Raw genomic sequence first — 72089 nt, forward strand, 5'->3', positions numbered from 1 at the left:
CAGAAGTTTCTTCTTCTTCTTTTTTTTTGTGCAATGATTTAATCTGATTAAGATCTTTACATATTTAATGAAACTTTGTATATGTCTTCCACCAAATCAGAAGTTATATTCAGATGAAGAATTAAAGAAAAAGAACAACCATAGAGTCATGCAGCTTCGAAGCAGCTTTCAAATAGCTTTGAAAGCAGATCACTTCTAAAGCGAATTGGTGGAAATCATGACATAGTTTCTCAAGAGACACCTAGCAAATGAATGATAGACAAAATAAATTTTTTTACTGCATACTCAACTGAAGGAAGAATTTTCCTGAGTAGTTTGCACCAGCCAGCTTTTGAGCTGATATTTGGAAAGATTTATGGTAACACTTATTTTGGAACTTTGGTATCTGTAATCTACTGATATATATATCATATCATATATACATACACACACGTATACACATATTGGTATATATCCTTAAAATCTCTCTGATCTCAAGTGTCTTCAAAGTTGAGTGTGATGAGAATTATGCACTAAACTTATTTAAGTGGAGACCCTAAATGGGTATTTTGTGGCGTATTTCATCTGTGTACAGGCAAAAGAAAGAAAATTACATCAAATAAGGAAGAAAGGTTAAAATTCACAAAAATTAGAAGAAAGCCATTAAGAACTCTTGACTCTGCAGCTAATTCAGTTTGAATTGTGTCACTGGGGCTCTGTCATTTCAATGGTTTTTTTCCTCAAGTCAAGGTTTTGCTAAATACTACCAGACTACTGCCACATACCTGCTCCCTACCTTAAGCAGAATAAAACCTTTCTAGTGTACAATGAGCCTAATGCTTACCTTAAATCTATAAAGCTGTCACTGACGGTAACCTGGATGTGCTGTATACAGGTAGAGATAATTAATGCATGTAATATTTAATGTTTACTTTAGTGCTACCATGCCGCAGTCACACAGTCCAGCATCCTATGTCTACTAAATAATTTAACCCTTAGATGAGCTTGGTAGATAAATCTCATTGCAGTCTTCCCTGCTTAATCAAATGAAATCATGAGGCTCAGAAGCCAAATAATGTGCCCGAGGCTGAAGGACAAGAAAGGCCACCTACTCCCAGGGCAGGCTCATGTGGCAGTGTGGCCCATCGTGGTTACCTGATTGATGTGAATCCAGCCCCACCTTGCCACCATTTTTAGCAAGTTCCAACATATTTAGAAATAATTGTCCATTTAATTACAAGTCAGAAAGCGTCTTCCTACCTCTCGCTGCTTTCAGTTCGTGGGAGACCTGAAGAGAGAAACAGGTGATGAAAGAGTTCTGTTTGTTATCTGTAAACTAAGAGGGCTGCTCATATTTAAATGCTGCCAATGGCCATCGACTGCGCTGAGAATAGAACCCAGCTCTTTACCCCATCCTAAGGCATCATGGGGCCTCAGCCTTGTTTATCTGCCTTGTTTGTCTTCAGCTGTGAGTCTCTTCTCTACTAATTACATTCCAGCTGCAATACCTTGTTTACAGTTTCTAGGCTAAGCCGTATGTGTTTTTCACAGATGTTTGTCCTTGGATTATATTACTGAAGATTAGGAGTCAAAAACATTAATCAAGGATGATCAGAAAAGAAGCGCCTCAAACCTTACAAAGAACCTTTTGCTGCCTTTTCAAAGGACTGGAGTTTGGTTTGTAAAATTCATATCTCACTCACTCACTAACATCTGTAATTCCAGGTCTAGGGGAATCGGTGCTTATTTTAGGTCACCATAGCTACATGCACATGAAAAACTATGCACAAAAAGTACACGGTCAAACACATATACACACATAAATAAAATAATAAATCATTTTAAGAATTGAAGATGAAAAAAATATTACGAGTTAGCTCTGAGTATCACATGCTTTCTAGGTGCCATGTATCCCCCCCAAGCACCTCTCAAGAGGAATTTCCTACCCTGGGCTCCCAAGCAAAACTACTCAGAGCGCTTAACCTGGGATGAGAGAACGAACAAGCTGGTCTTCCATTGTGGAAGGAGAGTATGAAATGCTAAGTGTCCCCTCATAAAAAAGGTAGTACTTAAAAGTCAACCCTGGGTGGAGAGACATGTTATTCTCAACATAGTATGAGAGAGAAACTAGGGGCTGAAGGGTACTCGGCAGTCAGCAACTGGAAGGATCATTTCCTATTCTGGGGCACACCTAGTGAAGGATGGAGGAAATATAGTGCAAGGGTTGAGCCAACTCTGTGTCCATCATATGTTGTAGGCCTACCCCAGTAGGATGGGTATTTGAAGGTTGGGGCGTTTGCTTTGGATGAGTCAACAGCAGTAGGGCTTTCCTGGCGCTATGCTGACACATTTGTCTTTGTCTTGTATCCTCCAGAAGTGTGATGAACAGTTAGATGCAAAGACATTCTGTCCATGGTGTCCTGTTATGACATCCCAAGCTGGTGACAGCAAATGGTTTCCAATTTAGTAACAAAGGTTTCCTCCATATGATAAACAACTAGTGTCTTCTCATTTGTCACACTCAAGGGACAAGAACAGATTGAAATCAGAAAGACAAATAAAATGTTTCTGCGGTCATCCAATTCCATCTCTCTTGACCTGGCTGGATGGTCCTGCAGCAGCAGAGAGTTGAAAGAAGCCTGAGGAGGAGAGGAGGCCTTTATTCAAATCCCATCTGTTCTGCTCTCTGAGGCTGAGGCAGGCCCAAGTAGAAAATAAAATAAAATTTACATTGGGTGACAACTTTTTTAAAGTGTTAAACAGCATTAAGCTTTTTCACACATGCAAGAGATGAGGAGGAAGGAGGATTTCATCCAAGCTTGCATCCAGAGTCAGAGAGGAGGAGCTGTTTAACAAGTTGCTTTGAAGGGATGGTGACAACATAAAGTGAAGTTTCTGCTTCTACACAATATAGACATTAACCAACTAATCAGATCTTCCACTAAATACTTCTAATACTTACAATACATGAACCTGGAACTGTACAAGAAAATGCACACAAAGAGCAGCACAGGGCATCCAGCAATGCATTTTCCTTATTAGATCAGCAAGACAGTGAAGGAAAAAGATTTTCAGCTAGACTTTCCGCACTGTAGAAAACCTTAAGTTCGAAGACACATACATATAATTCCAAGGGGAAAAATTGTAGTTCAAGACTAGAGAATCCCAAGCCAGCCCGTGGTTCCTCGAAAGAACTTCCCTAGAAAAAATACAAAGCGATACAAAACAGAATGGAACAGGAAGGAAGGAAGGAAGGAAGGAAGGAAGGAAGGAAGGAAGGAAGGAAGGAAGGAAGAAAGCCAGCCCGCCCAAGAACTAGGGTTGAGAGGAGGAAATTTTAAGTAAATCACAGGAGGCTAGAGAGACAGCTCAAACTCAGAGAATGGCAAGCATGTGCTAAGGCAGTAGGCAATTGACAAATTCTGGAAGGATACCAAGGACAATGGGGAATAGCAGGGATCATGGATTCCAAACACTGTGTTTTATTTCTATATTTGGAGGAAAAAAGGGAGAACTTTGGCAGCTGAGATATTCAGTGACTAGCAGTAAATAAAATCCAGATAAAAAGAATATCTGCAAATACACACACACACACACACACACACATTAAAAATGTTACTACTAATGTACCGTTAAATACAGGAGAATTGTAACGTTATTTTATAACTGAACAGCCAATGACAAAAACAAGAACAGGAAAACCCAACCAACAAAACCGAAAAACCTTCATGGAAAACTGCCCATTTCCAGGTCTTCGTGAGGCAGCCATGTTGATCTCTCTAAGACTTGTAGGAGACTCACGCACTTACCACAGCAAACTTTCTAATCCTCTGCCTCTTACAGTCCTCCCTCCCTCTTCTGTGGTGATCCTAGAGCCTTTGGTACAGCAATCATTCAGTTGCTCCTGGGCACCAACATATCTCTTGTTCTCTGCGTTTTCATTGGTCCAACGCCAATGAACGTACTAACATGGAAGGGAGAGACCTCTTAGAACCTCAGGTCTAGACAAATAGCTACCAGCAACTAGGGAAATACTGAGACTGAGAGACATGCTCTTGCCCAGGAAAAGATCATGGGTTCCCCAGTATTGTGGTCAGCCCTTGAGATCATAAACATGCATATGCATAAACATACATTATAAAGACTGAAAAAGTTGTCTTTATATATTTGGAATATAAACACACACTACCACCACCACCAACAATAGCAACAACAATGACAACTCTTAAAGATAAAGGGGCCATAAATTAGAGAGAGAATAAGGGATGAATAAATAGGTAGAGATAAAGGAAGGAAAGAAAGGGGGGAAATGACATAATTATAATTTCAAAAACACACATGTTCATAAAACAATCTGTCCAGCGTCAAAATAAGTTATAGTAAAGCAAGAGGAGAGAAATCTTCTATGTGAATCCCAGAGACAATGGGTGCATAGTTATCTGCACCTCCTTTTATAGATATAGGAACAAACATGGGGGGCCCAAGGGAGCAGCTCCTCGTGTTACTAGGGCAGTAACTGGTGGAGAAGAAAACAGACGAGTCTGGGCAGGCAGCTATTGAAATGTGGCTTTCCTCAGCACATTGCTGCTTTCTGATAGTGACTGAAAGGTAGAAAACAATCCAGATCCAGTGCTGAAGCCCTGGAGAGGTAGAGCTGTGACAGAGTGGAGACACAACGGACACGTATCACTGGACTTTCCAAGAAGCAAGCAAGCTTTATAACGCTTAACAACGCATTTCGGTGATGTCACATACGCGCTCAGTGGCCCTCGCCTGAGGCTCCGCTTACTAAAAGGTTGCGTGCCCTGGGTCTTCCTAGGGATCATGAGACAATGACTAGCCTCTAGCCCTTAAGAGTAGAGCTTAAATTAGTTGTCCTGTAAGTGACAGACTAAGACTCTTAATATTAACAAATAGACCACAATTTCTACCAGGAGAAGCTATTTAATTTCTTCTTTGAAGACAAGGAGTGTCTGAAAAGGTATGGATAAACAAAGATATTTTGTAAACTGAATGAAAAGAAAAAACAAACAAGGAGAGGCATGAGAGCTGCTAGGTATGGTGGAGGAGAAAGTTTATTGTAGATATGAGGGGGAGCAGAGGCAGAGGCAGAGGCAGAGGCAGAGGCAGAGAGGCAGAGAGGCAGAGAGGCAGAGAGAGGAGAGGCAGAGGCAGAGGCAGAGGCAGAGGCAGAGGCAGAGGCAGAGGCAGAGGCAGAGGCAGAGGCAGGGGCAGAGGCAGAGGCAGAGGCAGAGGCAGAGGCAGAGGCAGAGGCAAGGACATCTGGGAGAAACCAGAGAGAACATGGTGGGACTGAGCTGGGCTGTATGAGGGGATGTGAGGAAAGTAAAAAGGATCTGCCAACCAAGAGGGGAATAGACCAAGAGACTGGCCAAGAGGGCAAAGGGCCAAAAGGCTCCCTTAGCAAATGGCTGGGTTATACAGGGAAGGGCAGCTGCTGGAAGAGCAGTCCAGCCCCTGGGCTGAAGTTTAGGGTAGGGGGCAGGGTACAGCAGCCTTACCCTGAATCTAAGGACTGAGGGATGCTGGGAGAACCTGGTGGCTACATCGGCTTTGATGTGTTAAACAGGCAGCCAAGCTGTTTGTCCCAGGTTGAGACCTAATCATATTTAATTATACAAACCTAATAGCCAAAGTCATGCCTGAGCTATATCTTTCTCACTCTTTAGCACAACCAAAATTGGTTTTTTTCTACTACCTGAGGGATGTATATCTCACTAAGGGAAACACACACAATGAAAACAGGAGAGTTCTTCGCCCTTCGGTATAACCAGACCACAGCAAATTTCAGCCGAGTTAAAAACATCCAGGCCTTTTGTTTATGTATCCCAGTTTCAGATTTTGTCTTTTTAGGGGATTTCTGTGTGTGGGCCTGTGCCTGTATGTGTTCTCGTTCTTTTTCTTTACTCTTTGTTTTTCTGCTTGTTTGTGTTTGTTTGTTCATCCTAAGGATCTTTAAGGAGCTTAGGGAATAAAGAAATCATCTGTACACATAAAATGAAAATAAATTTATTTAAAAAATGTATGAACCCAACTCAAACAGCCTTCCTATTGGTTGCTTCAAATTCAACATTTAACCCACAAGGCTTTCAATTTGGGACTTTATGATTTGTGCAAAATTAAATTAAAGTAGAAAGCTAGTGAAATATTTTTGGAACATATGTCGATGCAAATAAACGGTAACATCTCCCAAGAGCTGGGATGGACTGGTAGAAAGACAACATCCTGGTCCCGTGAAAGAAGAATGGTGGCTTTAGCCTCGCTGCTTGTAGGTCTGACTTGAAGTTTATTTCAACAGGAGAGGCTTTGCTGGGCTTCAATCACAGTTCAGCACTACTTTTGATGTTGAGCGCTTGTTTGATTGCATTTTCTAATTACAACTGTGTTAGCTTCTTAATACATACCGTAGAAGCGTGGTTCATTCAAGGGAGGTTCCAGGTTGGAGCCGGCGGACTTTAGGGACCTTGGGTCGCTGGCTCTTCAGTGAGCTTCCGTAGCCGAGGAGCGTGCATGAACAGAGGCAATGGAATCTTGTCCAGGCTGCAGTGAGTTAGGAGACTAGGACGTATTCACAAAACCTATGAACAGCGGAAGCACGTTACTTGCGTGGTTCTCCCGAGGAACGGCTTCATGAATCAAGACTTGGCTGCCTATATTAGATTCTAATTTTCATTCTGTTAGGGAAAATTTTCACATTGTCTGGAATCAATATTTTTCCCCCGCTGAAAGCAATGACTAAAAACATTGGTGCACACAACATCCTGCGGCACATTAAAAATGCAAAATGTCTCCGCTCAAATTTTTCTTTAGAAAGTAGTACAAGGTTCTTGCTTTTTGAGTGCTGAGTCACCTATTAGCAGTGAAAAAACTTGCAAGCGTAAAGCTCAATAAAACTCTGGACTCGTTGTGTTAGGGTTTTGCTGTTGTCTGTGGGGTGTGCGTGTAATTTTTTTCCCCTAACCATGAACTTTCTGTCGTAATTGATCCTATCTTCTTTTTTATAAGACAAAAAGAAAAGGTTAGACAAAGTGGTAATTGGAGAAGTAACAAAGCCTATAGTTAGTTTTAAACCCAAGACACACATGCATCTGCTCTTATTGCTTTGTTTGCAGAGGGAGCAATCACAAGGACCTGAACCTGGTGACTGGAGGAAGGGACAGGTCATCAGTGGGTACGAGTTTGCCACAGATGGCCATAGAACTCAACGCAGAAGTTCTTGACAATGACGTTTTGTTTTCCAAATGGATGGTGGCATCCCCTATTTCTCAGTTATTACTACTACTACTACTACTACTACTACTACTACTACTAAAATGTTATGAGAGATGACTAGCTCACGCGATTGCTCTCCATCTACTTGCTAACATATATAAGTATAATTTTCACAGCAATGATGCATGACCGGTGGCAACACCGGAAAGAAAAATCGCTGCGTTTGGAAGATGCCAGGAGTAAAAGGGAGGAAGGAGGGGACGGCATCCCACGCATTCCCTCCATGATTCGACGAGGAAGGAAATCACTGCCGACACGTGTCACTTTGATAAAATCTTAAGCAGATTTTCAAACTTCTTCGATGTGTGTAAGAGGCTGTAAAGCGTGTGAAGGGTCACGATCTGTGACTCCCCAACACACGAGGAACAGATGGCCACCGAGAAGCACATTCTCATTAATTTATTACCAATTTTTAACTTGGTTTCGTTAGGGCATGTCTGCTGAAGGCCATTTAAGACTCGGGGGACATGCTTGCACTTCACAGTGCCTCCATATTGGATCCAAGGGGAGGATCATTCTGGATTGTTGTTCTCCACGGACTCACATGCCGAGAGGTGGAGGGACTCCACTGGACTCTAAACTTTGGAAATTTAGGATGTTCTTGGGGGTTAGACAGTCAGCTCTTGAAAGTGGTCATCAGATGGGCAAATTGTGAGGCACCTTTATATAATTCTTCTGCCTCCGTGAGAAATGGGAACAACCCTGGTCCCGTCTCAGGAAACTGAAGACTCTGGTCTAGTGAATTCTAAAAGCCTCTCGGTGTTTTTGTGCTCTCAGTACCTACCGTTGTTGGGTATTTCTTGAAGATCTTCTCATAGGAGGAGGTGAGGTCTTCTTGAGCAAGTGCCACCAGGTTCATTTCAGAGATGTTCTCTGAGTGAGCTCACACAGCAGAGGGGATTTTTTTTTCATTTAAAAAATACTCACAGGGGAATAAATTATTCCTATTATCTCTCTGCCTGAAGGCTAAACATACGCACCTAAGTATCTTGGTTTCCCTGTGGATGTCTCTTGTGATGGGGCTGTAAAGACATACATTGTTCCATCCCAGAGTTGGGCTACCACCAAGGAGAAGAGAGTGAGGCATTGGTCCAGAGCGTAATTTACTAGCACTTTCTTTGTCTCCTGTAGAGGAGCAAACACCACGCCAATGCCCTTGAACTTTATTTGAAAGGATTAACTGTTAAGGAGTCTCTAGGGTGAGATTTTACCCATCGTTACCAGTGCCTTCCTCTCCACAAAGCCTAACTGGAAAACTGGCATAAAGTAGATGGTGAGGAAATGAATAATTGAATGAAGCATGGATTCATGTCACAGATGCAATGGCTGCTTCCAGTTTCCCTCACGGTGATAGATACAGAGACTGTGTCTCAGGATCATCAGAAATGGAAGTAAATTCTTAAGCAAAACCAGAGGAGTACATTTGCCTTAGCTGCGTGATTAAATTAAAGTATTGTTTTTCTTTCACTTGGCAGAACACTCGGAAATCTGGATTATGTTTCTTGGAATTTTTCATTAAACCTATTAAAGACAAGAGGCCTCCCCAAATTGCCACATTAAAAAATAAATGCACAAAACAAATCCATTATCCTATACTCACAAAGCACTGCTTACCAATAATTAACAAATCCAACTGATATTAAGAACTTAGCCTCCTCTAATAGAGTAGACCACAGGGAAATATCAAAGAAGTGCTAACAGCTGGCTTGTTAATATACACAGCCTTTTTTTTCCTTTACAAGAAAAAACAAATGGAAAAGCACAAAAGCAATCCTACAACAATTCATATGAGGTAAGTTGTAAGTAAGAAGCCTTGTGGGATTGATCCCATCATATCCCAGACCCTACATTCTGATATTGGATAGTATAGATTTAGGATGTTATTGAACAAGTCATGCTGGTACCCAGGCTACTAATTTTATTCTTCAGTAAATATTAAAAATAAGGACCCAGCCACAGGGCTCTACTTCAGAAGGAGCGTCTATCTCATTAAGCCTCTGCAATGTACCATCTGCTTCCATTCCGATCATACAAATAAGTCATTTAAATCGAGTAAAGTTCGTAGAAAATCACAAATTTTGCGAAGTCTTCAAGGTTTCCTTCTACAGCTTAGTTTACTTTGAGCCACTGTGAATGCCTCTGAAAAGGTGAAAGAGACAGCCAATATTACAGCTAATCCATTCAAGAGGAGAGGCTCAGCCTCTTAGAGTCCCTTGACCCCTGCAGAGTGCCTCATGACAACTCATATCACCTCTATTCTGAGGAGTCATCTGATTAAAGAAACAACCTTTTGTGACTCTCATGGAGAACTCCCTTGCCGTGCATACGGTATATAGCCTGCATCAGAACACCCAAGAGTATGATTTCAGGGTGCTAAGGTAGCATTTATCCATGGCATAGTTCTATTCTTTCCAGTGCTCAGTAGTGTACCTGACATCTAATAGGTATTCATCAATATCTGTTAGGAAAATGAACTCATAAATCAATAAAAGTTTAAGTGGCAGTGACAGATTATCCTAGCATTATTTGAAATGAAGTGGAGATAACTAGATGAGATATGGGTGTCAATCGAGAAGATACCCTGAGAATACTTCTCCATCACTAGTCTTCATGTTTATTAGACCTACTATGGACACCCTTAGACCTACTATGAACAAACTTACTATGGGTATCCTACATTGTACAATCAATCTCCAAGATACATCTGCCAGTATCATCCAGCTCATTTACGATGTGCATACATAGGGAAGGGGTGGTTTAAAGACTTGAATGTGTACACGGAGGGAAAAGATGCTATTAAATACACCTACGATTTCTATTTTGAAGTCTTAAGCTCCTAAAGGATAACTTAAGGAAGATACCTTTCTGAGTTGTAGTAACTACTAGTTCATAGACCCTAATAATGTTTACTAAAAGTCTATACTCAGTTTTGTTTTAAACCTAAGGAAAACATAAGTAATTATTATTTGTTTTGAGTCCACTTCTTTCCAGTGTTTTTAATAATTGTCAGTTGATATGAAATAAAATAATTCCCCTATTTATTTATTTTTTTTTTTTTAATTCTTTTTTTCGGAGCTGGGGACCGAACCCAGGGCCTTGCGCTTCCTAGGCAAGCACTCTACCACTGAGCCAAATCCCCAACCCCCCTATTTATTAACACCTTGATACTCCTTCCTTCATCCAACCAACCAACCACAATGGGATCCAGGCTGAAGTAACTGACTTCCCTTTGTTCATATTGGAGTACTGTAGACCAGGAAATAAAATTCAAAACAAAAGACTGAGAAGTCCCAGTTCTACTAAATGGAGGAGCACTGTGATTTATTACCTTATACTTCGTGTGATAATCAAACTACTTCACTTTAAGTATGTCTGAAACAAGTATATAAAAACCAGAATTAATGTTCACCCACTACCATGAATGTTAAATGGCTTGACAGTAAAATAATACAAGGAAGGGGAGAAAGGTTTAAAATATCATTAACCTTTACTTCAGTTCCACTGTTTGGTGTCAGGGGAGTCTTGATGCAAAATCCAGCTTTCTTCTGCTCATGGCAGAAGGCACAGCACTAGGATAATGAATAAAAACGGCTATTGGAAAACATCTTAATGGTCTTGTTTTGGGAGACGCACAGCAATATAATCTCTATTTTCAATTTCAAGAAAAATGGAAACTCTACCAATGCTTTACTGATATATGTGCATGTCATAATTTTTTCTTATGGTGTTTCTTCACAATGACACATGTCACTTAATCTCTTGAGTATAATAATTTGTATGTTCTTTCATTATACTTCTGTTTCCTTTCTTTTTGTAACTACTAGATAGGTAGCAACAACAAAAAATGAACTTTGAAAATGAGCATCAAGTTTGGGGTTGGATCTAAGAAAAGCAATTGGATATAATTCAAGTGTGTGTGTGTGTGTGTGTGTGTGTGTGTGAAGTATGACATGACAATGTCTGATGTTTTGGGCCCGTCTTTCTTCTTTGAGACGGGGTCTCCTTGTTGTCTCTCAAGGGCACATGCATAAGCTGATACATAAGCTTGATGGTATTCTCCAGTCTTCAGCTCCCATTTCCCTCAAAACTGCAGGAATCACAGATGTTCATGCCATTCATAGGACTTTTGCATGAGTTCTAAGGATTTGAACTCACATCCCTATACTTTTCTGTCAGGTCTTCAATTCACTGAGCCACACCCCCATCTCCCCGTAGCCTACTTTTAATACATAACATTCAACACAAATTTGGCATTTCTTTTTTTGCATGTAAATTACATTTTATTTATAAAAGAAATGGCATATAAATTTCATCAAACATCTGAATGTTCATAGTAGAAATCTTTTATACTTTAAAGGGGAAATAATAATTCCAAAGTTCGTGACTTTATTATTTTTTACAGTTGAATAGAATTCTGTTATGAATATGTTCCAAATGTTCAGCACTCATTTGTTAGATGAAGGCTGTTTGTCTCTCTTAGCCATCGTGAATAGGGCAGCAGTGAAAATGGCCGCACAAGTGTCCATGGAGTAGACTAGCAAGTCCTGCACACCTACTCTTAGCCTTGTGAGAATTCTGCACACTGATTTCCAGAGTGACTATACCATTTTACAGTCAATGAGGGCTCACCCTTCTCCTCATCTTTTCTAGCACTTTGTCAGTTATTTTTTTTTCTTGGCCATTGTCTCTGAAGTAAGATGAGATCTCAAAATAATTTTAATTTTAATTTCCCTGGTTACTAAGGATGATAAACACACTTCATTGGATTATTTATTTACATTTCAAATGTTATTCCCTTTCTTGCTTTCCCCTCTGGAAAGCCTCTATCCCATGCCCCCTCCCCCTGCTTCTATGAGGGTGCTCTCTCACCCACCCACTCCCTCCTGCCTCCCCACCCTGGCATTCCCCTGGGGTATCGAGTCTTCACAGGACTAAGGGCCTCTCCTCCCATTGATGTCAGATAAGGCCATCCTCTGCTACATATGCAGTTGGAACCATGGGTCCCTCCATGTGTAGTATTTGATGAGTGGTTTAGTACTTGGGAGCTCTGGAAGGGTCTGGTTGTTTGATACTGTTGGCAGATCTTATAATGGGTCTCTGATTGATAATGTCACATGAGACGTTGCTAGCACAGGTAAATTTTGAACAATGGAGGAATAGGATAAGTGGTATCAACTTCCATGTGGTTGAACATTTATGTGCATCTTTTCAAGTCTCTCAAATTTCACCAAATTTTTTCTGATGACTAGAAGTCTTACTAGGAGCCCAAACAATTGCTTAATACATATTTCTGTAGCCTATGAAATGTACACAGTAGAAACTACATGATAACCAGGAGAACTCTATTAGAGAGACAACTGCTCACACTAATAATTAACATCTTATGACATTCAAAATTATTAACTAGCAACCTTGGTGTAATAGAACATACAAAGATATACTACAGCTGTATAGTGTGTCCCTTTTTTTATTTTCTATAGAACTATATTTATTTTTGGTTTTCGAGACAAATTACTTCTATTTAATTCAGTATGGCCTGAAATTCATGATCCTTCTGCTTCAGGTCTCCAAATTCTGGGATTATGCAATTGTGATTTAACAGTGGATCTTTACTTGTTTGGAATTACCGTGCGTGTGTGTGCGTGTGTGCGTGTGTGTGTGTGTGTTTATTCCACATGCTACAGCACATGGGTGGAAGCCAGAGGACACTTTCAGTGAGTTGGTTCTCTCCTTACATATGTGGGTTTCAGTCATCAAACACATGTCATCAAGGTCAGTCCTGTTGTCAAGTCTTTTCCCTGTTTTGCCATCATGGCCATACCTCAAAACTGCATCTTTAATGTCTTTAAGGCAAATTTACATATCTTATACATATATGTACTTTACCTGTTAAGTAGCATTATATTATTATATTATATGTAATATTATATTATAGAACAAACTCACACATATAATTTATTCTCTCCAGTTCCTTTGTGATAGTAAGTGGTTTAATTGAGAATGGTCCCTATTAGCTCATGTGCCTAAATATTTGGTTCACAATGAGTGGAATGATCTGGAAAGTATTAGAAGGTGTGGATTTGTTGGAGGAGGTGAGTCAATGGGGGCAAACTTCAAGGTTTTAAAATCCCACACTATTCCCAGTTAAATGTCTCTGCCTCATGATTGTGTCTCAAGATGTGAGTTATCGGCTACTGCTCTAGTGCCCTGGCTGCCCATCCATCACCATGCTTTCCACAATGATAATCATGGAAGAAGGACACTTTGGCTTTTTGTCAGTTTGCCCTCATTCTCTTGATAAGTTCATCTATCTTGTTCCTGAGACACTCATTCTCTGGTTTTAGGACCTACTTCTTTGAGATTCCAGTGTAGACTGAATACTGGCAGCTAAGGTCTCCCTGGGAGTTCAGCACCAGATTAGGACTGCTGAAGTATCATGGACCGAAGAACCACTGTATTCTTGTCTTTCTGTCAGAAGACAGCCATTGTTGAACTACTCAGACCACAGAAAGTAGATCACTCCAATAAATCATATGTTTGAATAATTGGTCCCCAATTGGTGGAACTGTCTGGGAAGGATTAGAAGGTGTGGCTTTGATATCTTGCCTGTTCATCTGCGGGCTTCTCTTTTTAATTCTTACTTAGTGAATCACTTGTACAGGGTTGTCATATCAGGATCTGTTTCTCCTGAACCTGAATTATGCTACAAACTTTACTTATAGCATTATCAAGAGCATCCTTGAATGGATTTGAAGGGAGCTTAGTAAGGTGATTACAGGTTCATCAAGGAAGCAATAGGAAGTCAAATCACTCCAGCTTATAAATGAGGAAAATAATCCCTTGGCAAAGGCGAACTTGATGGATTCATGGAATTAGAAAGTGGTTCTGCTGTAATTCAGATACAGAACAGCAAGGTGCCAAGGTTTTACCTGTCACACACACAACGGGAAGTATAAGAATGTCATGGGAAGACCCTGGGCTGTATTACGTGGAACATTGAGAGAATAGAGCAATGGGTGGGATCAACTGGCTACAGGATCTCAGGTCTGAAAGGATCAGGCTAATAAGGTCTTAGAGTCAAGAGAGCTGGGAGGCCTCCAGTTGTTTTGGAACATAACAGTGCCAACAGTGGCATCTGCCCAGGGCACTGGTAAGAATAAGAAGGGAATCCCTTGCAAATGCACTCAGTGTTGAATACATACCAGTTTTCACAAGACTTCCAAGAATGAATCGATTATATACTTACTTAGAGACTTTCTCCTTTATTGTTTCAAATATCAATCAACTTCAATCACAGTCAAGGGGAGAACTTACAGAAATTCTCAGATGTAATCATGCTTACATTACATTACAAGAAAATACAGTCATTTTAACAACTATGTTTATTACAGTGGTTCATACAACACTTTGAGATTTCTTTATCATGAACCCCTTTTTAACTTTTTACTTATGTGAGCATACGCTTATTACACAGTAAATATTAATAATATTTAGCACATAAGAGTACTAAATTATAGTATAATTATAATTGAGAGGTATTAAAATTGGTGAATCTGGGGCTGGGAGATTTGAAATATATCTTTGGCATTTGGACAGCTGTGGGTCCAAAATTTGGAGTTAGGAGCAAGTGAAGAGTGTTTTATTGCCAGTATCTAAAACAAATTTTATTGGGAACTTTTATGCTTGAGGTTTGAGTAGTTTTATAGTGAAGAGTTCTCAAAACTGTCATAAAATTTTGCCTTGGGGTTATGATTACATTTGTATCTTTCCCAAACTTGTGTAAATAAAATAGACAGTTTTTACTGTGAAAGCTTAAAAGGTTAGAGAGGCATTGGTCTGTGATGAGCCTTTTATAGGCTTGATGTTGTATGAATTGATTTTTAAAATATCAATAAAATAACAAGTTTAGAGGACTCGACAAAGAAATCACAAGAAACTTGAGGATGAAGTTTCACTCAAAGAGATTCACTAAAGAGAAATTAATTGGTTTATTGTATTGTATGTCTTCAGTGTTAACAATGCTGCAATTTCACATGGTTGTGATGTAAAATTTATAATGCTTTATGATGTCTAGGCACAGCTAAGAGATAAATTTTATCTTGCCAGGCTAGACACGCATTTGACTGGGGTATTAGAGAAGAGACAGAACCCTTGTACAGAAGACCAGGGAGCTCCAAGATTCCATTCCTACCTATAGTGCACTTTTCTTAAACTCCTAAGGAGGAGTCCTTTAAACAGTAAATTGTGGAAATGTCCTGCTATCATTCCCTTTCTCTATTATATAGGGTCATTCTCACAAAAACTGGTTCTATGTAACAGAGGAAGGGTGGGGAGAAAGTAAGAGAGGGGAAAGGGGGAATAAGGTGTTGCAGAGTCCAAGTCCGGTATCACCAAAGGTCTAAAGAAGAAAGCCTTTTCTCATTTCTCAAACATGGTACTAGGGTTAACTTAAGCCAGAATCCACAGCCTAGTCTCCTTGATAGCGTTAGCCACAGAGTTATGCCCCAGCTATACCATTTTAAAACTTATTACTTAGAGCAAAAGGTAAGGATCGAAAGGATGATGTGCTATGACCCAGATGACTTGGGTCTCGAAGGCTACTCCTGTATCAGCAGAAGATCGACCAATGTTTTGGATATCTGTTATGTCCTATTTCTTGGAGCCACAGTAGCAGTAAACAAGGCAATTTTTTATAAAGCCTGCCTCTCAAAGGAAATGGACACAATGGGAAATAGTAAGTGTATGGAAGACAATTCCAGACCATGGTAGTTTCTCCCTGTGAGAACGGCACGAGGAAGCAATGTGACGAAGAGTGAACCTTATAATTCGAAAACTAGACAGTGAGGACCTCCATGAAGGCAGCCTTAGAAGTGGTCAGTGGATGGCTCTCTAAAGAGTGTCCTGTGAATTGAGATCTGAAGGCCCGGGCTTTGCATGACTTCTTGAATGAAGTTATTGACAGCAGATGAGAAGCAACAGGTAAAGATCTATGACGGAAATGCCATTGGCAGAGCCACAGGACAGGAAGTGTAGCTAGCTGCACATAAGGAAGGTAATGAAGCTATGCCTGTGCCCGGGTCCTACCTTTATGAGCTCAACAATAAGCACTGAAGTTTCTTGCAAACTTCAGACATCAAGGGAAAATTACCTACAGAGTACAGTGCCTTTTGTCTGTTTCCGCCTTTCTCTTCCTCTCTTATGTTCTCATGCACCACCCTCCTAGCACAGAACTTCTCCAATTCATCCTCTCCACACTTCTCTCTAACCTTACTCTCCATTTCCTCCATGTGTACATCAATTCTCAATGGGAATCAAACATTTCATAAGGCACCCTTCCCCGTCCTATGGTAGTAAGTATTTTCAGTCAAGAAAGTTAAGGCCACGGGAAGAAAAATTCCTTAATGTTAAGTTTGTAGAGATGAATATGGCGGTGATAACAACACGGGCTGCTGCACAGATCAGGGAACGCACCTGGATTTCAATTCTAGCATGCTTACTTGATGCTTTTAGCAGGCAGTGGTTACTTTATTGACTGCTTTGCTAGTTTTCTTGTGTGTAAGACATTCATGCTAATCCATTTGGATCTCTTTATTTCATATATATATATATATATATATATATATATATATATATATCACAGGACCATAACACTATTAAATGGAGTGATGATATATGTGGAATGTTGTGCAGAGGGCTATACAAATGCGAGCTTTTCATCTCCTGTCTAGCTTACTCAATAAATGTTTGTTGAATGAATGATAGTCTCTACGCAGGGCTGCTAGGTCTGCCCCCTCCAGATCTGTCTGTCTCTGTAAAATTGTTTCCTGCAGCATTCGTAGCTGCCAGTATTTCTGTCATTTTAATGCTTGTTTTCATTTTGATTGTACTGTCTTAAACGAGTGGGTAACACTATTAGATAAAATAACAATATTAAATTATGCTAACATTCATTCTCCCCTTAATCTCGAGTTTATTCCCTGCAGATCATTTTGTTCAGTACTCAGTTCGGTACGAAAGTGATGAAATACTTAAACCATAAAACCAACCGTAAAGTGTATGGCGACCCGAGAAGTCTATCGTTCAGTGAGATTCTCATCCAGCCCTGCGCGTCACCCAGTGTACGGAACTTTGCTTACCTTCTAATGCTTTCTCTGGCTATAAAATAGTCAGAATTGACTTGAAGACTCGTTGTAAGAACATGAAACATGAAAAAAAAAAGGTCATTTAGACCTCTTACAGTCGTCTCTTTATACTGTGTTCTCCAACAGAGATCTTTTCTCTTTCTTGGCCCTAAAAGCAGGAGAGTTTTATTATAGACTATACTGTTAGATTTCACTAAATTTCAGTCCAAATTTATTACAAATGAGTGCCAGGGATCAATGGTAATGAACGCACAGTAGTAGGCAAATGAAGTAAAAGAGATATTATGTATTTTCACTAGTCTTCTTAGACTTAACATAGACATAGCCCAGAAAGGCTTATATGTCATGTTGGAATGTTACATGCAACAAGTTGCAAAAAATTTGCTTCGACGTTTTATGAAGTAATTTTGTTGTTGTAAATTTGAAAAGAATACTCGTTAGCCACCAGCTTTTCTCTGTTCCTCCCCAGTTTGCTGTACTTCAGGACCTTGCTATGACTCTTCAGAACACCACACAGTTTGTTCCCTCACACTCTTCAAGTCCCACCCGAAATGTCTTTCAAAACTCACTTTTTACCACCACACTTCAGTAGTCTCTTCCTACCTTCTCCTTTATTGTCAGTGTTCCTTTTCATTGTTGCTAGAAATTAAACAGGGTTGTACACATGTATCTTTGTCCCCCATTAGAACTGAAGGTCAGTATAGACTATGATGGCATTTGGTTCTGACATTGTCAAAGCCCCAGTTTCGCCAAACTGTCTGAAAATATTGGGCATTCATAATTATTTTTTAATCGATCAATAAATTCCTGGTATTTGTCTGATTTGGCACCTAGTGATTCTGAAAGATCTTTATGAGTATCAATTAAATATCATGTCTCATTAGCCTTAGACTATTGTATGCTCAAAGTCACTGAGCATATATTTAAATTTACCATTTATCCATTTATCAGACATTGGTCCTAGTCCAGGCTTTTAGGTTTTTCTCATTTAGTTCTTGTTCTCTCTCTCTCTCTCTCTCTCTCTCTCTCTCTCTCTCTCTCTCTCTCTCTCTCAGAATAGAATTTATTCAGGGCATGGGGAAGGGAGTTAAAAGGGTAATAGGGGCAAAGAAAGGCAGCGAGAGAGAGACAGGGAGAGGGAGAGAAAAGAGGAATAGAGAAGTAGAGGCCGGGCATGTGAAGAAAGAGGGGGAGGGAGTCGGGAGAGATTGGGAGCAGGTAGGCAAGAGCAAGAGAGGAGCAAGAGAGCAAGAGAGCAAGGGCTCTCATTTAGTTCTTGAAGTAATGCTCTTCAGTTTGCTATCACCTCTGCTTTAATGACAAGGAATGAGACGCATGAAAGTCAACAGTTGAGAGCCTTTAATTTTCTTAGGATCATTTGGTTGTGGCCAAGCTGGCATTCTTACCTTGTTTGCGAGAGCTCAAAGTCCTCTGCACTCTATCACTAAACTGAAGTCTAGTTGATAAGGACATGGTTAGGATAATTCTGACCGTAAACACTACATCTAGTTTCTACTTTACAACCAAACAGTGAAATCGCTCAGCTCTCTCAGCGCAAATCATCGATGTTTGTTAAGCTTTCCTGTTCATAAAGATAGATAATAATTATGCCCTTAGCTAATATTTATAAGTTGTTCTGAGTCTTTAATTTGCGTTTGCGTCACTTGATGGCAACCACTGTGATTTGTCAGATGAAATCATAGCCATGAGGCTTTGCAGAAGTTCTGTTTATCCTATTCAGGAGTTCGTTATCCAGTTAGAGCTTTAAACAGCCAGTTTCTAAACCTTCCCAAGAATTTCAAAGGATCAACTGTAGAGCAATGGCTACCTGATGGAAAGGCTATTTCAACAAATAGATGTACACGTAGAAGAACGTAACATTTGTCATCACATTCAGCAATGCATTTCTGCGCAAGCTTCGAACAAGCAAATGTTGGCACTGGGATAGTATTTTAAGTCTCTTGATATAATTTTATTCATTCAACAAATGTGTGTTGAGTATACTAATTGCTAGATGCCAGACTTCTATTTCTGGGCATTGAGGATTTATCAATGAGCACACAGATATGCCTTAGTAGAACTTACATCCCAGATGGGTGGTGGGGAAGAAGAGCTGGTAATCTATAAATGTAACAGATAGTAAATCAAATAGACTGTTAAAAATATTCAACTGTGGGACAAGATAAAAGGGATGAGAAGGGCCAAAGTGAGTGTATGGACGATCATGGTGTAGTAAATGGGTGCTCATGGGAAGTGACACTGGAAAGGTGATGCTGACCAGAACCTGCAGATGTCTCTGTAGATACCTGAAGGAATGGTTTTGAGCAAAACCAACAGCAGCTCCATGCCCTGACAGTAGAATCAGGCCTTCTGTTCCCGGAAAGACAGACATTCAGTGTATCGATTCCTCCAGAGTGGAGAGCAATAACGTTAAGTTGACCAACAGTGATTCCTTTGCTCTGAAAAGACCTAATTTGTTTTTATTTGGCTGAGATAAAACTTACTAGCCAGGGACAACTTTGATCAGGAAAGGTTTGTTTAGCTTAGACTTCCACATTGTGGTCCGTCACTGGTTGAGGGAAGTCAGAATAGGAACTCACGCAGGAACCTTGAGGCAGGAACTGAAGCAGAGACCATGGACGAACTTGGTCTGACTGATTTGCTATCCCTGTTTTGCTCAGTTGCCTGTCTCATAAAGTCTTGGCCTATTCACTGAAGTAAGGCTCTGCCTACTGTGGGCAGAACCCTCGTACAACTACTAACAATTAAGAAAATGCCTCCCTGTCGTGTTCACAAGACAATGTGATAGCGGTAATCCACCAACTGAAAGTCCCTCTTCTTAAGCATGTCTGGGGTTTGTGCTAAGTCAATGAAAACTAACCAGTGCAGACTGTGAGAAGCAAATGTGGAGTGAGGAGAACTGTTCGTTGGTTTTAAAGTATTATACCTGCTCATGCCATTATAGACCACATAGGCAAAGACTGTTTCGTGTATGGATCACTTTTCAATTTACATTTAAAAATCTGGTTTGGGTACTTACGTTAGTAACAATTTAAATGGTATTTAAAAAGTTGGATATCTGTAACAAATGGAAGAAAGAGGTTGGAGCCTGGTTTTATTTTACACTCCAAAATTAATTCAAAGTGGGCCAGTGACTTAAACATAAGACCTGGAACTATAAAGATTCTAGAAGAAAGTTCTGTGACATTGGCCTTGGATATATTGATACCACAGCACACATGAATGTAGAATGGAACTACATTAACATGTGTATTCACAGGGAAGAAAAGAGCAAAAGCAAAAAGGCAGTACATTTATTAGGAAGAAATACAAGTAATATTTGTATCTGATAAAAGATTAATAGAATATATATGCTTTACATAACTCAGTGAAAAGAATCTATTCTTCAAATGGACAAAAGACCCAAGGAGACAGATCTATATCTAATGATGTTAGTTTATAAAGGGGTCAATGTTCGCATCACTATTAACATAAAATACAAACCAACACCACAATAAGAAATTCCTTGATGTCTTTGTGGATGCCTATTGTCATGGTTTGAACACGATTGGTCCAGGGAGTGGCACTATTAGGAAGTGTGGCCTTGTTGGATAGGTGTGTCACTGTGAGCGTGGGCTTTAAGACCCTCATCCTAGCTGCCTGGAAGTCAGTATTTTGCTAGCAGCCTTCAGATGAAGATGTAGAATTCTCAGTTCCTCCTGCACCGTGCCTGCCTGGATGCTGCCATGATCCCACCTGCCTTGATGATAATGGACTGAACCTCTGAACCTGTAAGCCAGCCCCAATTAAATGCTGTCCTTACAAGAGTTGCCTTGGTCATGGTGTCTGTTTACAGCAGTAAAACCCTAACTAAGACACCTATTCTCTCTCTCTCTCTCTCTCTCTCTCTCTCTCTCTCTCTCTCTCTCTCTCTCTCACACACACACACACACACACACAAACACACACACACACACAGGCACACAGCAATTACAACTATGAGTTCTGGGGAGGCTGTAGAGGAAACAGGATCCTTTGATTACTATCCATGGCAAATGATTTTTGGTGTTTCGCTTATGAATAATAGTATGGAAATTCTTTGAAAACATAAAAGTCCAAATACCATAGGATACAATTCATCTGCTGGATAGTTCCAAAGGAAGTGAAATTCTCACCTCACAGAGGGACTGGTGCCCCAGATTCTTCATGGAATTATTTGTGATGGCTAAAATATGGGGATAAAGCTAAATGGAAATCAAAAGATGAATGAATCAAGAAACTTTAATTATGTGATCATAAGTTTTTGATTCTCTCGGATAACAATAAAGCCAGAAATGAATTAAGAAGTCAAATGCCAAATGTGTGCCTGTTAGGAACTAGAAATCTATTCATCGAAGAGGGTTCATATTTAACATTTCTAACAGCAGAATCCGACCTTGAGTTTCTTAGCATCCTCCACAAATGCTGATGATTAGTATTTTGAATTAGATATTTTGGTGCTGATGAAGAGGCATTAGAGTGTGGCCTTAATTTGCATTCTACTAGCTAATGATACTGAAATTCTTTTTGTTAGTTTATTGGTAATTTGTATAACATCTGTTTTGAAGTATTTTCTCAAGTATTCTGTCTATGTTTTAATCAAGTGCTCAGCTCCCTTATTATTTTTAAGGCGTTTATGAGCCCTAATACAAATTCTCTTTGCAGATATGGTAGTCAATATTTTATATATTCTATGTTTATTTTCAAATTATTGACAGTGTGTTTCTAAAAGGATAACTTAGTAACTCTGACAAAGTCCAATTCCTTGTATTTTTTTCATTTTCTTTCTTCCTTCCTTTCTTTCTTTCTTTCTCTCTTTCTTTCTTTCTTTCTTTCTTTTCGTTTTTGATAAAATTCAAGAAATATTTGCTTAAAACAAAAAGCAGGATTCGCTTCACCTTTCTTTCTACTTGTTTGTTAACATTTACAAGCAAGATCTAATGTGAATTGTTCCTTTAGTTTGAAGTAGGGCCAAGATCAAAACTCCTTTTGTTCTGTATGTGTATCTATTTCCCAGTGATACTTACTTTGAAAGGCTACCTTTTCAGTGCTGAACTGTATTGGTGTTTGTGTAAGGAGTACACTTTGTGCACATGTGGGGCTGTAACTGATCTCTACTTTGTTCTGTAAGTTTCTATTGTTGTACTGGCACCTTGATATAGATTCTATTTGTTTGTTTTGATTTGCTGTTTGCTTTCTGAGAGACACCATCTTATTCTATAGCCCAGGCTGGTTTGGGTATTCATATGCAGTCCATTCTGGCCTCAAACTCACAGCAACCTCTGTCCTCAGAGTGCCCTGTGCTGGGATTGTAAGTATGAGTCACTGTTGCTGTTTAATGTCGTGTTTCAACTTCTAACTTTTGAAATTAGAAACTGAAATTTTAATTTTATTCTTGTCTAAGACTATTTTTTTATACAAGTCTCTTTGCATTGGCATATATATTTTAGATCAATTGAAACATGATGGGATTTTGATCTGGATTACATAGAATTTATGGATCAACATGGAGAAAATAGGCATCACAAATTTCACAAAACTCGGCATATATTTTAAATGTGTAGCTGCGGTTTTTGTCTTTAACTCCTCCAAGTAACTCCCTATAGCTTTTTGTATCATATAAGTGATAAATCTATCCTCAAGTATTTCCATGTATGTAACTATTGGATATTCTGTTTTATTTCTCCTTTTAAATGCTTTGGACAAATCTTTATGAAAACACTGATTTTTTTTTAATTGGCTGAGAAATCTATCATTCTGTTATAGCCACTCTCAAATTCTGGTATATTTCATTTTAAAGCCTCCTTACAAACTTTAATGTTGGTGATAATGTTGTGTATGCATAAAACTTCTCATTCCCCATTATTTATGTTTTGCATTCTCATCCCTTTTTCACACTGTCTAGATTAAGAACCTTGGGTGTCTTGAGTTTCCTTTATAGGAATAATTGTCCAGGTCTCTTTACCTTGTATATGGTGTAAGCTTTAAAATTTTAAAATTGTGTTAGTAACAATTTGTATATATTTGTTATAATTTTTCCAACTTCCTAACAAACATTATTATGAATAAATACTGATTTTATCAAATTTTCATAATCTGTTAAAAGAATTATGTTGTATATAGTGTTTTTTATTCTGTCAATACAAACTAAGTTGCTGGAAATTTTTATTCACGCTTTATTACACATCCCATTTTTATAAGGATTAGAACAATTTCTACAATGGTAAGATTAAGATAAATTCTATTTGCTCAAGGTATATGTCTGTAGTGATCGCTTTGATGCCGGATATTTTATTTTAGTTTAAAGACCATGTTTATGAAAATAAGCCCCCTTTCCCCCTTACAGCACTCCCCACAAATCTATGAGTGCAGATGAAATATTTCTCTTGAAAACACAATAGAGCTTATAATAAAAACCATCTAACCTTTAATTTTGTTTGGGAGATGTCTTTGGTAGAAACAAGTGTATTGTCTGGGAACTTCCTAATCCATGATAGCAATGCAATATATGTAGATGCCGCTTGGATGTCATTGTTTGTGCTGCTACTTTGAGTTTCCCCTTTGGCTTTCATTGGTTTTGTTAGAATAATTTGTTTTACTGATCGTCTCCAATAAACTACTGTTATTGTCAACTGACTTCAACTCTCCCGCTTTTTCTGTTAATTACCGTTCATTTCTAATTCCCACTAACATTTGGCTTTATTTCCCTGCTTCTTAACTTTGGAAGGTAGAAAGTTTTCTAAGTGATTTCACGGTGAGCATTTCCCACAAAGTTGTAGTTTTAACAGCACATTAACAAGGCACAGGGTGAGATTCCGGTGCACATGCGCGCTACCTTCTGAGTAAACAAGGCAACTGGTATGCCCATTACCTCAGACATCATTTCTTTGTACTGGAAAGACTCAAAACCCTCAACCCCTGCTATTTTTAAATCCTTAGTTATGGATGCCACTTATAATTGCTTCGTGCGGTAGCACTGAGACCTTATTCCTTTCACACAACCCTCATTTTGTACCTGCTAATCATTCATTCCAGCCTCCCCCTCCCCTGCACCCTTACTAGTGAAAGATCCCCGAAGAGAGACCCTTACTCAAGTCTTGGGAAATCGCGGACCCCAGACACAGAGAGACCATTTTGGATGTAATACACAAAGGTGAGGTTTATTATGGAGATCTATTACAGAGATCTCCGGGCCGACAGTTATCCCAAGCAGGAGACAGAGGTGTCGACCCCGAGTGTCTGGGAGAAGGGCTCTTTAAAGGAAGAAGTCACAAGCTCCAGGAGATAAGGGGATGTCAAAAGGAAATACCAAAAATGTCACAAGGGGAAACTCTCAAAGTCACAGGATTGTTCTTAAGACTCTAGGGTTTGAATGAGGGGAAAGGTCAAGCATTCTCCTGAGAACAGATCCTGATTGTCCTTTAGGGTAAGTGTTTGTCAGAGTTGATGAGGCATCTGCATCTGAAACACATCTGGTTAGGCTTGGCCTCCGGTTTCCTGGAATACTTTCTGCAGGACACAATGGCTGGAGGGCACAGTGGGGGCTTGAACAAACTTCACAGGGGCAGAACAAAACCCATTACTCATTTACTCAGTCCGGTGATAAGCAGGAGGGTCAGTGTCTCTGAACCAGTTCTCCTGCATTTTTAACAATCTGTCTTCCTGAATCAGATCCTGTTGCTGAGTTTTGAGCTAATTTAAAACTCTATCTTTCACTAGTACCCTACTCTACCCTACTCTGCTGCCTATTTTGGGCTCAACTTGTAAAAAGCTTCTCCATAGAAGAGGAAACACCTGGTGCTTATCGTTTTGAACTTGACTTACTCCACTTTACCATAATGCCATCTGTTTCTATGCACGTTATTGCAAACAACAGAATTTCACGTGTGTGTGTGTGTGTGTGTGTGTGTGTGTTTCCCCTTAAAACTGTCCCTCTGTGTATATACACTACTTTTAAAAAATCATTAATCTATTGATGGACACAATGCCTGACTATGCTTTAGCTGCTGTGAACAAGGCTATCATGAAGTCTGCTAGTGTTTCCTTGACATAATGGTTGCCTCTCTTTGAGATATAAGCCAAGTAGTGGTACGGTATGATTTTGTTGTTGTTGTTTCTGTTAAATACAGACATTTTCTACAAGGGTTGTACATTTGTCTCACTGACAGTGATTACATAAAGGTTCCTCTTTCTCTCTATTCACAGTAGCATATTTTGTCTTTCTGATAAGTCATTAAATCTTATTAGAATAAATGAGATGATATCTTGCTGGTTTGTATATTTTTTTGCTTTCCTCATTGTTGATGTTGAACATACTCTCATATATTTTGGCTATTTTTCACTTTTTAGAATATTATTTACATATCAGATGAGTAACTGGCAATGTTTTTTTTTTTTCTTCTCTCTCTCTCTTTTTTGGGCTGTGTCTTCACTCTTCCTTGGATGTGCAGAAAGTTGTCTGATTCAGGCCTTTTTTTCAGTTCTACTTATGTAGGCTTTGGGGAAGGATGTCCTATAATATTTCCTTTGTGTTTTCTTCATTAAAATTCATACTTAGGAGATTTCCTAACACCATTTATTGAAGGCTGCTCCCTGGTGTATGTATTTGGTGTATGTATTAACTGATAAGCACGTCAAGTCATTCTTCAATCCCTGGAAAAAATTCCATTTGTTTATTATGTATAATACTCTATATGACACTGAATTGTTATTGATAGAATTTGTTGAGAATTCTTGCCTGGCTATTCATCAGAGATTTTTTTCTATTTTGATGGTGTCTTGTCTTGTTCTAGTGTCATAGTAATGCTGGCATGTAAGAGAAAACTTGGAAGGATTCACTCCCTTTCGGTCCAATAAAAAGGTTTGAGAGAAATTGATATTAGTTTTGCTTTAAATTTTATGTAAAAGTCAACATGCAGACACTGGCCCAGGGCTTCTCTCTGTCAAGAGGATGTTTATTCATCACAGGCTTATTTCTTCTTATGGTCTGTTGAGTTTTGCTAAGTCTTTACTATTCTATATTTCTCAGATTTTCATTTTGTTTTGTTTTTGTTTTGATTTGTTTTCAATAGTAATGAACTCTCATGGTTTTAATTAGAATGGGTCTTTCTAACTTGAGATTCTATTTGCTTGGATCGTGATTAATTTATTTCTTTTTCTTGGTGAGTATAGGTAAAACTATTTATTTATTTATTTATTTATTTATCTATTATTTATTTATTTTCACTTTCTTATTGACTCAGAGTTTCATGTATTCCAAACTAGCCTCAAACATGCCATGTACCTACCTAAGGATGACTTGGAATTTCTGAGGCATTTCTCTCCACATGTGGTTGATGCTGTGGCATATGTGTGTGTGTGTGTGTGTGTGTGTGTGTGTGTACATATATACATACATTTTACATACATTTTAATATATATATACATATATACATACATACATTACATCTATTCGCACACACATACAAACACACATAACATATGTATATATGTAGTCATTTTTGTTTCTGAACTGTGATCCTTGAACCTATCTTTGGCTTTGGGTATCCTAGGTAAGCCCTTTATCAATGAAATTCATCCCTAGCCTCAGATGTCTAAAATTTAATCACAACAGATGTTCAAATGTTGACTTAATTTTACTTTTATTATGGACATATTTCACAATAACAAAATAGAATGTAGATCAATAATAGTTAACAAAGGGTATGTTTTTGGGCTACAACAGAAGTCAACTTAGATGAAGTAGACTCTAAAAGTCAAATTGCCTGCTGTGAATGGAAAGGTTCTGACACTTCCTTTAGCAAGATAAACAAAATAATCAACAAAATATACAATATCTGGCTGACATTATCAACCAAAGCCATCTCACTAATTTTATAAAAGCAAAGTACAAAGAATTAAAAAGAAGATATTTTCAACAGCATCAGAAATCCTTAGAAAGTAGGTCATTCTTAAAGCCATAAAGTAAGTCTCTGCACATTTCAAAAGGTAAATATCTTATCTTCATATCAACAAAATAGACTAGAAATGAATAGCAGAAGTGAATAACATGTGGAGAAATCAGTTAATACTTGAAAATCAAATAGCATGCAGGTAAAGTAGCCTGTTAGTTGAAGGGCATGCCATAAGAAATGTTTCAATATTTTGAAATGAGTGATGATAAATAAATCACTTCCTTCCACCATTTGGAAGATTGGTGGGCTGAACCTGAGCTTGTAGGGATTCTTGTCCCATTCAAGTCCATGTTAGCAGGTTTGCCTCCTGTTATCAAATCTAACATGCCTCTACACCCCTGCCCTATGATCTTTTGCTATCAAAATCCTTTTGCTGCGAAAATTGTGTGTTTTCACACAAACTGTGAGTTGAGAGATCGTAGAAACACTGAAACTAATGTAGGAACTTGAAAAGCACCCGCTGTGGTGTCTGCCTCTAAACAAAAGCTGTAACTCTGACAGACCCCACAGACATTAAAATGGATGAACTGCCTGACAAGGAGTTCAAAACAACTATTGTAAGGGAACTTAATGGGATACAAAGTAATGTAGACAGTTAAATGACATTAGAAACATAGTTTATGTTAAGAACCAGAGACTCATCAAACAGATAGTAGACATGAAAGAATGAACAAGATCTCTTAGAGCTAAAAACCTTAGCAAAGAAGACAAAACTAAAGCTGAGAGCTTTTCCATTACTTTATGTTTATCACAGTCCCTCTCCTCCTCTCATCCCAGTCCCACTCTTACAAGTTCCTCCCCTCATTGCCCCCTCCTCTTCTCCTCAGAGATGGGTGAGCTCCCCTTGGGTACCTGCCCTGGAATATCAACTTTAAGCAAGACTAAGTGCATCTTCTCTGACTGAGGCCCAACCAGGTAGTCCGTGTAGGGGAAGGGGATCCAGCTGCAGGCAACAGAGTCAGAGGCAGCCCCTGTTCCACTTGTTAGGGGACCCACATGAAGACCACGCTGCACATCTGCTACAAATGTGTAAGGGCCTACTTCCAGTTCCTGCAGGCTCTTTGGTTGGTGGCTCAGTCTCTGTGAGCCCCCACGGGCCCAGATTAGTTGACTCTGTAGGTTTTCTTGTGGTGTCCTTTAAAACAGAGAGTCTTAGTGGCAGAATCTGCAGAAGGAAGAAATGCCAACCATGAATACAAGCCATTTCACACAGGTAGGATGACTTTATTTCATTAGGACATGGAGGGGCAGAAAGATTGAAGTTATTTCTTTTAAGTTTCGCTTTTAGTGACACTGGCTAATATGGAATGTGATGAGGGTATGTTCCTGAGATATTCATTACAAATCAAATTATGAATTACTGAAAAGAGATCACCACTCAAACACCATCATTTTTGTCAGATAGTACATTGAGTATTTTGTTTTGGTTTCATTGTTTTATTATATTATTTTATGACCATGATTTATTAGTAATGTTCTCTTGATATTCTTGGAATTAGTATTCTTTCTTTTCAAATCCAGAAATTCTTGCCCTGTTATTTATAAAATTATTAATTTTAGATTAATCTAATTTATTAATTAAACTAAAATCATTAACTTTAGATTAATTATTAAAACATGACTTTCCTTTTACTCCTGTTACCCTATAAAATTTATGTTATATACATAAACTTTTTTCAACTTTACTATGTTAAGTTGTTTCTAGGAATCAGGAAAAGATATAATTCTGCTTTCTTCCTAATGGTTATTTTTAAAACTTTAAGTGAAAATGTTGAACATTTTCTTTCTTACACTCTCTCTCTTAGGAGTCTGTGGTGTCTGTTGAATTCCTACCATAAGCTCAACTACAGTTGCCTTCAACCCGTCTTTGCCCTTCTTTCTTCTGACTCTCAAATTTGTTAATTTACTGCACCTGTTTCCCTGAACACTGTAACAGATGTATCTTTGTAATGTAATACCCATTGATTTAGTGATTTATCGGTAACCTGAGACTCTTGTTGAAGAAACTTTAATGATTCTTGATAGTTTTCACACCGTGCCTCACGAATGTGTAGTTTATACAACCAAAATGAATTAAGAACTTGTTCTGCTTTGGAAAATGTGACAGGAATGGAGCCCTTAGCAAATTTACTGGAGCTTCTAACTAAGTGTGACAAAAAGTTGCTTCTTTTTTCTTATAGTTTCAGTAGAAATTTACTTAATTTTCTTCGATTTTGTCGCAGTCTCATTTGGAACAAAAGTACTCCCTGTGGGCACCCCAGTCTGATTATCTCATTTGTGTTTGCAGGTTTGCGTGCTTGACGCATTACACTCCTGCCCTGTTTGATTCTTAGGCTTCACAAGGAGTCTGTATCCATCCGAGAGAAGAGAGTCCCCTGCCCTGCCTCCCTCCTTCTTCCCCCTGTTTTTGGTTTGGACATTGGAATTCATGCTCTTTCAATGGTCTGCAAGGCCAGGGGAAATAGCAAGACATTGTGACTCACTCAAAATTGAAAACGTAATGATGTCCCCTTGCATTTTCTGTTGCCACCGTCCATTCTGTATCATCACAGTTTTCAGAGAGTTTTATGTCTTAAAATGTATCCTGGGAATGAATCCCCGAAGGCTTATCTGGATTTCTCTTTACAGTTCTTTTTCCATTCCCAAATCATTACCAACACCTTTCCAACATTTTGTGCCTGAGAGAAGAGGTTCCTCTCCCTCTGCCAAGAAAATACCCTGGAGATACAGTTTTTGAAATGAGGAAAACAGTGAGGTTCTAAAGTGAGGAGACCCAGATCTGAGAGACCAGATCTTTTAAGTTCAGACTCCATTTTAGAGAGCTGATCGAATTCAGGAAAACTAATAGGCCAATACCCAGCATTAGTTTTCAAGTTACCCCCGAAGGAAACCTGAACCTAGCTCCAGTTTCTAGGCTAACTCAAACAGGACCTGGTCTCCAGTTAATCTCCCCCAACAAATCCAGATTTTCCAGGTTAATCCCCAACAAGCCCAGCCCCTGACTAACACCCACCAATGCAGAGGGAAGCAGAAGTTTATGGTTTGCTCCCAGCACCAGCCAATTACACTAAAGGCCACAGTAGCTCTCAGATTAGATGTCACAGGCTAAAAAGCACCAACAAGGCAGGCACCCAACCCCCAACCCCTAACTCCCAATCCCCCACCCCCGCTGCTGCTTTCTATAAAATCCTCTCCACTCTCCACTGAAACCTTCCTGCATGGGGCAGTGGGCTGAGCCTGAGCTAGCTCAAATAAAGGCCCCGGTGTGATTGGCATCTGATCCGCTCCTGTCTGGTCTTCTAGGGTTCACTAACACTTCCGTGGCACTACACACCCACTTCTAGACTAGAACTACACCTCTTCAGCAGTGGACCATGAAATTATTTTACAAATTTGCTCCTTTGGGCAAAGGAAGAAGATGAAATAGTTACAGAAATGACTTTAAAGTACCCTCAAAATTCAGGAATGTCATCTGGGCAAAATACCTCCAAAGGCATTGGGAAGAAGATGTCGCTTTCCACACATATCCTTTGTAAATCCTATCTTGATATAAAATAAACTACAAACAGAATAAAAGCAAAATGTTTTCATTATGTAATCACATCGGCAAACAACTTGGTCTATATTTCTGAATTTTGGAATATGTAATAGTATCTAATCTTATGTTTCTTCTTGCAAAATGTAATCAAGACACCTTTATTCAATTTGTCTTTTCAAAAATTTTAACAGGCTTCATTTCGTTGTAAAATATTAGTAGTGTTTTGTTGTTTTTGTAGAAAATGTGGTTAAGGAATACTTGCCCACAGTGTTGAGATTTATGTTTAACAGGGGTGAAAGAGGAAGCTGAAGACTTCTTTTATTTTATACTCGAGCAACTGGCACGCATGCAGAAGCATGCTCGTGTAGCAAGCATGCCAGTTACTGAGCATGAAGCAACACAGACAAGCTACGAGATTTGAAGAATTACATGCTTGAATAATATGTTGGTTTTCTTTCAACTGACTAAACAAATGAATAAAAAAATGCAGCTTAAATTAAATTTCCTTTAGAATTACTTAGATACTGCCTCCTGTGTCTCTACCAAGATGTCTGACTTGGTTCTTTGTCCAAGTCCACTAATATTTGTATATACACATGTGTCGTGTGTGTGTGTGTACATGTGCTATGTGTCTGCGCATGTGCTGTGTGTGTTGAGTGATTATTGTGTGTGCACGAGTTGTATATATGCTCATGTATTATGTGTCTGCATGTGTTGGGTATACACATAAATATATGTTGTGTGTGCATACGTGTTGTTTGTGAATGTGTTGTGTGTGTGCAAGTGTTGTGTATATGTACATTGGTTGGGTTTGCAGTGCTGTTTGTATGTGTTTTGTATATGTACATGTGTTATGTGTGCATGTGTTTTGTACACATGTGTATGTATAAATGTATTGTGTACATGTGTTGCTTGTGTATGTGTTGTAGGTATGCATGTGTTGGGTATATAAGTCATGTGTGTGTATATGTTATATGTGGGCATGTGGTGTGTATAAATGTGTATGTGTTGTATATATGCATGTGTTGGGTATATAAGTCATGTGTGTGTATGTGTTATATGTGGGCATGTGGTGTGTATAAGTGTGTATGTGCTGTGTGTATGCATGTGTTCTGTGTGTATACATGTGTTACATGTGTGTGTGCTATAGGACACTAAGCACTAAGCATATAACCCCCATCTTCATGAGAATAGCTGTGACTTTTACAATCAGTTTCTAACATGGGGCTTGTTGACTGTTGACATTCGTTTACAGAAAGAGAGAGTGGAGGGTCATTGGATCTTCATCTGACATTTTAGCGAATCCTTCCTTCACCTCCTCACCATTTGTGTGTATTTCTTCCCCAAGGGCAAGTTGCTTCATGGTCTGGTCTTGAGGTGCTAGGATATGAGGAGAGTGGAAAGTTAACTGGAGGCGGGAGATAGGGAGATGTGCCCCTAGGTGGAAACTGTCATCTACAGAAGAGTGAGGCTTTCTGTTGGTGAGGATGCTTTGAGGACACCCATGATGCTGTAAGCAACCCCTTACCCACACTTTACAATAAACTCTAATAAACTCTTCAGTTTGCCCAAGTCTTTCTTTGTTGTAATGCATTTTGTTATTGGATCTAATGATAGATATTTGCTACTCTCTGCCTGGGGATGCAGTTCCTGCCTTCTTTTCTTGGAGTGTTAGGCAAACACTCTGTCACTGAGTTACTTAAAATCCCCATGTCTTCAAATATTATTTTTGAGACAGGGTCTCACAGAGTTAGCAAGTCTGACCTCAACTTAAAATTTCCCTACCTCATTTTCTTACACAGATGAAATTATAAGCATGTCACCAAACCTAGCATGCATGGATCCTTGTCTTAAAAAATTTCAGTAAATGCTTCTTGTCTGCTTGGCTTTGTGTTTTAGAGTGTTCAGACTGATGGCTGAATGGAAACGCAGTTGACTTTCTGACTAGATATCGCATAAGAATAATTTCAGAAAGACTATATTGATGCTGTTGAAGTAAATTTCCTAAAACTGAATACTCTTTGCACTTCCAAATGAGACTTCTTAGTGAACTTGATGTTCTTGCGAAATCGTTTTTTGAACAATAAACTTTACAGAATTTACAACAGTAATGCTGAAAACTCTGCCACACTGTGTAACGATATCAAAACATGAGCTGGATGTCCTCAGCAAAGAACCTTCTTAGCTTCCATAGGTAAAATCCTACATTGTCCAATAAGAGGAGAAAGCTAAGAAATTCTTTGAAAGTACAATTTTATTTCCCCCAAAGAACTCATCATCTTCCCTCTGGATTTTTTTCATGTAGGCTATTTAGGTGAACATTAAAAGTGTGAATAGAAATATTTTGTATCCATGATGCTACAGATTGGCATTTTCAGAGGATGAGAGACACTGCCAAGTGTCTCTCATCAAGTTTCATAATTTACAACCTGTGCAAACTGTGGGCAAGAAACCACCAACCACAGTGGTGCTGAGTATTTCTGGGAAGTTACCACCATCTCAGAACCAATTACTAAAACCTCTTGCACACATTAAAGCTATAAAGATTAAAAATATAGCACACTTGTTATTAAAAATGGATGACTTCATGTAATATGCATTATACACACACACAAAAAAAACAACGTCCTGCCACTTGAGTTTATCACCGCCCTACGGAAAATCCACAAGCCCAGAGTCCCACAGCAAAGTTTGTTTTGGCAAAGCCCAGGAACGTCTTCCTCATGCACAATAAACACAGATGTTCCACACTCAGGCAACTGGCGAGGACGAGATGGTACATGGGGGACGCTCAGCTCTGTAAACGAGGAGCCCTCATATCTCACGTCCTCTTTTGTGGAGGCTGCAGATATTGCTTTAAAAGGGCTGAGTTGGGGACTGAGAGATGTCTCAGCCAGGACAAGTGCTGCTTTACTTGACGCCCTATGTTGGATCACATAGTAGAAGGGAAGAACCAGCTCCTGAAAGTTGCCCTCTAACCCCTGACTGTGCCAATGTATGTGCACACATGCCCATGAACATGCTACATAAACGCAAAACAAATTAAAAATGAGTCTGGTGTGAGTTTTGATTACGGGGATGTAGTCACATTGAATGAGTTCTGTGTGTCTGCAGAAATGACATCCTCTTACGACACCAACATGGCTGTTTTTGAGCTGTCAGGAAGAACCACATTTCATATGTATCTAAAGCTGTACCTTCCTTGTCTGTGATTTATTGATTTCCGTCTGTGAGGTATAATATTTTTTTTTAGTGAAATCTATTTCTAATGCAATTTAAAACACATGATGTCATTCTTCAAAGGATACAGCCTTGGGTATGCACATAGTCCACACTGGATGATATAATTTTAGCAGATCTTTTTTTTTTTTTTATTAACTTGAATATTTCTTATATACATTTCGGTGTTATTCCTTTCCGGTTTCCGGCAAACATCCCCTCCCCCTCCCCTTCCTTATGGGTGTTCCCTCCCCACCCTCCCCCATTGCCGCTCCCCCCAACAGTCTAGTTCACTGGGGTTCAGTATTAGCAGGACCCAGGGCTTCCCTTCCACTGGTGCTCTTACTAGGATATTCATTGTACCTATGAGGTCAGAGTCCAGGGTCAGTCCATGTATAGTCTTTGGGTAGTGGCTTAGTCCTGAAGCTCTGTTTGGTTGGCATTGCTGTACATATGGGATCTCAAGCCCCTTCAAGCTCTTCCAGTTCTTTCTCTGATTCCTTCAACAGGGGTCCTATTCTCAGTTCAGTGGTTTGCTGCTGGCATTCGCCTCTGTATTTGCTGTATTCTGGCTGTGTCTCTCAGGAGCGATCTACATCTGGCTCCTGTCGGTCTGCACTTCTTTGCTTCATCCATCTTGTCTAATTGGGTGGCTGTATATGTATGGGCCACATGTGGGGCAGGCTCTGAATAGGTGTTCCTTCAGTCTCTGTTTTAATCTTTGCCTCTCTCTTCCCTGCCAAGGGTATTCTTGTTCCCCTTTTAAAGAAGGAGTGAAGCATTCACATTTTGATCATCCGCCTTGAGTTTCATTTGTTCTAGGCATCTAGGGTAATTCAAGCATTTGGGCTAATAGCCACTTATCAATGAGTGCATACCATGTATGTCTTTCTGTGATTGGGTTAGCTCACTCAGGATGATATTTTCCAGTTCCAACCATTTGCCTACAAATTTCATAAACTCGTTGTTTTTGATAGCTGAGTAATATTCCATTGTGTAGATGTACCACATTTTCTGTATCCATTCCTCTGTTGAAGGGCATCTGGGTTCTTTCCAGCTTCTGGCTATTATAAATAAGGCTGCAATGAACATAGTGGAGCACGTGTCTTTTTTATATGTTGGGGCATCTTTTGGGTATATGCCCAAGAGAGGGATAGCTGGATCCTCAGGCAGTTCAATGTCCAATTTTCTGAGGAACCTCCAGACTGATTTCCAGAATGGTTGTACCAGTTTGCAATCCCACCAACAATGGAGGAGTGTTCCTCTTTCTCCACATCCTCGCCAGCATTTGCTGTCACCTGAGTTTTTGATCTTAGCCATTCTCACTGGTGTGAGGTGAAATCTCAGGGTTGTTTTGATTTGCATTTCCCTGATGACTAAAGATGTTGAACATTTCTTTAGGTGTTTCTCAGCCATTCGGCATTCCTCAGCTGTGAATTCTTTGTTTAGCTCTGAACCCCATTTTTTAATAGGGTTATTTGTCTCCCTGCGGTCTAACTTTTTGAGTTCTTTGTATATTTTGGATATAAGGCCTCTATCTGTTGTAGGATTGGTAAAGATCTTTTCCCAATCTGTTGGTTGCTGTTTTGTCCTAACCACAGTGTCCTTTGCCTTACAGAAGCTTTGCAGTTTTATGAGATCCCATTTGTCGATTCTTGATCTTAGAGCATAAGCCATTGGTGTTTTGTTCAGGAAATTTTTTCCAGTGCCCATGTGTTCCAGATGCTTCCTAGTTTTTCTTCTATTAGTTTGAGTGTGTCTGGTTTGATGTGGAGGTCCTGATCCACTTGGACTTAAGCTTTGTACAGGGTGATAAGCATGGATCGATCTGCATTCTTCTACATGTTGACCTCCAGTTGAACCAGCACCATTTGCTGAAAATGCTATCTTTTACCATTGGATGGATTTGGCTCCTTTGTCAAAAATCAAGTGACCATAGGTGTGTGGGTTCATTTCTGGGTCTTCAATTCTGTTCCATTGGTCTATCTGTCTCGTCTCTGTACCAATACCATGCAGTTTTTATCACTATTGCTCTGTAATGAGGTATAATATTAATGACTGTATTAATTATAAGAAGGTCTGAGAAAGGAAAGTTGTCTAACCTCTTCCATTAGCTGACAGTTAAGGATGGGCATTCCAAATGACCAGCTAGCTATAATTGTCTTCCCTTGTTCCTTTCAATCTCAGCTAATTACAATAGAATATCTTGGCTAAGTAAACATTCCTGAGACTCGTACATACCCACTATGCTAGAAAAAAGTTTCAAATGATAACAGATACTTGAGATTTTTACATGACATTTTATCACCGCACTGGTATTAGAATGTCTCTGTTCAAAGTGTCTACTCAAAATGAACATGATGTCCCATATTACGATGACGAGTAGGGAGCCGTGAAAACAGAACAGAGTGTAAGTTTTGCTATGGCTTTGGAACTAAGTAAAGTTTTGGAAGCTCCTGTCTTAAAATAATGTGTGTCTGAAATAATATCTAAATTATAGGAAAAGATAGGATTTTTTTAAAGACCAACAATCACTTCCTACATTCTTCAAGTAATCTATCTTGATTCCAGTAGGAAATGAGTTATGTCGATTATATGCTAATTAGTAGAACAATATCTTCAGTTGCTAAGTTCTTAAGAAGACCAACAATCTTGCCCATCATTTTCCTCCATTTTGCCTTTTATGTTTCGTTTGCCAAGTATGAGAGCAAAAGTATTTTGACCATACATAATTCCTCCTCATGATGTGAGTCTTCTGTCCTTTGTGGTAATGTCATTGCATTTTCTGATACACTTTATCTAACACACACACACACACACACACACACACACACACACACACACACACATCATATTTATGAGATACTAAACCTATACACTATGTATTTCAAAACTAACCAAAAGTAAAATTTAAAACAAATTGTGAGCGCCCACCAGATCCCCTAGAGCTACAGGTATACTTGGCTGTGAGCTGCATGCTGTCAGTGTTGGGACATGAACATGGCTACTCTGGAAGGATAACAAGCATTCTTTGTTTTCCCTTTTTTCTCTCTCTCCTACATAAGTTAACATTCATAAGTGGTAGGGATTAAGGCATAGAGTTGTCTTTTCTTTTTTGATAATCCACTCTAACTATTTGTAGTATATTTTTATGACATGTACTTTTAATATTTTTATGAAAATATCCTGAGAAAAATCACATGCACCTTATTAAAACATAAGTGCAAAATCCTGTCTCCTAAAACACTGCTATGCTGAACCATGCTGTTACTTTTCCTCTGTTCTTGTGAGCATATTTAAGAATATTTGTGAAGATTCTTTTTCAAAAATATTTCTCAGTGTATTATTATAAAGATTTATTGATTGATTGATTGATTGTATGTATGTATACAAATACACTGTTACTGTCTTCAGACACACCAGAAGAGGGCATCAGATCCCATTACAAATGGTTTTGAACCACTATATGGTTGCTGAGAGTTGAACTGAGGACCTCTGGAAGAGCAGTCCATGCTCTTAATCGCGGAGTCATCTCTTCAGCCCATGAGTATTCTTTTTTCTTTAATTTTAATTTTCTTTGATATTTTATGTATTTACATTTCAAATGTTATCGCTTTTTCCTCCTCTCCTATACCCCCTCCTCCATCCCCTTGCTTCTGTGAGGATGTTCCCACTCCCACCCACCCACTCCCACCTCAATGCCCTGGCACACCCTATACTGGGCAAACAAGCCTTTGCAGGACCAAGGGCTTTTTCTCATATTGATGCTAGACAATGCTATCCTCTGCTACATATGCAGGTGGAACAATTGGTCCCTCCATGTGTACTCATTGGTTAGTGGTTTAATCCCTGAGAGCTTGGAGGAAGGGGGTGTGGGGGGTTGATATTGTTCTTCTTATGGGGAAGCAAACCCTTCAGTCCTTTCTTTAACTGCTCAATTGGGGTCACCATGCTCAGTCTAATAGTTGCAAGCATCCTCATCTGTATCAGTAAAGCTCTGGCAGAGCCTCTCAGGAGACACCCATATCTGGTTCCTGTCAGCAAACACTTCTTGGCATCAGCAATAGTGACTGAGTTTGGTGGCTGCATACGGGATGGATCCCCAGGTGGGGCAGTCTCTGAATGAACTTTTCCTCAGTCCTGCTCTACTCTTTGTTCCTGTATTTCCTCCTGTGAGTACTTTGTTTTCCCTTCTAAGAAAGACTGAAGCATCCACATTTTGGTCTTCCTTCTTCTTCAGGTTAATATGATCTGTGAATTGCTTCTTGGGTATTCCAAGTTTTGGGGATAATATACACTTATCAGTGAGTGCATACCATGTATGTTCTTTTATGACTGTGTTACCTCACTCAGGATGATATGTTCTTGTTCCATCTACTTGCCTAAGAATTTCAGTAGGTCATTGTTTTTAACAGCAGAGTAATATTCCATTGTGTAAATGTACCACATTTTCTATATCCATTCCTCCGTTGAAGGACATCTGAGTCCTTTCCACCTTCTGGCTATTATAAATAATTATGCTATGAACGTAGTGGAATAATGTATATGTCCTTGATATATGTTGGAGCATCTTTTGGGTGTATGCCCAGAGGTTGTATAGCTGGGTACACAGGTACTACTATGTCCAAATTTCTGAGGAACCACCAGACTGATTTCCAGAGTGGTTGTTCAAGCTTGTAATCCCACCAACAATACAAGAGTAGTCCTATTTCTCCACATCCTTGCCAGCATCTACTGTCAACTGCAGTTTTAATCTTTAGCCATGCTGACTGGTGTGAGGTAGAATCTCAGGGTTGTTTTGATTTGCATTTCCTTGATGAGTAAGGATTTTAAACATTTCTTAAGGTGCTTCTCAGCCATTTGGTATTCCTCAGTTGAGAATTATTTATTTATCTCTGTATCCCATTATTTAATAGGAATATTTGACTCTCTGGAGTCTAACTTCTCAAGTTCTTTGTAGATACTAGATATTAGCACGCTACTGGATGTAGGAATGGTAAAGATCTTTTCCCAATCTGTTGGTTGCTGTATTGTCCTATTGACAGTGTCCTTTGCATTACAGAAGCTTTGCAACTTTATGACGTCCCATTTGTCAATTCTTGATCTTAGAGCATAGGCCACTGGTGTTCTGTTCAGGAAACTTTCCCCTGTTCCTATGTGTTTGAGGCTCTTCCCCACTTGGACTACTATTAGCTTCAGTGTATTTGGTTTTACGTGGAGGTCTTGATCTTCTTAGATTTGAGCTTTGCACAAGGAGAAAAGAATGGGTGAATCTGCATTCTTCTACATGCTGATTTGCAGTTCAATCAGCACCATTTGTTGAAAATTCTGTCTTTTTTTCCATTGATTAGTTTTAGCCCCTTTGTCAAAGATCAAGTGACAGTAAGTGTGTGAGTTCAATTTTGGGTCTCCAATTCTATTCCACTCATCTACCTGCCTGTCTCTGTACCAATACCATGCAGTTTTTATCATGACTGCTCTGTAATATAGCTTGAGGTCAGGGACAGTGATGCTACCAGCAGTTCTATTATCATTGAGAATAGTTTACACTATCCTGAGTTTTTTGTTATTCCAAATGAATTTGCAAATTGCTCTTTCTAACTTTATGAAGAATTGAGTTGGAATTTTGATGGGGATGTCTTGAATCTGTAGATCGCTTTTGGCAAGATAGCTATTTTTACTATACTAATCCTGCCAATCCATGAGCATGGGAGGTCTTTCCATCTTCTGAGATCTTCAATTTCTTTCTTCAGAAACTTGAAGTTCTTGTCATACAGACCTTTCACATGCTTGGTTAGAGTCACACCAAGGTATTTTATATTATTTGTGGCTATCATGAAGGGTGTCATTTCCCTAATTTCGTTCTTGGCCTGTTTATCCTTTGAGTAGAGGAAAGCTACTGATTTGAGTTAATTTTATATCCAGTCATTTTGCTGAAGTTGTTTATCAACTGTAGGAGTTTTCTAGTGGAATTTTGGGGGTCACTTAACTATAGTATCATATCATCTGCAAATAGTGATATTTTGACTTTTTCTTTTCCAATTGCTATCATTTGATCTCTTTTTGTTGTCTAATTGCTCTGACAAGGACTTCAAGTACTATATTGAATATGTAGGGAGAAAGTGAGCAGTCTTGTCTAGTACCTGATTTTAGTGGGATTGCTTCAAGGTTCTCTCCATTTAATTTGATGTTGGCTACTGGTTTGCTGAATATTGCTTTTACTATGTTTAAGAATGGCCTTTGAATTCCTGATATTTCCAAGACTTTTTTCATGAAGAAGTGTTGAATTTTGTCAAATGCTTTCTCAGGATCTAATAAGATTATCATGTGGGTTTTTTTTTTCTTTGAATTTGTTTACATAGTGGATTATGTTGATGGATTTCCATATATCAAACCATCATTGCATCTTGGGATAAAGTCTATTTGATCATGCTGAACAATCATTTAAAATGTGCTTGGATTTAGTTCCTAAGAATTTTGTTGAATATTTTTGCATTGATATTCATGAGGGAAATTGGTCTGAAGTTCTCTTTCTTTGTAGGGTCTTTGTGTGGTCTAGGTATAAGCATAATTGTGGCTTCATAGAACAAATTGGGTAGTGTTTCTTCTGTTTCTAGTTTGTGGAATAGTTTGAAGAGTATTGGTATTAGGTCTTCTATGACCTAGGTCCGATAGGATTCTGCCCTAACCCATCTAATCTTGGACTCTTTTTGGTTGGGAGTCTGTTAATGACCACTTCTATTTCTTTAGGGGTTATAGGACTGTTTAGATGGTTTATCTGATCCTCATTTAACTTTGGTACCTGGTATCTCTCTAGAAAACTGTCCATTTCTTCCAGATTTTCCAGTTTTGTTGAATATAGGTTTTTGTAGTAGGATCTGATAAATTTTTTTTAATTACCTCTGTTTCAGTTGTTATGTTTCTCTTTTCATTTCTGATTTTGTTAATTTGGATAGAGTGTTCTCTGTGCCCTCCAGTTAGGCTCACTATAGGTTTATATATCTTGTTGATTCTTTGTTTAGTTCTTTTTGTTTCAACTTGGTTGATTTTGGCTCTGAGTTAATTTCCTGCAATCTACTCCTCTTGGATGGATTTGCTTCTTTTTGTTCTAGAGCTTACAGGTGTGCTGTCAAGCTTCTAATGCATTTTCTCTCTGGTTTCTTTTTGAAGGCATCCAGAGCTATGAGTTTTCCTCTTGGCACTGCTTTTATTGTATCCCATAAGTTTGGGTATATTGTACATTCATAGTCATTAAATACTAAAAAGTCTTTTATTTATTTATTTCTTGTCCAAGTTTTCATTGAGTAGAGCATTGTTCAGCTTCCATGTGTATGCGGGCTTTCTGTTATTTTTGTTGTTATTGAAGACCAGCCTTAGTCAATGGTGATCTGATAGGATGCATGGTATTATTTCAATCTTCTTGTATCTATTGAGGCCTATTTTGTGACCAATTTTGGAGAAGGTACCATGAGGTGCTAAGAAGAAGGTATATTCTTTTGTTTTAAGATAAAATGTTATATAGATATCTGTCAAATCCATTTGGTTCATAACTTCTTTTAGTTTCACTGTGTCTCTGTTTAGTTTCTGTTTCCATGATCTGATCATTGATGGGAGTTGGGTGTTGAAGTCTCCCACAATTACTGTGTGAGGTGCAATGTGTGCTTTAAGCTTTAGTAAAGTTTCTTTTATGAATGTGGATGACCTTGCATTTGGAGCATTGATGTTCAGAATTGAGAGTCCAACTTGTTAGATTTTTCCTTGCATGAATGTGAAGTGTCCTTCCTTAACTTTTTGGTAATTTTTGGATGAAAGTCGATTTTATCCTATATTAGAATTGCTACTCCAGCTTGTTTCTTGGGACCATTTGCTTGGAAATTTTTTCCAGCCTTTTACTCTGAGGTAGTGTCTGTCTGTGTCAATGAGGTGTGTTTCCTGTATGCAGTATCATGCTGGGTCCTCTTTACGTATCCAGTCAGTTAGTCTATGTATTTTTACTGGGGAATTGAGTCCACTGATGTTGAGAGATATTAGGGACCAATGATTGAAGAGATTCTCTGTTCAATCTTTTGTATTCTGTTGGTGATGCTTCTGTCTATGGCTCCAGATCTTTTCCCTAGGTTTTCTATCTTCAGGGTTGTCTCCCTTTGTGATTTCTTTACTGTTTCTATTTCTCTTTTTAGCTCCTGGTTGATTTTGTTCAATTCCTTCACCTGTTTGGTTGTGTTTTCCTGTAACTCTTTAAGGGATTTTTGTTGTTGCTATTGTTGTTGTTTCCTCTTAAAGTGTTCTACGTGTTTACCTGTGTTCTCCCGTGTTTCTTTAAGGAAGTGATTTATGTCCTTCTTTTTTTTTTTTTTTTGTTTTTTTTTTTTTATTAACTTGAATATTTCTTATATACATTTCGAGTGTTATTCCTTTCCTGTTTCCGGGCAAACATCCCCCTCCCCCCCTTCCTTATAAGGTTCCCTCCCGACCCTCCCCCATTGCCGCCCTCCCCAACAACAGTCTAGTTCACTGGGGTTCAGTATTAGCAGGACCCAGGGCTTCCCCTTCCACTGGTGCTCTTACTAGGATATTCATTGCTACCTATGAGGTCAGAGTCCAGGGTCAGTCCATGTATAGTCTTTAGGTAGTGGCTTAGTCCCTGGAAGCTCTGGTGGCTTGGCATTGTTGTACATATAGGGTCTCGAGCCCCTTCAAGCTCTTCCAGTTCTTTCTCTGATTCCTTCAACGGGGGTCCTATTCTCAGTTCAGAGGTTTGCTGCTGACATTCGCCTCTGTATTTGCTGTATTCTGGCTGTGTCTCTCAGGAGCGATCTACACTTCTGCACTTCTTTGCTTCATCCATCTTGTCTAATTGGGTGGCTGTATATATATGGGCCACATGTGGGGCAGGCTCTGAATGGATGTTCCTTCAGTCTCTGTTTTAATCTTTGCCTCTCTCTTCCCTGCCAAGGGTATTCTTGTTCCCCTTTTAAAGAAGGAGTGAAGCATTCACATTTTGATCATCCGTCTTGAGTTTCATTTGTTCTAGGCATCTAGGGTAATTCAGGCATTTGGGCTAATAGCCACTTATCAATTAGTGCATACCATGTATGTCTTTCTGTGATTGGGTTAGCTCACTCAGGATGATATTTTCCAGTTCCAACCATTTGCCTACAAATTTCATAAAGTCGTTGTTTTTGATAGCTGAGTAATATTCCATTGTGTAGATATACCACATTTTCTGTATCCATTCCTCTGTTGAAGGGCATCTGGGTTCTTTCCAGCTTCTGGCTATTATAAATAAGGCTGCGATGAACATAGTGCAGCACGTGTCTTTTTTATATGTTGGGGCATCTTTTGGGTATATGCCCAAGAGAGGGATAGCTGGATCCTCAGGCAGTTTAATGTCCAATTTTCTGAGGAACCTCCATACTGATTTCCAGAATGGTTGTAGCAGTCTGCAACCCCACCAACAATGGAGGAGTGTTCCCTTTTCTCCGCATCCTCGCCAGCATCTGCTGTCACCTGAGTTTTTGATCTTAGCCATTCTCACTGGTGTGAGGTGAAATCTCAGGGTTGTTTTGATTCGCATTTCCCTTATGACTAAAGATGTTGAACATTTCTTTAGGTGTTTCTCAGCCATTTGGCATTCCTCAGCTGTGAATTCTTTGTTTAGCTCTGAACCCCATTTTTTAATAGGGTTATTTGTCCCCTAAGGTCTAACTTTTTGAGTTCTTTGTATATTTTGGATATAAGGCCTCTATCTGTTGTAGGATTGGTAAAGATCTTTTCCCAATCTGTTGGTTGCGCTTTGTCCTAACTACAGTGTCCTTTGCCTTACAGAAGCTTTGCAGTTTTATGAGATCCCATTTGTTCATTCTTGATCTTAGAGCATAAGCCATTGGTGTTTTGTTCAGGAAATTTTTCCAGTGCCCATGTGTTCCAGATGCTTCCCTAGTTTTTTCTTCTATTAGTTTGAGTGTGTCTGGTTTGATGTGGAGGTCCTTGATCCACTTGGACTTAAGCTTTGTACAGGGTGATAAGCATGGATCGATCTGCATTCTTCTACATGTTGACCTCCAGTTGAACCAGCACCATTTGCTGAAAATGCTATCTTTTTTTCCATTGGATGGATTTGGCTCCTTTGTCAAAAATCAAGTGACCATAGGTGTGTGGGTTCATTTCTGGGTCTTCAATTCTGTTCCATTGGTCTATCTGTCTGTCTCTGTACCAATACCATGCAGTTTTTATCACTATTGCTCTGTAATACTGCTTGAGTTCAGGGATAGTGATTCCCCCTGTAGTTCTTTTATTGTTGAGGATAGTTTTAGCTATCCTGGGTTTTTTGTTATTCCAGATGAATTTGCAAATTGTTCTGTCTAACTCTTTGAAGAATTGGATTGGTATTTTGATGGGGATTGCATTGAATCTGTAGATCGCTTTTGGTAAAATGGCCATTTTTACTATATTAATCCTGCCAATCCATGAGCATGGGAGATCTTTCCACCTTCTGAGGTCTTCTTCAATTTCTTTCTTCAGTGTCTTGAAGTTCTTATTGTACAGATCTTTTACTTGCTTGGTTAAAGTCACACCGAGGTATTTTATATTATTTGGGTCTATTATGAAGGGTGTCGCTTCCCTAATTTCTTTATCGGCTTGTTTCTCTTTTGTGTAGAGGAAGGCTACTGATTTATTTGAGTTAATTTTATACCCAGCCACTTTGCTGAAGTTGTTTATCAGCTTTAGCAGTTCTCTGGTGGAACTTTTGGCATCACTTAAATATACTATCATATCATCTGCAAATAGTGATATTTTGACTTCTTCTTTTCCGATCTGTATCCCCTTAAAACAACCCCATAACTCCTAAGGAAATAGAAGCAGTCATTAAAGTCTCCCAACCAAAAAGAGCCCAGGTCCAGACGGGTTTAGTGCAGAATTCTATCAGACCTTCATAGAAGACCTCATACCAATATTATCCAAACTATTCCACAGAATTGAAACAGATGGAGCACTACCGAATTCCTTCTATGAAGCCACAATTACTCTTATACCTAAACCACAAAAAGACCCAACAAAGAAAGAGAACTTCAGACCAATTTCCCTTATGAACATTGACGCAAAAATACTCAACAAAATTCTGGCAAACCGAATCCAAAAGCACATCAAAACAATCATCCACCATGATCAAGTAGGCTTCATCCCAGGCATGCAGGGATGGTTTAATATACAGGAAAACCATCAACGTGATCCATTATATAAAACAAACTGAAAGAACAAAACCACATGATCATTTCATTAGATGCTGAGAAAGCATTTGACAAAATTCAACACCCTTCATGATAAAAAAAAAGTCCTGGAAAGAATAGGAATACAAGGCCCATACCTAAACATAGTAAAAGCCATATACAGCAAACCAGTTGCTAACATTAAACTAAATGGAGAGAAACTTGAAGCAATCCCACTAAAATCAGGGACTAGACAAGGCTGCCCACTCTCTCCCTACTTATTCAACATAGTTCTTGAAGTTCTAGCCAGAGCAATCAGACAACAAAAGGATTTATGTCCTTCTTAAAGTCTTCAATCATCATCGTCATAAGATGTGATTTTTAAATCCAAATCTTGCTTTTCCTGTGTGTAGGATATCCAGTATTTGCTGTAGTGGGAGAACTGGGTTCTGATGATGCCAAGTAGTCTTGGTTTCTGTTGCTCAGTTGCTTGTGCTTGCCTCTCATCATCTGGTTATCTCTGATGTTAGTTGGTCTTGCTGTCTCTCACTGGAGCATGTCCCTCCTGTGGGCCTGTGATCCTGTGATCTTAGGGGTAAGAGTGCTCCTGGGAGAACAGCTCTCTCTGGGTTGGTTTTGGATCTGGAGGGCTGTGGGACATCCTTAGCTCTTGGTGCAGATGGAGACCAGAAGTGTCCTGTCACAGGCTGCCCTGTGGTTCCTGTGCCCTATGCGCTCCCAGCAGGTCTCTCTTTGGACAAGCATAAGTGGGGTCCCACCTGTGGGCTTAGGAGTGAGAACACTTCTGAGAGTCTGGCTCTCTGCGGGCAGGTTTTGGGTCTCAAGGACTATGGAACTGAACTCTGGTTGCAGATGGGGACCACAATAACAAGCACTCTTAATTATGAATCTATCTCTTCATCCCCTCTTACTATCATTTAAAAAGACTTCTTATGTTATAATTATATTTTTGGAGTAATTCCAAAACAAAACATTGAGAAGAGCATTATCAATGTGAAAAACATATGCTTTCCATAATTAAAAAATCTGATGATACAGAAATTTAAATGCCAGTGTATTTAAAAAATCATTCATTTACATGCTTGGTTATAAGAATTTCTATAGTTGAAACTTTGTATAAGTAAATTGTGACAAATAAGAGAAGAATTTTGACTGCGATTATTCAATCATGATATTCATTTAAAACCCTAGCTCTCATCTTAGCAAAACTATTTTTCTTAAAATGTGACTAAGTTTTTGTCTTCCCTCATGCCAATCAGTTTTCCTTGCAAACAAATCAAACTGTGTCAAATAATGGTTAAAATTCCTTTCTGCATCCACTGAACCAACCACAGAAAAAACATACATAAAAATATTTCATCTGTACTATTTCTCCTGTCATTATTTAAAAATTCAATACTTTACATAGTATTCTTTCTGTATTAGATAGAATAAATCACCTAGCAATGATCTAAATTATGTAAGCGTATGTATATAACTTATATATGTTTTATCATAGATGGCAATCACATTGCTTATTTTTTAAAGGTAGAGAGATGAGTATTTCTAAACATTAAATTATCAAAATTCATCCTCCATAATCCAAGCTACTTTCTCACTTGCTAACATGTTGGGTGTTCTTTGGAAGGTAATTCAAAGATTTTCTTCCTTAAATAATCTGCTAAGTAAATCTTCCTGTCAGCCCCTTGTCAGCATTAAAAATCTTGGAAATTTCAAAAATTTTCACTTTTTTGTACATGAAAAATATGAATAGTTCATATTTCCGTTCTCTCAACTGCTCATGATTTACTGTAAATGCTATAGAATAACAAGTCAGTTTATGGTCTAAAAATGAATGGCTGATTATTTCCCCCTGTTTTATAAAAAAAGTACTATGCACAATTTTAAAACTCCTAAGTTTTCTACTTCTTATTTAAAAATGTTACATATAGGTATCCTTCCTCTACTGATTCCTAAAACATTTGTTTGTTTCATTAATAAAATAGAACCTGAGCCAATACCAGTGGGAAGAAATTATTTTAAAAATTAATGTATTCATCAACTTTTACCAGTAGAACAAATACTTGAAACAACTACAGGATATAAGGATTGATCTTTGCTCCTTGTTGCAGAGATGCCAGCCGGTAGTTAGGCTCCTTTATTCTATAGTGAGGCAAGATATTATCATGTCAAAGGTGCCTTGTGGAGGAGTCTGCTCACCTCATGACAGACAGACACACAGAGAGGAGAAAGTCTGGGAATCAAATACATCTTTTAAATGCACACTTCAAATGGCCTATGTCTTCCAGAAGTCCCACCTCTTAGTTTTTATTACTCTTAATAGTGCAATAAAATTATGACTCAATCAATGGATTAATCCACTCAGAAAGCCAAAGTACTCATGATGAGCACCACTTCTTGGTGATTGGAACCTCCAACTGGGAGCCAAGCCTTTAACTTGAGAACATTTGGGAGCACACATTCTACTCAATACATAAAAGGCAATCTAACTGACATTTGATTTTCTTCTATATCTGGCTTTAATTCCTTTGTCTTTCTATTTCTGGGAGTTGCTGGGGCTTACAGACAGCTGGGGTTGAATATGGGAACTCACTTATGTTTCTCATGTCTGTCTGGAAGAAAGAAGACATGGGAATGAATTCCTGTAGGTTTACTCTGTCTTCTGATATGTACTTATTTCAGGGGCCTCACAGAGCTGGGAGTCCACCAGTTTCTACAACATAGGATGATAGAAACAGCAACCTCCTATGATGGTTGCACATTTTAGCATGTCCCTAGAAAGAAGAAATAAACTCCATTGGGCCAAAAAAAAAAAATAGCAAACCTACTATGAGGCTCAGAGAGTTAGAAAGAGAAAGAAAGAGCTTTTACATCCAGTGTCACATCCAGTGATTCAAAATCATTTGGAGGTACAGAAGAATATAGGAACTGAAACAGAGAGAAGTATACACATGCATATGAATGTGGATGTCCTTGAAATAGAAACTCAGTAGGTAAAATGTGAGAGAAGACTTCTGCAATCTGTGTAAGTCAAAATTAAAACTTAACTGTATTTTCTTTATAATTTTAAATAGAAACTATGCAAACCACAATTTTGTCATACTTCAGTAAAATTAGAAATTAAAAACTAAGCAATGAAATTACTTATGTACATAAACATTAAACCTGCATTTAAATTAAAAAGGTAAAGAACATTCTAGGTGCTTCCCAGGAGGTCCTCAGTGACCAAGGACACAGGTAAGAATTTCACCCAAATACTTACACCAGCTGGGATATCCACAGGATCCAGCTGATGCAGAACCTATCCCCTCCTCCCTCAACCCCTGAGCTCTACCTTCCTTCTAGCCCACTTCCCCACCAGGCCAGACCAGAGATCTGATATCTGCCCAAATGCTACAACCTGTGAGCCTCCCAGGAAGTCTGAAGTAACCAGAGGCACAGGAGGTCCTCAGTGACTAGGGACACAGGAAGCTTTCTCTAACCAAAGACACAAGAAGCTCACACTAACCAGAGACAAGACTGCCTATCTACAAGGAAAGTAGCTCTAACTCAGGTCACAGAGCTCTACCTGTCTCCAAGGAGACCTATTCCAGTCAGAGACGCTCAGCACAGTTAACACCAGAAAGAAACAGATGGCCAGAGGCAAGTACAAGATCATAAGTGACAGAACCCAATGCAATTTGGCATCATTAGAACCTAGTTTGCCCACCACAGCAAGCCCTGGCTACCTTAAGATGTAGAAAAAGCAAGATAATGACCTAGTATCCCATCTCATGAAGATAAAAGAGACCTTTAAAGAGGATATAAAGAACTCCCTTGGAAAAAAATACAGGAAAATGCAGGCAAATGGGTAGAAGTCCTTAAAGAAACAAATAAAACCCTTAAAGAAATACAGGAAAATATAATCAAGCAAGCGAAGCAATTGAACAAAATGGTCCAAGAACTAAAAATGGAAATAAAAACAATAAAGAAAACACAAAGAGAGGCAATCCTGAAAATGGACAACTTGGGAAAGAGATCAGGAACTACAGATTCAGGTATCACTAACAGAATACAAGAGATAGAAGAGAAAATCTCAGATATAGTAGATACCATAAAAAATATTGACACATTGGTCAAAGAAAGTACAAAGTGTGAAAAGCGTCTTACCCAAAATATCCAGGAAACTCAGGGCACAATAAAAAGATGAAACCTAAGAATAATAGGAATAGAAAAGGGTGAGGAATCCCAGCTCAAAGGGCCAGAAAACATCTTCAGCAAAATCATAGAAGAAAACTTCCCTATACCAGAGAAAGAGATGGCCATAAATGTACAAGAAGCCTACAGAACACCAAATTGATTGAACCAAAAAAGAAAATGCTCTCATCACATAATAATCAAAACACTAAATGCACAGAATAAAGAAAAATATTGAAAGGTGTAAGGTAAAAGAGTCAAGTAACATAAAAGCAAACCTATCAGAATTACACCAAACTTCTTAACAGAGACTCTGAAAGGCAGAGGATCCAAGACAGATGACATGCACATTGTAAGAGAACACAAATGCCAGTCCAGGTTACTATAACAAGCAAAACTCTCAATCATCATAGATGGAAAAATCAACATATTCCACGACAAAACCAAATTTAAACAATGTCTTTCTACTAGTCCAGCACTACAGAGGATACTGGAATAAAATCTCCAACAAATGGAGAGTAACGACACCAAAAAAATAATAATTATAAATAAATAAATAAAATCACAAACTAAACAGTCCACAACAAACCCATAAAAGAAAATCATACATACATAATACCATCTCCAGCAACAAAAATTATAGGATTTAATAATCATGTCTTTAATATCTCTCTCAACATCAATGGACTCATTAAAAAGACAGAGGATAACAGACTGGATATGTAAACAGGATCCAACATTTTACTGCACACAAGAAACACATCACAATGACAAAGACAGACACTACCTCAGAGTAAAAGGCTAGACTAAAGCTATACAAGCAAATGGTCCCAAGAAACAAGCTGGAGTTGCCATTCTAATATCCAATAAAATAGACTTTCAACTCTAAGTTATCAAATGAGATGGGGGAAGGACACTCCATATTCATCAAAGGAAAATTCCACTGAGAGGAAGTCTCAATCCTAAACATCTATGCCCCAAATGCAAGGGTAGCAACATTAATAAAAGAAACTTTAGTAAAGCTCAAAACATACAGTGAACCTCACACAATAATAGTGGGAAACTTCAACACCCCATTCTTACCAATGGACAGATCATTGAAACCTAAAGAGAGACAGAGTGAAGCTAAAAGAAGTAATGAACCGAATGAATTTAACAGATATTTACAGAACATTTCACCCCAATAAACAAGCATATACCTTCCTCTCAGTACCTCATGGAACTTTTTCCAAAATTGACCACGTAACCAGACATAAAACAAGCCTCAACAGATACAAGAAGATTGGAATAATCCAATGCATCCTATCAGATCACTTCGAACTAAGGCATCAATAATAATAAAAAATAAAAGAAAAACCAAGGGGTTGAGGATTTAGCTCAGTGGTAGAGTGCTTGCCTAGCAAGCGCAAGGCCCTGGGTTTGGTCACCAGCTCTGAAAAAAAGAAAAGAAAAAACAAACAACAACAACAACAAAACCCAGAAAGTTCATATACTCATGGAAACTGAACAACTTTCTGCTCAATACTAACGTGATCTTGGAAGAAATTAAAAAAAAATCAAAAACTTTATAGAATTCAATGAAAATGAAGATACATCATACCCAAACTTATGGGACACAATGAAAGCAGTGTTAAGAGAAAAAAAAATCATAGTATTGTGTGCCTTCTGAAAGAAATTGGAGAGATTCCATGCGAACAACTTAGCAGCACACCTGAAAGCTCTAGAACAGAAAAAGGAAACACACGCAATAGTAGACTGCAGGAAACAGTCAAACTCAAGGCTGAAATTAGGCAGTTAGAAACAAAGAGAATGATACAAAAAAATCAACAAAACTAAGAGCTATTTTTTTTTTGAGAAAATCAACAACACAGATAAAACCTTAACCAAACTAACTAAGGGGCAAAGAAACAAATTAACAAAATCGGAAATGAGAAGGGAGACATAACAGCAGAACCTGAGAAATTAAAAAAACTATCACAATCTACTACAGAAGCCTATATTGTACAAAACTGGAAAATCAGGATGAAATGGGTGATTTTTTTTAGACATATACCATATACCAAAGTTACATGAAGATCAGATAAACTATCTAAACAGTTCCATAACCCCTAAAGAAATAGAAATAGTCATTAAAAACCTCCCAACCAAAAAAAAGTCCAGGGCCAGATGGTTGTAGTAAAGAATTCTACCAGATCTTCAAAGATCTAATTCCAATCCTCCTCAAACTATTCATCAAAATAGAAACAGAAGGAACACTACCTAATTCATTCTATGAAGCCTCAGTAACTGGTACCTAAACCATACAAAGACCCAACAAAGAAAGAGAACTTTAGATTAATCTCCCTTATGAATATCAGTGTAAAACAACTCAATAAAATTCTCACAAACCAAATTCAAGAACACAACAAAATGATCATTTACCATTAACAAGTAGATGTCATCCCAGGGATGCAGGGATTGTTCAATACACAAAAATCCGTCAATGTCATCTACTATATAAACAAACTCAAGGAAAAAAGCAACATCATCCTTTCATTAAATGCAGAAAAAGCCTTCAACAAAAGACAATAGTTCTTCATGTTAAAAGTCCTAGAGAGATCAGAAACTCATGGCATATACCTAAATGCAATAAAAGCAATATATACCAAATCAACACCCAACATAAAATTAAACAGAGAGAAACTAAAAGCAATCACACTAAAATCCAGGGCAAGGCAAAGTTGCCCACTTCTTCCTATCTATTCAATATAGTATTTGAAGTTCTATCTAGAGCATTTTGCAACAAAAGGACATCAAGGGATACAAATTTGAAAAGAAGAAGTCAAAGTACCACTCTTGCAGATGATATGATATGATAGTATACATAAGCAACCCCCACATTCTACCAGAGAATTACTACTATAGCTGATAAGCAACTTCAGCCAAGTGACAGGATATAAAATTAACTCAAACAAATCAGTAGCCTTTCTTTATATAAATGAGTAATGGGTTGAGAAAGAATTTAGGGAAACAGTTCCCTTCACAATAGCTACAATAGCATAAAATATCTTGGTGTAATTCTTAGGAAGAAAGTGAAAGATCTGTATGACAAGAACTTCAAATCCCTGGAAAAAGAAGTCAAAGATGACTTCAGAAGATAGAAAGATCTCCCATGCTCATAGACTGGTAAAACTAGCTTAGTGAAAATGGCCATCTTACCAAAAGTAGTCTACAGATTCAATGCGATCCCTATCAAAATTCCAACACAATACCTCACAGATGTTGAAAGAGAAGGTCTCAGCTTCATATGGAAAAACAAAAAAATCCAGGCTAGCCAAAACATTTCTCAACAATAAAAGAACTTCTGCAGGAATCCCCATCCCTGACCTTAAGCTATACTACAAAGCAATAGTGATAAAAACCGTATGGTACTGATACAGAGACAGACAGGTCAATCAGTGGAATAGAATTGACTACCCAGAAGTAAGCCCATACACCTATGGACTCTTGATTTTAAACAAAGAAGCCAAAAACATTCAGTAGGAAAAGAAAGCATATTCAACAAATGGTGCTGGACTAACTGAAGGTCTGTATGTAGGAGAATGAAATTCTTAAAGATAAAGTCCAAGTGGATCTAGGACCTCAACATAAAACCAGATACCCTGAATCTAATAGAAGAGAAAGTTGGAAAGAGCCTCAGACTCGGGGCACAGGGGGAAATTTCCCAAACAGAACATCAATGGCTCAGGTTCTAAGATGGAAAATTAACCTCCAAAAACCCAAATAACCCAGTTTAAAAAAATGTGGTACATATCTAAACAGAGAATTCACAACAGAAGAATCTCAAATTGTTGAGAAGCACTTAAAGGAATGTCCAAAGTCCTTAGTCATCAGAGAAATGCAAATCAAAATGACCCTGAGATTCCACCTTACACTAATCAGAATGGCTAAGATCAAAAACTCAAATGATGGCACATGCTGGTGAGGATGTGGAGAAAGAAGAACACTTCTCCATTGCTGGTGGGAATGCAAACTGATACAACTACTCTGAAAAACAATCTGGTGCTTCCTCAGAAAATTGGAAATAGTTCTTTTACTTGAAGACCCAGCTATACCACTACTGGGCATGTACCCAAAAGATGCTCACCATGCCTCAAGGACCTGTGCTTCACCATTTTCATAGCAGCCTTATTTGTAATAGCCAGAAGCTAGAAACAACCCAGATTACCTCAACTGATCGATGGATACAGAAAATGTGGTTATTTACTCAACAGAATACTATTCAGCTATAAAAATGAGGACAGAATGAATTTTGAAGGCAAATGGATGAAACTACAAAATATCATCCTGAGTGAGGTAACTCAGACCCAAATAGACATGCATGGTATGTACCCACGGATAAGTGAATATTAGTCAAAAAGTACAGAACACCTAGGACACAATCTACAGAATGTAAAAAGTATAACAAGCAGAAATGCCCAAGTGAGGAGGCTTCAGTTCTACTTAGGGGGGGGGGGGAAGGAAATAATCACAGGAGACAAAGGGAGGGAGAGGGGAGGGGGGGGGAAAATGGGGGAACAGGATTAGATATGGGGTGGAGGGGACAGGAGAGAAGCCCAGAGGGCCAAGAGAGTGAATGGAAATAAGCAGCCTTGGGGGATGGGAACTGGAAGAGTCCACCTCCGGTAGATAGACAGAGCCACACGTGGAGGGACAGGGTTACCAACCCACAGTCAAAATTCCTGACCCAAAATTACTGCTGTCTAAAAGAACTGCATGGACAAAATGGAGAACAGACTGAAGGAAAGGTGGTCCAATGATTGGCCCAACTTGGGATCCATCTTGTTGGGGGACACCAAGGCCTGACGCTTCTGTGCTATAATGTGTTTACAGACTGGAGCCTAACACGGCTGGCCTCAGAGAGGACTGATGTAGAAAAGATCACTTGGTTTTGAAACCAGCTCCCTCTACAGCCCTGGCTATCCTAAAACTCACTAAGTAGACCAGGCTAGCTCCAAACTCACAGAAATCCTCCTGCTTCTACCTCCAAGGTACTAGAATTAAAGACAAGCACTAGGCTGAAAATGTGGAAAATATTTTAAATGTTTGATTATTTATGACTTGGATTAAAACTTTTTGGGGGGAGTCCACCTAATCAAAGCCATCACTTGAGTCAAAGCTTTGTTATCCCAGTCTAGAATTCTTTCTTGGTTCTTCTTCAGCCAGCTTAGTGGGCCTCTCCTAACATCACAGAAACTGCATTTATCAACATTGCTATAATTTACATTCCTGACTGTATCTTCCAACTCCCAGTCTGCTTCACTTTATACCTTGTGGAAGGTCTTGGTTCAGTGACTTACGTCACTCTCTTTGAGACACTTCATCTATTGAATCCCGATCCTATGCCTTTCAGATCCTCCTCCTTGTTGGCTATCCCCTCAGCCTCCTCGCCTATTCCTGGTGAGTTATCCTTTGGAGATGTTTTGCTTTTACCTTTTCTGACTTCCTGACTTTGAATACCTACCCCTAATCTTTCACCAATCACTCTACCCATATGTGGCTGCATGATCTTCATGACACAGCACACACACAGAGAGAGAGAGAGAGAGAGAGAGAGAGAGGAGAGAGAGGAGAGAGAGAGGAGGGAGGGAGGAGGAGGAGGGAGGAGGGGAGGGAGGAGAGACAGAGACAGAGACAGACACAGAGAGACAGAGACAGAGAAAGACAGTGACAGACAGAGAGACAGAGACACAGAGACAGACAGAGACAGAGGCCTGTGGGCCACCTAATACTAATCTACTTTCTTTAGCACTGCCCTTGATTTTCTACAGCACCTGTGTCCAATTATTCTGCAAAGCAATTTGTCTGATGTTGAAGTTAGACCCAGAAACACTGTCTCAGTTACTATCATCACGGATCAAGCCAGGAGCATCACTACCTCATGCCATTTTCATTTTCTTCTTTTCTATTCTTTCACCTTTTCTATTTTTTTTCTATTCTGTTTTCAGTATCTTATGCAGGGAAATCTTTATAATTAAAAAAAAAACATTAACTTAAATCTCACAAATCTTTCACTCAAAATTTCTAATGACTTTCCCTGCTGGAAAAAATATTTCAATTTGACTCTCTTTGGAACTGTACTAAGTCAGTTAGACTAATATGAATTCTACAGGAACAATAAGTAAATATACAATTAATATCATAAGAATTATATGTTTAATAATTAAATCTTACCATGGAAGGAAATTTACGGACCATAAGAGTTTACAGCATATATTGTACAATTAAGTATGAAAAGATAGGAGTATATATATTACATATAATATAAATGCTACTTCATTTATCCAAACTAACTTTTTTAGCAGTTTTGAAAGAACAGACATTGTTCCAGAGGCTACAGCACAAAGTGAAATCTCTTTGTAACCTAGTTTCATATTCTTATTTTGCAAAAGATAAAGACATCCACCAAAGTCAAATAAATGGCCCCAGGTTTTGTTTCACTGATCATGAACAATAGAACAGGGGATTAGACGGTGGCTGCACCTGGTAGAGTCCTCATTGTCCTCTCCTCCTCCCTCTCCTCTCCCTCCTCCTCCTCCTCTCCTCTCCTCCTCTCCTCCTCTCCTCCTCCTCCCTCTCCCTCCCCTCCCCTCCCTCCCCTCTGCTCTCCATTCCCTCCTCTCCCCTCCTCCACAACACCTCTTCCTCCCTTTCACAAGCTGTGAAGGTTTAATACATTAGTCGATCATTTTGAAATACATAAAGAAAGAACATGTAGCCATTGGAGCATTTGGTTTCTGATCTTCCTAGTGACGCCTCCCCCACCCCCGTACAGAGAGTCTTATAGATTGGATGGGATCTAAGTAACTTGAAGCAGGATGCTACTAAAATTAAAAATGCTGGAAACTATAATTCCAGGCTGTTTTCAGTGCAGGTGAAAGCAAATGTTAGCCTAATGCCTGCCCCATAGGACGCATTTAACACGCTCCCTCTAGTGCTCCATGTTTTCTCAGTTAATTATTAGAGAAGACCTTTGGGCTGAGGTCCATTATTTCCCCCACTCTCCACTGAGAAAATTGACTTGGAGAGGTTACGTCATTTGGCTAATGGTACAGCTAGCCAGCAGAAAATCCAGGACCCAAATTTACATTTTCCGATGCTGAAATTATGCTTCTAACTCTAATGAATTGGGAACTGAAACTAATTTAATAAAAAAATCATCATGACTTTGAGTCACTGAAAGCTACCCAGAGGAATAAGAGGTTTTACAAGACTAGGACAAATGGTAATGTTAATAATTAAGGATGCTAAGTCTTGTTATACAAACTTTACTTGTGGTTCTGCTTTTGCTTGGAAATACAACGTGAAACACAAACAGAGGGCTTTTCTACATGTAAAAAGGTAGACTACAAGTGATGTTCAGGATTCTTGCAGATAACACTAAAAACTGCCAAGTAACATGTATAAAAGAGACAAGGACAGAAGCTGACAGGGGAAGAGGAAGGCAGTGTAGAAGAAATTGGATCTGAAAAGGGGACATGGGAGTGAGTTCTTTTTTGTTACTAACATCTAGGGATTTAAACTGAAGAGGCTAGTCATACTCAAATGCCAATGGGCTCAGCCAGTTCTTTCTTAATTCTCATTTTCCCCAAAAGACAGAGAAACGAATAGCCAAACTTATTAGACGTAAACTATCGGAAAATAATTACTTCGGGAAAGCCAAAATGCACAAATGAAGGAAAAGAATGTATTACCCACTTTCCAAGACATATCATTAAAGGCCTAGGTAATTTTCACACTCTTAAGGATATGATACTCTCCATCTCAAGAATAAGGTAGCTAGAGATGAACACGGAAGCCCAGACTTAACAGTGTTGGAGTTCTCCTCCACTTTCCTGTTTGGGTGGTGCCAGAGGAGTGTTGCAGAATAGTTGATCACACCATGAACCCTGAAACTGTAAAAAGACCTGTTTCCAGCTGTGTGGTTCATCACATAGCATACGCTTTTAATCTTTCTGGTTGGAATACAGACACACCCTTAGTACACACCTTTCATTTCAATAAGTGAAGGTAAAGTTAGTTTGTAGAAAGAAGCATCCATGTTTGAGTGGTAGACAAGGTGATGAATCAGAGAAAGATCTGGCAGGTAGGATGTGCCCAACTCTCATGGGAAGAGAGAGGAAAGGGAAGTTATATAACAGGGAGCTGTGCAGAGAGAGAAAATGGAGGGAGCTTTAGTGAGACAGCTTTACTGTGACCGGTTGAAGAGAGAACAAGCTAGATACAGGTGAAGATAGAATGATCTAGAGAATGGGAAGGAGCCAGTAGATTAGAACAGATTGATAGAGTTAGTTTGAGGCCCAACAGAGCAGTTCAGACAGGGGCCAAGAGAGAAGCCAGATTGAGTCAGTCAGCTTGGAGAGGAATCTAAGCCAGACAACTGAGTTGAACCAGCTAACAATAGTTCAGGAAGAGGCAGAAAGAGTGAGCTTACTGGGTAGTAAGTCCAGGGCTAAAAGCATTCTAGGCTTAGATTATATTGTACAGAGGATTCTAGGACTAGGCCTAGTTGAGCAGACAAGGCAGTAAGCCTCCAGACTCCAATTACAACAGGTGAATAAAAGTTACATTTATAGAAGATGGCTGATAGGAAGCATGACTATTGGTATCTCCTGAAATAAGAGGGCTAGGACACATTTGAGGCCAGGAAAGTCTCACCCAAAACAGAAGTGATGAAGAACTGCTCCACTCAACGCAAGTTGACATTGAGTCAGGAGATAGCTTTGTGGAGGAGAAGACAGAAAGATTGTAAGAGGCAGAGGTGGTGAATAACATCAAGCAAATCGAGTTTTCATACAAAGTAGGGTAATGTTGCACATGTGAACTCCTAGCTGAGGGGAAATAGACTATATCAGGAAACTTGGTAAGGTTGAGTGGATTGGAAGTCCAAGAACCCAGAGAGGACAGTAGAACTACTTACTTCCAGGCCCCTGTCATATGATCACACTTCTTACATAAGAATGACCAATAGTCACATAAGTCAGAGTTCTCTATGTCAATGAGGTATCCAGATGGGCCCTGAGGGTTTAGACAATAAGCTTCCCTCCTGAACATTCCTTCCTGCAAAAGGTATTTAATCTCTGGTCCATCCTGAGGAGATGGTATGCACCTATTTTTCATGATAAGCAATAAAAGGTATGGATAAGCATGGACTGTCTCTTTCATCAAGGACTGCTGTGGGGAGCATGGAAAAAGCCTTTGTCTAAAGGGCCTCGCTGCCTAAGCCTCTTGAAGAAGGCCCCTCCATGCTCCCAGACAATCACAGCTAAGGTTAGGACAATCCCAGATGAGGTATGCTTGAGTTCCCCCTCCCCACTTGCCTCCAGGCTTCTCGGCCCTCGGGCCTCTTCCCTTCCCAACTCCCCCTGCCAGCACATGGATGTCCAGAAGTTTGGGAGCCCCTGGCCCGGCTCATCACTGGCCCATGGATACCCCCACCTCTGTTCCTGACTCTTCTGCGCAGTTTCCAGTAGCAACTGGATTCCTGGGAGTCGAACCCCAGCTTTGACTTCCCACATTTTAGGCTGTGTTTTCTATCCCCTGAGCAGCGTGTCAATGCCTAGATGAGTCCATCACCCAGTGGTAGACAAATGCAGTCTCTCAGCGATTCACCCACCCCTCAGAGTTCCCACACCTCAGTGGCTGGGCACAGGGCAAAACCACACCAAACAATTGTGACAAACATGATAAAAATGGACCTAACAGCATAAACTGCCCAAGTGAAAGAACATAAAGCTATTATAAATAGGGAGGTGAACCTGGGAGTTGTGGTGTCACACGCCTTTAATACCAGCACTTAGGAGCCAGAGACAGGTGGATCTCTGAGTTCAAGGCCAGCCTGGTCTACCGATCCAGTCCCATGGCAGTCAGTGCCACACAGAGAAACTCTGTTTCAGGGAGGAAAATGAGGTGAAATAAATAAGAAAGTCCAGATCCCATTAGGTAGTAGCTAATGCTATGAACCAGTATTCAAACAGTAACAACAGAGTAGATAACAACACTGATAGTGTTGGAACCATCAGGCAAAGATCTTTTTTTAAAAAAAAAAAGATTTATTTATTTATTATGTATACAATGTTCTTCCTGCATGTATGCCTGCAGGCCAGAAGAGGGCATCAGATCCCATTACAGATGGTTGTAACCATGTGCTTGCTGGGATTTGAACTCAGGACATCTGAAAGAGCAGTCAGTGCTCTTTACTGCTGAGCCATCTCTCCAGCCCCAGACAAAGATTTCAAAGCAACTGCCTTAGGTACTTTTCTGTTGCTGTGATGAGACACCATGCCTGGGGCAACTTGGACAAGACTTTACTTATTGTTTCCGAGAGTAAAAGTCCATGATGTCACTAGGCACATGGCGGCAGACAGGCAGGCATGGTTGTAGTCGTACCTGAGAGCACACATCTTTAGAATTGCAGGACAGAAAGAGATACTGGGGACAGCACGAGTCTTTTGAAACCTCAAAGCTGGCCCTCCGTGACACACTTGCTCTAAGGAGGCCACACTTCCTAATCCTGTCCAAACAGTTCCACCAACTCAGGACCAAGGATTCACATAGCCCATGCAGGCTATCTCATCCAAACCATCACAGAAACCATGCCTTTAAAATGTTCCACGGTGAGGAATAATAAGCATCCTAAGAGCAATTTAAAAACAGGCTTAAAAAGTATGTATCTTAGCAGATTAATAGATGATCTAATGAAACCTCATAAAATGGGCAAGTAAAGAAGCGAAGAGGACAGAATGAAGAATCGACAAGAGCCCTTAACCCTAGCACTTCTCCCAGAACCACCCTCCCCACCATCCAATTCTTTCCCACCTATCTTGGAGAGTTCTTCTACTTTCTTTCACTATTAATTCCATGTTGTCTTTCCAAGCTTGTCTTGGGAGTCAGTGCCGTCCTGGCATGTTTGTGTCTACCTCGACCCTTTATACTTGGATGTTGGACTGACTGCAGCTTACACAGGTCTTGTTCATGCTGCCACGGTTGCTGGGTGTTCACAAGTGTAATCACCCTGCCTTGAATGGGAAACCTTGTGTGCTTGATTTTTATCAACTATCTCTAGCTTTGACAGTCTTTCTGTCTTCTTTCAGGAAGATCCCTGAGCCTTCTAGAGTGAGGTGTGAGATACCTGTCCTTTTTAGACGTGAAGTCCTTAGTCTCTTACTCTCTGCAATTGACCAGTTGAATGTTTCTGTGTTAATCCTCATCTTCTGCAAGGAGATTCCAGAGGTGTTCTGACATATGAGCATAGCAATAAGTCACCAGGAGTATGGCCTGAATGCACACTTCCTTTATCAGTAGTATGCGTGTACACAAAGATACACACACGAATAAGGGGAATTAAAATAAACCTACAAGTAATAATACACAAGGATCGTAGCATCTTTCAGCAGTGAAAAGATGGGAATAATTTAGATTTCATTAAATGAATGAAAACAAACCAATGTGCTCTCTCTAAAACTTATGATCTTTTAAAGCACACGATAACATTTGGTGAATATTGTGAAAAAGTCGTCACAGAACTCAAGAAGGTTATCAAACCGAAGGGCCCAATTGAAGATGCCACAATCCCATTTGGGAGGAAGAGGAAAGTAATCATGAAGAAGGGGCAAAGGGAGGGGTGGGCCTGTGTAGGAGAGGGGACCGGGAGGGAAAAGGGAGAACGAGATCAGGTGTTGGGGGCAGGGAAACAGGAGTAAAGCCCTGAGGACCAGCAGAAAGAATGGAAACAGGCAACCTCGAAGGTAGGAGGTGGGAGGACCCTCTAGAATGTACCAGAGGCCTGGGAGGTGAGAGACTCTCAGGACTCAAAGGGAGGAAATGCCCAACAGTGGGGAAAGGGAAAATGTAGCGTCTACCTCCAGTAGAAAGACAGGGCATCAAGTGGAGAAATGTTGCTGCTATCCCACAGTCAAAAACTCTGACCAAGAATTGTTCCCACCTAAAAGAATTGCAGGGACAGAAATGGAGAAGAGACTGACAGAAAGGAGGTTCAGTCACAGGCCCAACTTGGGATCTACCTCAAGGGGAGGCTCTAAGACCTGACACTATTACTGATGCTATGATGTGCTTACAGACAGGAGCCTAGCATGGCTGCCCTCTGAGAGGCCCAACACGTAGCTGAAAGAATCAGATGCAGATATTCACACCCAACCAATGGACAGAAGCCAGGGACCCCTGTGGTTGAATTACAGAAAGACTAGAAGAAGCTGAGGAGGAGGGCGACCCCACAGGGTTTCAACTAACCTGGACCACTGAGATCTCTCAGATACTGAGACACCAACCAGGCAGCATACACCAGCTGATCTGAGGCCCTGTCACATATACAGCAGAGGACTGCCTCAGTAAGAGAAGATGTACCTAACCATCAAGTGACTTGAGGCCCCAAGGAGTAGGGAGGTCTGGTGGAGTGGGGTTGGGGAGTAGAGACATCCTCTTGGAGACAAGAAAGGAGGAATGGGATAAGAAATAGTGGAAGGACAGAGCGAGAGGGGGATAACGACCAGACTATAAAAAAAGATTTAATAATAATAATAATAGTAATAATAATAATGATATTGCTATGCACTTATCAACACTAGTTCATTAACTGTAAGTCACAATTTATCCCTCACATTTCTAATCAATTGATTCTTCCCCAGAAACTGAAAAAAAAATGGGTAAAATCACTAGCAGAGTTTAAACTGTGGCTAATTCATTATTCTCAAATCCGCTCAAAGTAATTCTCAGTCTTCAGGCCTGATCGAGTGTCATTTAAGGATCTAGTTCTTTTTATCTGAGGGACATTTCAAAAGTAATTTGTTTCCAGTCTAAGAAGCACTGACAAAGGAGGTCTTCTCTGCCACAGCTTTGAATAGTCATCATTAAAGATTTTTAAAGCCTGCGAGGCTTGGCTTCGAACCTTCTTGTGTCAGAGTTAGGGTTGTCTCAGAGGGTAATCACTTTGTCAAGTCCTACGGCTGAGAACTGCTATGGATCAGAGGGTGGCCGTAGACTTCCCAGTGACATTACCGAAAGGAAAATTGGTATCCAGTACTGTTCGTTCCTTTTATTATAAAGCAGAACTGATATAATTTCTTAGTATGAGCACTGAGGATTCTTTGAATCCATGTTAGTTTTTGGTTTCTACATCTGAAATTATAATATAATTGTACTATTTCTCTATTCCCTTTCCTCCTTCAAACTTACCTTGCTCTCTTTCAAATTCATGGCCTATTTTCAATATTTCTCTCTCTCTCTCTCTCTCTCTCTCTCTCACACACACACACACACACACACACACACACACAGACACACACACACACATCATAAGCACACAGCACAACCTCCTTAGTCTGTATACTGTTACATGTAAGCATGCTTTCAGAGCTATCTGGGGTTAGATAACCAACTGCTGTGCTCTTCCTCCAGGGGACTGTTTTTCTAGCTCTCAGCATTCCTTGGTTGCCTGTACTTCTTTATGAAGGGTAGGACTCCTGGTCTCTGCCCACACCCTGTCCAAATGAGTATGTCAGATGCGTTTGTTCTTGTTCAGCTTATGTTTAGGCAGAAATGTTGGTGAGATTTTACAGATGTAGCTTCTGATTTTCCTGGAGACATGATCTCATAAGCAAATTCCCTGAACTTTTGGTTCTTGCAATCTTCACACCCTCTCTTCTGCAATGACTCCTAAAGCAGCCTTAGGTTAAAGAATCAAATCGTATTGCAGATTTATCCTGCTATGACTGCTCCCCTCAACTTTGCATTTTGATTGTTTGAGAGTTTCTGTAAAGGCCTCTCTGATTTACTACAAATAACTATAAATTTAAACGACAAGCTACAAATGTATAAACTATAAACCTAATGGTCTCCTATTTCCATTCCTGTAAAGAAAAAATAAATTTGTAGATGAATGGATGGAACTAGAAAAGATCACATCAAATGAGGTAACCCAGACCTGGAAAGAGAAACATCCTCGGTTCTCTCTCCTCTGGGGCTTCCAGTCCTAAATCTTCAGATGTGAGTACATAGCCTGGAGAAAGCAGGAACATAAAAGGGAACCAGAGCTGAGGTGAGGAATGGGGAAGCAACAGATCAGGAAATAACAGGGTTCAAGTGATGTGCAAGGAAATAAAAATGGGGAGGGGCCTCTGATATGGACAGGAATGGAGATAAATACAGACGGAGGAAGGAAAATGGAGGCTATCTTAAAAAGTCATAAGGAATTATATAACTATCTTCCTAAGATACTTACAATACATATAAGTCCATATATAAACATACTAACACAGTTTAATGAAATAGTTTCATCCGTGCTGACAATGTTTCCGCCATGAACCAATACTGTCTACCTAAAACCCAAATGTCAGGCATGAGAATCTCTTTTTTGAGCATTGCTCAGGGTTCCCCAGGAATTTCAATACATTATACATTATTGCTATTGCCCTGTACTTCAGACTCAGAGTCCAGGGGTCCCTAGTGTGAAATCGGTTTGAAAGCTTTTTCCCCTGAGGACTAGCTCTCAGATCTTTTCATAGAAGGTATCATGCAAGCTTCCAACCCGGCCATGATGCCTACGATTCACAGTGATCCCCATGGCATGGTAACCCCTAAGGGCCCAGCAGTGGTTCAAATACATGGGTGTTAAACACCCACTCGCTAATTGGACTTTAAACCTGTACAGCAGGAGCTGACTTATGTCTGGTACTGGAAACCTAGCCAACTGCCAAAGGCTAATGCGGTCACGAACTCTGTAGAAGAACCTACAACCACTGCTTTATTAAACCAAGCCCAGTCCCTAACCACGCCTAATTTTCACATGCACAGATATGTATAGTCTCAGCTCACGTCTGGACAAATCACAATGTGCCAAGATGGTTCCACGTGGAGAGGTTTAATGAAAGAAGAAGAGTAGAAGAAGAGAGGAGTAGAGGCTGGCCTCGAGCACGTGGAGGGAAGTGGGGAGGGGGACGGGACAAAGGGGGAAGAGGGAAGAGGGAAGAAGAGGGAAGAGGGAAGAGAGGAAGAGGGAAGAGGGAAGAGGGGAAGAGGGGGAGGGGAAGAGGGGAAGAGGGAAGAGGGGAAGAGGGAAGAGGGGAAGAGGAGAAGAGGGGAGGAGGGAGAAGAGGAAGAGGGGAAGAGGGGAAGAAGAGGGGAAGAGGGGAAGAGGGGAAGAGGGGGAAGAGGGGAAGAGGGGAAGAGGGAAGAAGAGGGAAAGAGGGAAAGAGGGGAAGAGGGGAAGAGGGGAAGAGGGGAAGAGGGCAAGAGGGCAAGAGGGGAAGAGCAAGAGAAGAGAGTGAGGAGGGGACAAGCAGCCCCTTTTGTAGTGAGTCAGGCATACTTGGCTGTTGCCAGGTAACTGTGGGAGTGGAGCTTGGACAGAATGCCAACACTTGCTTCACATCGAGAAAAAGTCACTTTGTAGCAGGGAAAGCGGTTTTCAATGGTCACCCGTGAGAAGGACTGTGAACAAAGATTACCTTAGTCATGTGTGTGTGTCAATTCATTGACTTTCATTAAAGGGTTGCAAAGACCCAGTTGGTAGGAATTAAACGGAGGCGAAACATATAATTCAGATTTGTTTTAGACTGCTGAATTACTTCATGAGCATGAATTTGAAGGCTCATTCACTTACGCTCTGGGTGCCAGAGTTAGGTAAATGTGAGGGTCATAATGGAGGAAGACTTCTCTACCTTATATTCTTATGGTAAGGGTGGGCTACAGACAAACGGAAATTCACCGGACATGCAAGAGTTTTCCTCTCACCCTTACATATGTGCTGTAACATGCTCTCTCCCCACCCCCCCTGTCTGTATTTTAAATTAGGATACTCAAATTATCAACAAGTTAAATTTGTTGTCACTTCCTCTCTAGCTAACGGCTGGACGGTCTTCCAGACGCACAAACCTTTTATAATCATGCTACCAGCTGCTATTACGAATGCCCTGAATTCCCTTCCATAAGATCATCGGATGGCTAAGGCTTTCAACTGTGTTACTTTCTCGGTATTGAGGTCACAGACTGCCCTGGGTCCCAGCACAGGTGGCCCATCTCTGTGTGAAGTACCCGGGCCTGTAAAACAAGAAGGCATGCCATGGAGCTGTGCTGATCGCTGGCAAACCCCAAGCTCCTCGCTGCGTCTACTGGAGAACTGGCATAAGTCAATGACTTCATGAGGCAGAAAGCACAAAACGGCTGAATTTACAAAGCCTTCCTCTTTAGACTTGCGCAAATAGTGGGGGTCGAGTGCAGGGAAGGAGAGGTGTGCTGCCCTGCCCCGACCTCTGCCATGTGGTCTCCAGTGCTTTGCACAGATTGGTTTGCCACCTGTCAGTACTCCACCAGTTTGCAGAAATGGCCCCCATTGATCTCTCCCAGTGGATTTTATTTTAGCGGGTTTGAGGACTAGGAAATTCTCATTTAATCAAATGTGGGAACCCCGACAATTAAGGCGCTCCAGGAGTCTCTACTAAGAAAGCTTGGTCTTTTGACTTTAAGCAGCGGTTCATGCTAGTGTGGTCCTTAGAGTTTTTGCCAGTTTATTTTGTCTAATTTTCTGTGTAAAACAGAAATAAAATGGCTTCTGATGACATTCTGTGGTACTTATAGAACAATCCTTTGCTCAGACATCATCGGAGAGCATCCTTCCTGCGACCGATGGGAACAAACACAGACCTGACACTAGCCGATGTGCAGAGAGTGACCGATTTTGGAATACTGAGCCCTAAATGGGAAGTCACCATAAAATCCCCCATCCAAGGATCAGGGAACACTACAAAAAGAAGGCAGAAAGAGTATAAGAGCCAGTGGGTATAGAGGACATTAAGGAAACTAGGCCTAAACATAACAAGGCTGGCGTATATATGAATTCACTGAGGCCACATGCCCAGGGCCTTCATTTGTCTACACCAGAAGGAGAAACGGACACATGCCCCATCCCTAACCCAGATGCTATTCCCAACTGATATACACTTGCAAATGAAAATTTAGTTTACTCCAAGGGACTCTCACTGGATAGGCCTCATGTTCTGTGGTGGCACCTTTGTAGAATATGTATTTTGTGTATCTTCTGGTTTTGTGGTTTTTTTTTTATGGGATCCTTGAGTGTATGAACCACTGAGTCTCTGTGTCTGTAGCTGTTTCTCTGTCTTCCTTGGACTCTCTTACTTACTGTTTATTTGTTTTGTCCAACTACAATGTGTTTGTCCTTTTTTTCATATATAATTATATCGTATTTATCATTATCTCTTGGATGCCTGATTGTTTTCTAATGAGAGACAGAAATAAGGTGGACCCAAGTAGGAGGGGAAGTTGGGAAGGACTGGGAAGAGCAAAGGAGGGATTATATGGAACAATTCTATCTTTAATAAAAAGAAAAATACGTATTTAAAATTGACAAAGCAATTTTATGCATAGAAAGGGGCCACAGTGATGTGTCTATCACAAAAGACACATGGAAATATGGAAATATACTAATTTAAAAATAAGACAGGAAGAAGTAACGAAGTAAGGAGCTTACACTTTAAACTGTGTACTCACATGAATCAAAGTGTTCTGGTCATAATTCAGCTGCCGCAGTTACCTACTGGCTTTGTCATAATATAGAATCTCTTTCCTCTAAAATATTCTTCCTGCAGGTTTATATAAGTTCTGGGAGGTATTATCCTATACATCTCATTTGCATACCGGAGAACTGAAATATAATTGAGTTACTTATTTTATCCTTGGGAATATTATTAATGGAACAATTACAATCCACAAGACTGCAGCATTAATGGGCTACTTCATTAGGACTTAAGTCGAGACTATGCCACGGCAAGTAGGCACCAAAGGAAAGGGAAAGGCATTTTTAAAAGAGAGAAATGAGGGGTAACAGCCCTTGGATGTTGTCACCCAACTTTAAAGATTCCGGGATTCAAAGCGTTAACACCTATAAGCTGTTTCAACCCGGGAATATATACTGTTAAAGATTGGGAGTTATTTAAAATGCCAGTGAGTGTAACAGCAGAACCCTGAGATAACCATTTCATCAGCCTACATTACTCTAAAATTAATGAATAATGAGGAGATGCCCTTCACATTCTCTTCCCTTTCCATTCCAAGATATATTGATCAGATGACATTTATTTAAGTTTGGGATAATGTATTAATTTCAAGATAATTATTCAATATACTTTTGTCACTGTTGATATGCCTCAATGTCATCCAGGGGCCGAGGGATGAATAAACTGTTATCTGACATTGGTGGACAGAGTGCTAGAAATAAATGCAGTTTTTCTCCTTGAGATTCACTGACTTGGATTCTTACGGGAGGGGGTCATGAAAGAGGAGAAAGCCAAAGATAAAGAGGGGCGGCTAGAGCAACCCCCAGGTGAGGAGGGCTTGGATGTATTAAAAGACCGTATTTGGGGACAAAGTGCCTTTTCTATTGTTGCAGGGGTCAGACTGATCCTCAGCAAAGCTGACAGAGCCCATCCTTAGTGGATGCCACTGCAATATTAACACTCATTTGGAGCAGATGTGACTAAAAGCATGAAACATTGAACAAACAGCTGCCACAGATCCAGTGCTATTCTTTGAAGCGCTTGTTCTATTAATGCTGAAGATTGAGGCCAGAGGGGCAGACTTATTCCCCACAGTTCCTTAGCAGATGGGCTGGACGATGGCTCCTCAGAGAAGTGCTACCCGAGACATGACCCCTACACCCCATGCAAAGATTCTAATGCAAAATACCCACCAACAATTAAAAGAGCTATCTAAGGTCAGGTTAGGCGTGGTCAAGAAATCTGCACCTAGGCAGAATACCTCATGATACTGGTTTCACCCTTTACCTATTTTATCCAACTTTGATTGCGATAGTGTGCTAGGACTCAGTGATATTTTGGTTTTCACTTTGTGATTGTGTTCACACAGGGTAGGTAGGAAGAGTCGAAGGTCATGCTTTTCCCCCACATACTTCTGTTTACTCGATCCAGTGAACCCAGAGTGCCTCAAGTTCTACGCGAGTCTGGTGGAATTTATGGTTTTCATCTGTTGCTCAGGACAAACTGAAATTCCAGAAATGCAAAAGCAAAGAGGTCAAAATGTTGTTAGGGATCATAGCTAAAACCCACTCACAGTGAAAAATCATGCACTCTCTGGCTTTGGTGCAATAGAGAGAACACATGGATGGTGTTAAAGTTTGGTATGATTCTGGCCATTCCCCATGCTCCTGAACTAAGACTCAGACGCAAAATATTTATACCCTTGGCCTTATAACTAGGCTCTTCTCTGATATTCTGCCATTTGTCTGGTTATCTGTGCTCACTTACCACGTGTCCGACTTGTCAGATCCACCTGGCAAATCTGCCCTGCCTGGCTCTATCCCAGAATTTTCCTCCTCCCGGATGTCCCACCTCCTACTTCCTGCCTGCCATAGGCTGTAGGCTTTTTGATTGACAGGTGATGCACCACTCTCTCCTGGGTGGTGTTTGCAAGTTCAAATTGCACAAGAGCAGGTGCGGCTGCGGCTCGTTCTGTTTCAGGACGGTTTCTACTCCGTGTCACTATCATTTCCCTGTGAAGACCAGGGTCACCTGGGTAATCCCTCTGTAACAAGCAGCAGTGACCTCCAGCACGTGCAGAATTTCATCAAGGTCAGTGAGTGTGGGAGAGGTTTATGGACTATACTTTATTTGTTTTCAGAAAGCAATGCCTCCTAGCTACAATTATACTCTACCTATCATTACGATCCATGTTCTCCTCTCCAACCCGAGGACATGAGTGTGTGCAGGACGAACAAGAAAAGCCATATCTTGAAAAATGATACATGAAAGCAAGCAAGTATGACATTTATTCCTTCTCCTTGGTACATACTCTGTGCCAAGTATATGAACTAGGACCGCAATCACATAAAATTTGTATTTCAATGCAGAGCAACCCACAAAGGGTAGTAAAAGCAAAATAAATAAATAAATAAAATAAATAAATAAATAAATAAATTAGCTAAATGAGTTAATCAAAATGTTTTAGACTTTGATAACTGCTATAAAGATAACAAAATACAGGAAGACAATTAAAAAAAAATGGCAGTGGGGGAAGGAAAGTACATGGCTGAATGAGATAAAAAAAGGAGAGACAGGACATTTCTCTGAGGAGAAGTTATCCTGAGGCTCCACAGAAAACAGTGCAAAGAAGCCACTTACAAGAGCCTGAAAATCTCAGGTGGAGGGAAGAGTTAAAAATAGACTTGCAACCGGCAGAATCAAAGAACATTGTGGGCAGAAGGAAAGTGTTTTACCACCCGAACTGTGTTATAAAGTCACCTTATCACATCTGAGGAGCTGTAGGTAGAGGAGACACAGAAGGAGACGAAACTTCAGCCCTGATTAGCAAACAGGTCTCCCAGGATTCCTCAAAGAATCACTGTTCACAGAGCTGTGATTCATAGCCAGGTTCATTTCTAACCCCTCAGCCGTTCTTGCAAATATAGTATCATGCCCAGAAAAAGGGAGGTAGGCTGAGCATGACTGCCTCTTCATACACACACTGTTTACTGCCCACCTCCCTTGCAGCAGCCAGAGCCAAGTATGGGAGGACTTTGCCACCATACAGGAAATGCTGGTGAGAGCTATGAGTTGTGCATTCATGTTTGCCCTCAGAAGGAGTGAAACTAAATGTGCTGAGAAATGGCACCAGAGGGAAGCCAAATAGAATGTTCTATCTTTGTTTTTTTTCTCCCTGAACCCAACATTGACATAAATCCAAAGCCAGAAGTCACAGTTCCAAACAAGTTGTAATGCTGCTTTGAAACAGCAAGGCAATGTGTGAAATGCCTGACATGCTGAAAGGCTCTCGACTTCTGAGAGGGATGTTGGAAACCACCTTCCTGCAGTATGTGGGTATAAAATGGAACAAGTTAAGTTGATAATGGTGCATGGGAAGAAAAGCTGGTCTTGTATGTGTTGGCATAATTATAAAAACATATGTGCAGACATGGAGAAGATAAACGGCTGTGCATCTACGTTTTCTGCCAGTGGTGGTGGTGATAGTATGTGTGCGAACATGTATATGTGTGCATTTGTGCATTGTGTGTGTGCATGTATGTGTGTATATATGTGTGTGTGCATGTTTGTGCATGTTTGTATTTATGTTTGTGGTGTGTGTTCATGTGGCATGTAATGTTTGTGTTTGTGTGCATGTGTGTGCATACATGTGTGCAGCATGTATGTGTGTGCTTGCTTACAGAGCTCAGGATGATGAAGGAAGAAAACTGCTCCCATGTGGTTTTCTAATTTTTGTGTGTCAGTTAATTATTTCAAGGTATAGAAACAAATATAGTGTGGATTTTGTTGGAACTGAAACCACTAATTGTCTGTATACTCTCTTGACCACAGAGCTAAAAGGTTCTGATATGTGATGCTTCCAAATATTTCAAAACTGTAGTCAGAGACCTGAGATATATAAAAAAAGTATTTAAGATACTCACCTCCTGGGGTTGAAAAGATAAGAATGCTCTATATTTACATTTCTAGGTTATTTGTGAATTCCATAAAAAAAATTATCTTCATAAAGGTGAACAGTTTATAGTCTGCATTGGGTAAATTTCCTAGACTTAGAGGATGGTTTCAAAGCACAGACAGCAAGCTTAAATTACAGTGATACCAGCAGCAAGTATATGCTGTTGACAAGGTCCCCTCTCCAATACTGAAAACCCATCATACTGTCACATACCAGTGTTCTAACACAGCCCTGCTCGTGACTGATCTCCACACCTCAGCCGCAGTGGGTGCCACTTAGGCTGCAACACAAGACACCTCATTCCATGTTAAACTTCTGCAGGACCTGCCCCCAGGATTCACCCATGCTAAAATTTGCCCACCTGTCATTAAGTCCATGGATACTTTCATTGCCTACAGTAAAAATATTTTCTAGTCCTTGGATAAGTTCCTCTGTCAGTATGTCAGCTATTGTTTTTTTTTTTTTGTTTTTGTTGTTGTTAAAGTTGACACAAGCTAGAATTATCCAAGGGGGAAAATTAAACAGAGTTAAGAAATTGCCTCATAAGACTTGCCTGGAGACAAAGGCTGCATGCTTCTGGTTTGTGATTGATGGTGAAGGAAGCAAACGAATCAGACCAGACCATTCCTGGGCACGTGGTCCTGCTGTATAAGCAGTGGGCAGGCCTCGAGGAGCAAGCCAGCAGCCGGTAGCCCTAAACGGCCTCTTATACCAGCGTTCCCGCCATATGTTCCCGCCTCTGACTTCTCAATGCTAGACTGTAATCTGTGAAGTGTAAAACATTTCCCAAAGTCACTAGTGATCACAGCTTATAATATAACTGCAAACCTAAGTCAGACGATGTTCATCGACACCCAGATTTCGCTTAATCTTTTCTCTTACTGCAGGAAGTTCAATATAATCAATGAGTCTGCTTAATGCTGGCTTGCAATTTGTAGTTTAGCTTTGGTTTCTCAACAAAACATTACATCCTTAAGAGCAGCCCTGTATAGCAGCACTA

Source organism: Rattus rattus, chromosome 11 (assembly GCF_011064425.1).
Source record: "Rattus rattus isolate New Zealand chromosome 11, Rrattus_CSIRO_v1, whole genome shotgun sequence".
Taxonomy (NCBI): Eukaryota; Metazoa; Chordata; class Mammalia; order Rodentia; family Muridae; genus Rattus; species Rattus rattus.